The sequence below is a fragment of the Pelobates fuscus genome, chromosome 13 (genome assembly GCF_036172605.1).
Source record: "Pelobates fuscus isolate aPelFus1 chromosome 13, aPelFus1.pri, whole genome shotgun sequence".
Lineage (NCBI taxonomy): Eukaryota > Metazoa > Chordata > Amphibia > Anura > Pelobatidae > Pelobates > Pelobates fuscus.
This window is the reverse complement of record NC_086329.1, coordinates 100,404,703-100,476,791: the sequence shown is the minus strand read 5'-3', so window position 1 is coordinate 100,476,791 and position 72,089 is coordinate 100,404,703. Positions and strand designations below refer to the sequence as shown.

The window sequence follows — 72,089 nt, the reverse complement described above, 5'->3', positions numbered from 1 at the left end:
CACCATGTTACATGGATGTGGAATATCAAAAATTTCCAAATATCTTTAAAATGGATTTGTGTGGCAAACGTGGTTTATTCATTTTCTAGTTTCTTGATATCTTAAAATACTGTTTTATGCAGAAATAAACCAAATTAAATTTTATTTGGAGTTGCTTAAAGGCTACTAAATATGAGCAATTCAAAATAAATTATTTAGAGACCTTATATTTACTATAATTACAGTTTATTCACTATTCATAAAAATTGTGGAGAATTGAGTAGAGAACTGCAAATCTATGTTAGAGTAGCCAAACTGCTAAAAACTAAATTCTAAGTTTCCACTTGACCATTTTAACCGACAATTTCAGATTTACTTGTTAAATCCCCAGTTTAATGAATACACCTAATAATTAAAATAATGCTTGTTTGTGCTTTAAATGCATAGATGTGTCAACAAAGTGCTAATTTAGAGTAGTCTCAATGTAAAAAAATGAATTGAGCTAAACTAGTGTTTTTTCAGTGTGTAGGTGTTTTGAATCTGGTGTAGGCAGGTAGTTTTAATAGCAAGGATTAATTGGGACATTTTAAAAGGAGAGAGGTGTGTTATGTGAAGATGAGAAGGTAAAGGAGGCCACGACTAAAGAATTTAAGTGATATTAAATTTGGAGAGAAAATATATTCCTTAAAATGGTATTTAGCAATTAATGAGGATGGTCTGTAAATTGCAGGGTGAAATACAGACTTATTTTATTTAATAAAATGATATTAGATAGAAGGAGAACATGTGTTTTCACTATATAAATTATTGTATTTGTCGTTGTAATTTCAATATGTACCCGAATGTACATTAACTACAGTGGAAAGTGAAATTATTTGAAAATGAAGATCCCTGCATTCATTTCAGTGTAAAACGTACCAAGGAACAAGAGTTCAGAACACAGAATGTTCTTTATGGTCACAGTGCAAGTCATGTAAAGGAGGAGACTATATTCAAAAAAAGAGAAACTGCCACAACAAGAGGACATAGTGTTAAATTAGAGGGGCAAAGGTTTAAAAATAATATCAGGAAGTATTACTTTACTGAGAGGGTAGTGGATGCATGGAATAGCCTTCCAGCTGAAGTGGTAGAGGTTAACACAGTGAAGGAGTGTAAGCATGCGTGGGTTAGGCATAAGGCTATCCTAACTATAAGATAAGGCCAGGGACTAATGAAAGTATTTAGAAAATTGGGCAGACTAGATGGGAAGAATGGGTCTTATCTGCCGTCACATTCTATGTTTCTATGTGACAACTCTTTCTGAGTAAAACGTGTCACTGATTATCCACGAATTAACTTATGTGCAAAATCCGATTTTCAGAAATGTTGATTACACGTAAAGGATCGCAAAACACATTCCCTTTGAAATGTTAACTTATTCTGTGATATTTCATAGAGTAAAATAACATATTTGTTACTGAAAAATGACATTAATTCATAGCATGCCACACCTTAATGGTGTAGGATTTTGATGATAAATGTTATTTTATATTTAGTGAGATGCTGAATGTTTTTGTTTATAAATCTAGTGAGATTACATAGCAATGTAGTTTTTTTATTATATTTTTTATTCATTTAAATTATGTAAAACAAATTAGATTCACAATATTTCCAGTAGTTTTTGTTAGCTTTTATATGCTCTATTATCAATGATTAACTGAAAAAAATAAAAATAAAAAATAAATGTAAAAATACCACATTACTGGTAAGTTTCTATTATGGGAAGAAATATTTGATATATAGATTAATGTTTATGTCACTACAGTAGGAAAAGTTCCATCCTAAGTTCACCAAACCCGAATAACAAATATCAACAAATAAATTAAACTTTAGTTATTAATTTTTAGCATATATATATATATATATATATATATATATATATATATATATAGTTATATCATCTATCTGTTTGTCTGTGTATCTATCTATCATCTGTCTATCTATCTAGCTATCATCTGTCTGTCTATCTATCAGTCTGTCTGTCTGTCTATCTATCAGTCTGTCTGTCTGTCTATCAGTCTGTTGGTTTATCAGTCTGTTGGTTTATCAGTCTGTCTGTCTATCAGTCTGTCTGTCTATCAGTCTGTCTGTCTGTCTATCAATCTGTCTGTCTGTCTATCTATCAGTCTCTCTGTCTATCAATCTGTCTATCTGTCTGTCTGTCTGTCTATCTATCAGTCTGTCTATCAATCTGTCTGTCTATCAGTCTGTCTGTCTATCAGTCTGTCTGTCTATCAGTCTGTCTGTCTGTCTATCAATCTGTCTGTCTGTCTATCTATCAGTCTCTCTGTCTATCAATCTGTCTGTCTATCAGTCTGTCTATCAATCTGTCTGTCTATCAGTCTGTCTGTCTGTCTATCAATCTGTCTGTCTATCCATACAGTGTATGTCTTAACGCCTTCCTTATGTCTATGTGCTTGTACTTATTATGCCTCGTAAAAAAAAATAATAAAACTGTAATTTGAAAAAAAAAAAGCAATCTGAGAATGTAGGTGAAATAGCTTCACAAATACATATATTAATTGATCTACTCAAACGTATCATCCTGCTTGATCCCATTTTAATGTAAAATCTGTACCTGAAATAGAAAGAGCATACCAGTCGCAGAAAGCAGACTTTTGGCTGAAATCCCTAGATAAATGAATCTATTTTGCCAAAACGTTGGTGTAATATGTCCATTTTCTTCTGCACTTGGAGTGGATATGAACATTATCTCGCATCTTTACTGTGATCCGGCTACTTGGATACTTGTCAATATTACCAACAAAGTCCAAGGTTTTCCAGAAGATTGACTCCCATCAGAAGGACAGTGGAACATCTAAACCTTTTTTTTCCATAAAGTAGAGGTAGATAAATACTGAACAACTTCATCTTCTTTCAATTTTATATTAATGTATTCAATGATATTTCCCCATTATCGCATGGATACATTGTTGGTAATCACTGGATCCATCAAGAAAGCTGTCCCAACTTTAATGATCTGACAGTCCTGTTCCCATTCAATTTTGGCTCATTTCCAGATATTCGCATACACAATTTTTGTATTTCACTACTTCCAAAAATGATAGTCTGTTTGAATCATATATGGGATCATCCAAAGTGATTTCAAATTGGGCAACAAAAAAGGGGGACATTTCAGCATGACGACCATGAGCTGTCTCGTTGGATCAAAAAGCTGCCAATACCGCATATTGGCTGTTATTGTAAGAAATGAAATTGAGAAAACAAACCCCTTTACAAAAGAAAATTCAATGAAGCTAAATTATTTTAGGTAAAATCTCCTTTCTCCAAATCTTTTGTCCTCTGTACAGTCCTGTTTATAAACAGGTAACCAGAAAATTGCTTTTGTTGCCCCAAAAATATGTTTATAATGACATAATAATATCTTACAGAATACCGTGTAAAAAAATGCCACTTTGGTAGCCATTCTTCCAATGGTTGACTGACCAGTCGGACACTTGGTCACGCACCAAGGGCCCAACACTGAGAGGGGCCCCATGACTTGCCCTGTATGCTGCCAGTTGTGGAACACTCTTCACCCACAGTCTACCCTGCTCTTTGGAGCCCTAAATACGACAGAGTAGACATCTGACAACCCGCAAAACAGGTCCCTACCCTACCCATGTGTACTATGTCAGGGGGCCATGGTGGTGAGGGAGCTCTTTTGTGCACACTGTAATGATATTGGAGCTGGGAAGTAATGTCACTCCAACCCTGGTCCTCTTGCACGCTTTTTGTTTGCTCTCTCCAAGTTAAAAGGTAATCTAGTTGTGGACCCCTTGCTCACGGTGCCTATAGGGGTATCAGCTAAACCTCAATGATGAGGCCTAACAAGGCTGTATTGATCATCTGGGGTTGCTGTATCTCCCGTGCAGAGAGAGACGGCCTGTATTTTGGATCGGTACTGCCCTTTTGGGTGAGGATCAGTCTTAAATGCAAATAGCTATGGTTATATTTGTAATGGCACAAGATGAGCTAAATCTAGCTTGAGATCTGAGGGAGGACCCACTGAAGGGCAGGCTATTTGAGCTGTTGTCCATTCTCAGTATCCTCATGCACCCTTTTTTTCACTCCAGCTCTGGCATCACCTCAAGGTGTGGATGAGAGCTGTGCAGTCCCACTGAAGCCAAGAGAGAGGACTCACTCCATCTCTCTCAGGTAGGGAGGCTGATGGGACCTCTTAATAAAAAATAATATATATAAATGCGTGTGTTTAAGAGTATGTGTGTGAGAACATGAACGAATGAGTGTGTCAATGTGTTTGCATGTTTGTGCATGTGAGAATGTGTCTGTATATGTATTATATATATGTTTAGATTTTTTTCTGGAATAGGTAGGGGTGAATAGCCATCTGCTGAGGTTGAAACTCCATCTCCAGTAGTGTCTTAAGTCAGTCTGGAACAAGATCCAGATTGGCTAATGTACATTCTGTGCATATTTGGAGACTGCAGTCAGCTTGCATAGCATGTTGGCAATAGACGACCAGGTGCAGCACAGACCCTCCCTCCTTGCCACCCAAGTCCTCTCATCAGCCCTTCTTCACTGATATCCCTCCCACACCACCAGGGTGGTGATATCCCCAGAAATGAATAGGTCTCATGGAGAACTTTGCCCCAGCATGAAGGTTTTTTTTAACTTGTGTTGGGCATGGCAATAAGGGTTACTCCATTCAAAAACAGCATTTTATTAAAACACTGTTTTTTGGTTGGAATAACCCCTTAAAAGTATATCTGGCCTATTTTAGGGGGAATGTGAGTGTGAGACAATGTGGCTCTCAAACTGGCAGTCCTGATGCTGGACACTGAGCTCATAATCTCTGTGTGAAAACTGCACTGTCAGGGGGGGAGAACAGTGTGAGGCGTGTGGAGGGGGGACAAAATCCAACTTTACCTGCAAAGCCAAAAATCCTTGCACCGAGAAGGGGCCCTTGATCTCCTATTGCCTGGGTGCCCTGTGAGTTGTCAGTCCACCTTAGCTTTCTTCATATCTAAAACGTCCATGCCACTGATTAGTTTTGCAGCTCAGCTCTGTATTTTAAAAACGAGGGTACGTAACTGCACCATATATTCATGATAGAGGTTTTATCACTGGTTTAGAGAGAGGTGAAATTATATAGTCATTGCTTGGTATAATATCTCTCGTTACGCAAGTCAATATGGTATTGGTTTTTACAGCTGTTGGCTGACATCGCACATCATTGACAAATCTGTTGCCTATAACTATTCCAAACTCCTTTCATTGTATTATATTCCAAACTCAACCCTATTTATGGTAACATTCTCATGTTTGTTTTTCACTTGAAATGTATAGCTTTGCGTACATCTACATTGATTCTCGTCTGCCCCGTTTCTGCCCAGTCCCATCATTTATCTAGGTTCTTCCTTACCAACTTTTTTTTAACCTGGTCTAATAGGTGTCATCTGCAAATACTGACATGTAGCATTTAATATCATGTACCTGGAATTACAACATCCACTAGCACAGGGGTGCCCAAAATGTTGATCTCCAGATGTTTTAAAACTACAGCCTCCATGATGCTTTGTGATTGCAAAGCATTCTAAAGGCATTCAGAGCATCATGGGTGGCGTAGTTCTACCTTTTCGGCACCCCTGCTCTAGTAAATCAAAAGCTTTGTGCGCACTGTAGTTACATTTAAAAAAAAAAAAAAAAGATAAATATATCATCACCGTTCATTTATTAATAATTCTTCCCAAAGTTTCATTAACATTTTTGGCAACTCCGGGCTTCGCCTTGGGGGATACGCTGATGTGAAAATTGCATTGATAGTCACATCTGATAAAGAAATTAAAATAAACAACAGTGGGAAAAAAGAATGATGATTTCAGATAAATACATTGACATGGAATAGATAACCATTACGGATGGCAGAATTATGAAATTGAGAGTGTTATTTAAAATGGCCAGGGTTGTGAAAACATAAATAATTAGTAAAGGTCCATGAGCCCCCCCACTTTTTTTTTTTAAATTAGAAGTCATACAGCCTCATATTTCTGTCCCATTCTCTATAAAGCATTTGCCTAAATGTATTTATATGGTGCTAACATTACTATATATTATGGCTACTCCTGGTATTTATTCTATATTATTCCATAATCAATCAAAGCCTTAAAAGGTGTACACTCCTACTTAGATGTCCACGTTGGACCAAACATTTATTGAAACCCCCCCTAGCTTTTTCGGTTTGTTGGAACGTCTCTTTGGAATTGTTACACCAAAGTAATCATTTCGCAGTGCGACCTAAAAAGAGGCTTGGCCTCCACCTGTCAGGGTTATTCATTAAGGTGTGAACTGTCTGGTCTACAGAGCAAAATCAAAGTGAATATTAAATTATATGCCAAAATATCAGAAATGAAAATATAGTGGACTTGAATTTTTCTAATTTAACAAAGTTTTAACTAAAATGTGAGATTACACTTTATATATTTTGCATCAACTTATTCCGCTGAGCTGTACACACACATAATTCTAACAAAACATGTATGACGTACAGGAACAGTAAGTGAAGAGCTTACAATCTACGCTGATAAACGCTCTAAATTCCTGACTGTTCACGCTTTATTCTATATATATATTATAGATAGATATAATATAGATAGGTAGAATGCACACATCCGTATATTAATTATATTAAAAAATATATATATATTTTTAAAAACATCTCTATTGAAAGCCAGTCTATTAAAAAAACAAACATTTCTCTTAATTGCCTGTCAAACAAAACCTTCCAGATAATCACATTCTCTTATAAACTGCACTTGTTTGTTTAGGGGCCTTTAATTCACTGGTCATGTACATACGTAAAGGCTTGTTAATCTCTGTCTTTAATGAGAGAAAAGGGTCTCTTCATACTGTCCCTATGGGACTATAGGGGAGGCGGTAACATATTATTTTATAATGTTTTTGAAAGGAGACATCTTCTAAGGACACAGGACAATGCCAGAATGTCCTTTCAGAGCTGTGACCTTGTTCTCAATCTTGTGACCTTTGGGCTCGTAGAGAGAAAGAGGGCCACCCTTTAAACCCACAGAGACCTGAATAAAAAAAGCCTTAAATAAAAGAGGACACAGACCTTACACAAAAAAAAAAATACATGAATGGCTTTTCTGTCCAACAACGAGTAAAGTTTGTTTTTCGTCGTCTTCTTTTTTTTCCTCTTGCAGGCCTCAGCAGGAGTAAAACCACAGGCCATTTTCCTGTTGGGATCCACCTCTCGTAGGACCAAGGGAGACTAGATGAGGAGACAAGGTTCTGTTTATTTTTACTAACACCTAACAATGCAAGCAGATGTTCTTTGATAGGATTACTTTTTTTAATCCCTCAGTCGTGCTGGATGGAAAATGATCTATTATTTGCAAAGGAGAACTTTTTGTTTTTGTTTAATGGACCCTGCTTCTCCGTTAGGATTAGAGACCTTTGGATAACTTGACATCAAATGTATGAAGGTTTTCCTTTTGTAATTACTAGTTGCACTGGAAAAAAAAAAGTTGCAGGTAGTTACGTGGTTCTTGTCCACCTTACAATAGCAGGTGCATTCATCTTTTCAAATCAGTCAACATCATTCCTCATTATAGTACTTACGAAATCACCTTGGTGAGACGACAAGTGCTCTTTCCAAAAAGGTTTCGACCTCTCACCACTTACCAATAATAGCCATATGCGATGGAGCTAAGGCATATTTTTCTCTTTCCAGTTTATATTTTGCACATGGGCTGTAGGTTCACACGAGTAGTAGGTCCATCAGATTCCTTTGGTAGTCATATGAGAGTTAATATGTTGTTCATCTTACCCCACCATAGTTCTACTTACATCCTATATATATAGAGGGGAGCTGGAAGCAGCATTTATTGGGCACATGAGATTGTTTTATGTTGCTTTTACGCAATCTTGTTATCTCTACATATCCTGCTGGGGATGTAGTGGAAAACCCAAGTCATCCACTGAGCTCAGCTAACTTGTCACATAAAAAGGACTGAGGTCTCAAAACTTTATTATAAGTAATTTTTTAGTTCAAATTGCACAATAAAAATGTGAATAGGGAGTTATCAATATAAATATTCTGTTTACATTTCTCTATATATTATAGTGTTCCTTTAATAATATAAACCCACCCAGTATAACTAACTGTAACCTAACCTACACAGTGCATCTAATGTGTTTTGGAGCCTGGAGTGTCCCTTTAATAATATAAACCCACCCAGTATAACTAACTGTAACCTAACCTACACAGTGCATCTAACGTGTGGGAGCCTGGAGTGTCCCTTTAATAATATAAATCCACCCAGTATAACTAACTGTAACTTAACCTACACAGTGCACCTAACGTGTGTGGGAGCCTGGAGTGTCCATTTAATAATATAAACCCACCCAGTATAACTAACTGTAACCTAACCTACACAGTGCACCTAACATGTGTGGGAGCCTGGAGTGTCCTTATAATACTATAATCCTATCCAGTATAACTAACTGTAACCTAACCTACACAGTGCACCTAACGTGTGTGGGAGCCTAAAGTGTCCCTTTAATAATATAAACCCACCCAGTATAACTAACTGTAACCGGACCTACACAGTGCACATAACGTGTGTGGGAGCCTGGAGTGTCCCTTTAATAATATAAACCCAGCCAGTATAACTAACTGTAACCTAACCTACACAGTGAGCCTAACATGTGTGGGAGCCTGGAGTGTCCCTTTAATAAAATTAACCCACCCAGTATAACTAACTGTAACCTAACCTACACAGTGCACCTAACATGTGTGGGAGCCTGGAGTGTCCTAATAATACTATAATCCTATCCAGTATAACTAACTGTAACCAAACCTACACAGTGCATCTAACGTGTGTGGGAGCCTGGAGTGTCCCTTTAATAATATAAACCCACCCAGTATAACTAACTGTAACCTAACCTACACAGTGCATCTAACGTGTGTGGGAGCCTGGAGTGTCCCTTTAATAATATAATATACTATAGGTAATGATATAATGTATAAATAATGAAGTTTTACATTGTACAGAAAGGCTATATTATATTTATATTTCTTATCATTTCTCTACCTCTTTCCCTGTAAATATATGTAACTTATTATTTTTCTTACGTTCAGCTATTTTTTAGTAGTTTATTAAATTTCAGTTTGAGAGATGATTAAAACCCAACCAACCAGTTTGCTATAAATTTATAATGTTTTGCCACAATCCCTGCCAAATTCAGTAACTTTCAATGACTTTAAATATTGCCTGTTGCTAGTCTATTAACAAGGCAATTACTTATCATGGTCACACACAGAATCACAATACTTCTATTTGTTCCAGCTGTCTTTCCATATCCTATTATCTCAGTAGATTGTAAGCTCCAAGGGGTAGAAATAGTCTGGATCCACATTTTTGTTCTTAATTCTCTTATCTCTTGCCGTCAGCAGAAGGGTTATAAAGCAGGTTGTTGGTGAAACCGGGGTGTTTTGAGATGCGTTTTCATCCTTTTTCCCAAAACATCAAAAGACGCCATTCACGCAGAGGGGAGAGAAAATCTGCAGTATATTCCTCCTTCACTCTCCATGAAGGTGTTAAAACTTAATTAGACACCAGAATCAATCATACAGTCAATTAAAAATAAATGTAAAGATATAACACACAATAAATACATTGAAAATACCATAAATATGTTTAATTTATTTATTATGAAAAATAATATTTACATGCAAACATGATAGAATGTTATGTTGCTAAAATAAACGGGCCAGTTTTGTTTTCACTAAATTCTGATTGTGGGAGAATTGCAAAATTTAGGTTAAAGGAACACGATAGCATTTGGAACACAAACTAATTCCTAACGCTATAGTGTTCTAGAATCTACTTAGATTATTGCTCAGCAAAAATGAATTTTAAAATAATCAGTTTTATTCACCCTATTTCCCCCATAGTGCCAGTCTCCAACTGACATCAATCTCCATAGAAAAGTATCGGGAGACTAGTGCACATGCGCAGACAATTGCTGCCTAGCGCCAATTTGCATCTTCTCATAGAGATGCATTGTGTCAATGGTGGTCCTGCAATTTTTGCTGGACTGACACAGGAAGTCCCTCTAGTGGATGTGGGAGTGAAAGCCCCTAGAGGTGGAATTAGGCAGTAGTGAAAACACTGCCTTTTCTCATAAAGGGCGGCATTTACATTGATAAGACTACAGGGATGGGCTATATGTACACTAAGCTGTAGTGGTTCTGGTGAATATAGTGTCTCTTTAAAATAACCATGCTGTGGCTATAGCATGGGGAACTTTACCAAATCAGATATTTTAAATTAAATGTTGCCATTTGAATTTCAGTTGGCTACAGTTTAGAGTTTAGTGAATAAATCCCCAGATTTTATAATTACTGCACTGTTCTCTGGGTTTATTATTTTAGCAGGGCTACAAATTGCAATGTGTACCTTACAATAGCTGAAATTGGAAACATTCCTACCAAATTTCCAATTTGTTTATTAATTCACCACAACTCATTATTTAGGAGATAGAAACATAGAAACATAGAATGTGACGGCAGATAAGAACCTTTTGGCCCATCTAGTCTGCCCAGTTTTCTAAATACTTTCATTAGTCCCTGGCCTTATCTTATAGTTAGGATTGCCTTATGCCTATCCCACGCATGCTTAAACTCCTTTACTGTGTTAAACTCTACCACTTCAGATGGAAGGCTATTCCATGCATCCACTACCCTCTCAGTAAAGTAATACTTCCTGATATTATTTTTAACCCTTTGCCCCTCTAATTTAAGGCTATGTCCTCTTGTTGTGGTAGTTTTTCTTCTTTTAAATATAGTCTCCTCCTTTACTGTGCTGATTCCCTTTATGTATTTAAATGTTTCTATCATATCCCCCCTCCAAGCTATACATGTTAAAATGTGTACAGGGCAAAAAAAATGTGCTTTGTCCAAATGGATTTGTCCCACAAAAAAGAAAAACCTTTGGTTAGGTTGGACCGAATTTCGCCAATGTGGCATTTTGGCTCGAATGAATTTCCCATGCAATAATTTTGGGGAAAAAAATCAGTTGAATCAAATTGGCACAAAATTGTGCCTATTACTGTCCTGCGGAAAAAAATTAGCTTCTCTACCATTTTCTGGAACCACATAAAGAACTCTGAATCACAAAACAAACAAAATGGCTCGAATTGCGAAAATTCAAGTGAAACCCGATTGCCAAACTTTGGAAAAAATTGTGAAGTCTAGTAATTTGTGAAGAAACACATCGAGTTGAAGAGGCAACAAAGTTGGTGCTAAGTCTCTTTTTTTAATAAGATATCTATAGATATATCACTGATGGGTTTAATTACTACAACTGGAAATCGATTCAACTATTCGGGTTTAAAAAATTGCACCTTCCTGATCAAGTGTCGATCTGTCAATAACCCCGTGCTACCTGACTTGTCATTCAAACATACAGATGCGCTTGACAGTAGAACGCAAGAGACACAGGCTGTAGTCTGCTAGAAAAGCAAGATGGCTTCTCCCTGCATTAAACAGCTTATTCTGTTTATACATATATTGATACAGTAACTGCTCCTATTAACCCCTTAAGGACACAACTTCTGGAATAAAAGGGAAAAACACCACTGAGAACTGACAGCACATTAGAAAATACTGCTAAATCTTCCACTTAATCACTAACCATAAAGCTTAACCCCTTAAGGACACACAACATGTGTGACATGTCATGATTCCCTTTTATTCCAGAAGTTTGGTCCTTAAGGGGTTAAATAAGGAAATTTCACCTAATTTTCCTGGAAGTACCCTTGAAAACGGTTTGAATGATCCACCGTATATTCAGAGACATTCCTTTTTTTTTGTAAACGGATGGACTACAAGTTAAGAGTGCTGAACTGTAGTGTGTTGTCCTTCGCAGCATATGAATTCTATATACAGCAGGGCAGCTCTGCATTGATTAGTGTCCACTGCTCGCTTTTCCATGACTTTTGAAGATTATAAATTCAACATTGGAATTAGACTTTTAATATAACTTTTTCACCGCAGTAGGAACAAACACCTGCAAATTACTATATCTACGTCACAAATATTCTCTCCAACTCACTGTGTGTTTATCTCTTTCCAAAATCATATTTTGACTTTTAATAGATAATCTTAATTTTAATAATGACAGGAGGCGAGTATTTTGCATACACTTTCTTTACTTTATGCCTCCAGCAGTACAAGTCAATCAATCAAAATAATTTTTTTTTCAACCAATCAGAGTCCAGGACATCCTGTATATAAGTCTCTGACAGGCGTCCCATTTCCTCTTTCTTTGGTGTAACTGTGTCTGGAAAAACTTCCGTGAATATAACGAAAACTTGAACGGTAGAAACCTTGGCAACTTGTGTTGTAGAACTGGAAAGGAGTCCTGATAATCCGACTTCCGTCTTATGACGTGATGTTATGCTGAAAGAAATAGAGACAAGTGAAAGGTGTGGGAAATCGACTGTTGTCCACATATCACTATATTCCTGATCTTGAGGGTTAATAAATGTACTACGTTTAGTACCTCTTGATGAAATATCGTGTAACAAAATTATGACTTGTAAGTGATCTGATGGCTATCTGGTGTCGTGTAACCTAAGCGTCCTATAGCTATACCTATATCCTATACTATGTGTAACTTGAAGTAACTAATTACAAAATAGAGAAGAAAAAACGGCCCCAAGAGTATAGGGAGGGACAGAAGAGAAGGGAGGGAAAATACTCGCCTCCTGTCATTATTAAAATTAAGATTATCTGTACACTACGTTAGCATAATCTACAATTTTATCCCATGACAGGAGGCTTCCTATTTTGCATTTTTAACGCTGAGGTAAAAACGATAAGGACCCGTGGCGAAAATAGAAAACACTGAAGGTATTCTCTCTGGTCCAATCCGCCGTACGCAAAATGTTTGTCAAGGAGGCTCCCGCCGAGAAGGCCCTAGATGCCGCCGCCCCTCGAACCGAATGGGCCCCAAAACTAGTGTCTATTCCGGCTAGAGCTAATACCCATCGTATCCATCTGACTAACCTAGTAGTGGTAACTGGTTTGTATGGTTTGGTATACGAAATTAACAGTTGTCCCGTTCCGGAAGACCGAAGAGGTGTCGTAACCTCCACATAGCGGAGTAAAGTGTTGACGACACAGAGGCGAGGAACCGTCGGAAAAAACGGATAGGACACGGACTTGGAGTCCGTCTTAGTCCTGCGGGATACCGAAAACGTAACACCGATGGGGGTTATAGAAAAAACGTGCACGTCGAATGCCCGAACATCCGAAACACGACGGAAGGAGACTAGACATAATAGCAGTGTGAGTTTGGCTTCTAATTGTCGGAGTGATAGGGTCGTGTTGTCCGGCCAGTCCCGGATGAAACGGATAACCACATCCACATCCCATAACCGGTTGTATTTTGGAGCCGTTGGTCTGGCTAATTTCATGCCTCGTTATAGCCGACACACTAAGGCTTCCTGGCCCACTGGGGTACCGTTAATAGGAACATGAGCTGCAGAAATAGCGGAGCGTGTAACATTAATAGATCGGTATGATTTTCCGGTGCAGAACAGGTTGGATAGAAAATTTAGTATGGTCGGGACAGGTGCTGTAAAGGGATTGAGGCCCCTTTCCATACACCAGCGGTCCCATATATTCCATGCTACCATGTAGCTACGCCTTGTACCTGGTGCCCATGAGTCCCATAGTAGATCTTTAGTAGTTTGCGATAGGCCTGGGATTGCCCAAGATCCCCTGAAAGAGTCCAAACTACTAATTCTAGTCGTTCTTGCAGAATTAGTGGATGAGGTTCTCCTCTCGGGTTCGTGAGAAGCATGGGAAACGTTGGTAGGACTAGTGGATGACACTGCGACAATGCCAGTAATTCTGGGAACCATGCCTGACTTCTCCATAATGGTGTTACTAGTATCAACGATGTCTTGGACATGCGTAGTTTGTGAAGCACCCTTGCCAGCATCGAAAACGGTGGGAATGCATATGCTCCAACCGGGGGCCATTGTTGCAGAAATGCATCTACTGCTTCGCTCTGCGGGTCCGGTAGCCAGCTGTAGTACCTTGGTAGTTGTGTATTTGTGCGTGAGGCAAAAAGGTCTATGTGTAGTGGTCCTCTGAATGCTCTCACCATATTGAAGATTATTGTGTCCAGGTGCCAATCGCTGTTGTCCCGCCAATGACGGGAGAACCAATCCGCTGTGAGGTTGTTGAGACCCGGTAGGTATTCCGCTCTGATAGTTATGTTGCGGGGAAGACAAAAACGTTATATGTCCTTCGTAGCTTCTGTCAAAGCTCGTGACCTGGCTCCCCCTAGGTGATTTACGTACTGGACTGCAGATATATTGTCCATGCGTAGAAGTATGCAGCAATTGAACATGTTTTTGGCCAGACTGCGGATAGCAAAGGAGCCTGCTATCAGCTCTAGGCAATTGATGTGTAACAGCTTCTCTTCTTCTGACCAACGTCCCCCCGTGGATGCATGTGCGCAGTGGGCTCCCCAGCCACACAGGCTGGCGTCCGATTCCAGAATGAAGTCCGGGTTTGAACCGAATATGGCTCTGCTGTTCCAGGCTTCCATGTGGAGGAGCCACCAACGAAGTTCCGTCCGAACTTCTGCAGTTATCCTGATCCTGTGGTCGTATGAGTGTCCTCATATTAGGTGGTGAGCTTTCAGTCTTTGCATGGCCCGGTAGTGGAGGGGTCCCGGGAATATTGCTTGTATAGAGGACGACAGCAGCCCGACTATCCTGGCCAGGAGTCGTAGAGGGACCGTGTCCTTCCACAGAAACCGCCGTATCTCCTTCCGAATGTTCGCAATTTTCGATTTGGGAAGGCATAGTGTGCATGTTACCGAGTCTATCTCGAATCCGAGAAACTGGACGGTTCTCAATGGAGAGAGCAATGACTTTTCTCTGTTTACAATGAAGCCTAATGATTCCAGAAAGTGCACTATAAATCTCGTCTGAGATCGAAGTCTGGATGCATTTTCGCAGAATATCAGTAAGTCGTCCAGGTATATCAGGCAGCGGATACCCATTGTCCTTAGGTGCGCCATGGCCGGCTTTAGTAGTTTCGTGAAGCACCAAGGGGCTGAACTGAGGCCGAACGGAAGGCATGTGAATTTGCACGTGCGTTCCCTCCAGCGGAAGCGAAGGAAAGGTCGGCTGGTATGTGCTATCGGGACCGATAGGTAAGCATCCTTTAAGTCCAGTCGAGTGAACCAGTCGTGCTCCAGGAGCAAGTCTCTGAGAAGGTGTATGCCTTCCATTTTGAAATGTCTGTAGGTTACGAATGTGTTTAGTTGTCGCAAGTTGATGACGGGTCGGTAGTCTCCCGTCTTCTTTTGGACTACGAATATGTTGCTGATGAAACCTGTATCGTCTGGGGCGAGTTCGACTGCTCGCTTGAGGAATAGGTTTTGGATTTCGTCGTCTATGAGTTTCGCATGCCCCGCCGACGCCCGTATCAGTGTTGGGCGACATGTTTGGACTGGTGTGTCCGTAAAATCAATCTCGTAACCCATAATCGTTTGGAGGATCCAGGCGTCTGAGAATATCTTTTCCCGATTCTGTGAAAAGAGACACAGTCTGCCAGCAGTTACATGTGACTGGAAATACATTAGCTGTGGAGTGCTCACCTGCATTGATGCGCCCGCGGCCACGGGTACGAGCTCCTCTGGGACAGAAGGATCCTCTAGAGAACGGTGGTCTTGATGATGGGAAGAAAGCTTGAGTCGCTTGGTTCCTGGGGCCTGCAGGCCAGAAGCGGCTGGTGGCTCGGCCCCGTTGGCGACCAGCCCTGCCGAAAACCCCTCTATGTGGTGTGGGGTTGCGGAAAACTTGCCTAATCGAAGTTTGTGCTTTACTTAACGTGGTGAACAGATTCACGTGTTTCTTTAATTCACCGATGAACGAATCCCCAAAGAGTTGGCCATTCACCAGCGGTCCCAATTCCTTTTTGCCGAGCTCTAGGAGTTTGGAGTCCATCTTCAGCAACGCAGCCTTGCGTCTCTCCGCACATATGGCGGCGTTTGTGTTGCCCAACATGCAAATAGCGCATGGGCCCATTCCCGGATGTCGTGGGCGTCTAGGATATTGCCTCTTGTGAGGGCCCCACGCGGTCCGTGATATCCAAGATGGCCGCCGTTCGCGCCTAAACTGTGATGCGGCTACACGATCGCGGGCCGCCAGATTGAAAAACCCAGTGTCCCCTAGCTCCCACCACCCGTTCAGTTCCCCCCCAGAACGAAAAAATGCCCCTGATGATGATTGCGATTGCGGTAAATTGCCGCGATCGCGGAGGAAGAAGGGGCTGACAGGAAAGGTCACCAACAGCAAAACAAGTGGAGGGGTGTGAGCAGACAGGGAGAGCAGGCCAGGACAGCAAAACTAGTGTCAGAAAACACAATAACACTGAAGTTTAGGCAATCACTGAATTTTGCAATATAGTTAATTGTTACTTAATAAAATAAGATTAGAAAAAATTACTCTGACCTGTGCCTTGGCTGGAGTAGCAAAGAAAGAGGAAATGAGACACCTGTCATAGACTTATATACAGGATGTGCTGGACTCTGATTGGTTAAAAAAAATATATATTTTGATTGATTGACTTGTGCTGCTGGAGGCATAAAGTAAACAAAGTTTATGCAAAATAGGAAGCCTCCTGTCATGTGATAAAATTAAATCCTTAAAGGACCACTCTAGGCACCCAGACCACTTCAGCTTAATGAAGTGGTCTGGGTGCCACGTCCAGCTAGGGTTAACCCATTTTTTTTTTATAAACATAGCAGTTTCAGAGAAACTGCTATGTTTATTAATGGGTTAAGCCTTCCCCCAAATCCTCTAGTGGCTGTCTCATTGACAGCCGCTAGAGGCGCTTGCGTGATTCTCACTGTGAAAATCACAGTGAGAGCACGCAAGCGTCCATAGGAAAGCATTGTAAATGCTTTCCTATGCGACCGGCTGAATGCGCGCGCAGCTCTTGCCGCGCATGCGCATTCAGCCGACGGGGCGGAACGGAGGAGGATCGGAGGCAGAGATCTCCCCGCCCAGAGCTGGAAAAAGGTAAGTTTTACCTCCTTTCCCCTTTCCAGAGCCGGGCGGGAGGGGGGCCCTGAGGGTGGGGGCACCCTCAGGGCACTATAGTGCCAGGAAAACGAGTATGCTTTCCTGGCACTAGAGTGGTCCTTTAATGAAATACAGTTATATGCATTGCCTTTCTTGAGATTACTACTTTCCGAACAATCCCTTTATTAGATCGCCATCTAGTGGTAGAAGAAGAATTAATATCTTGTAGCACAAGAGATAATTGTTTATTTTTGGCTTTACAGTACATATTGAATTGCCAAGAGTACAACACTCCTTGTAAGTTACAGAAAATGATAGCATGTATCAGGTTTTCAGAGACGATCTAAGTTACCTTATATTATTCATTAGAGGAAAAAGTGTAATTCTAAAGAAATAATATGTACAAAATAAAAAATGGATTCCACAGTTAGTGACAGTTTGTGCTGCGTTTTATATGTGTATGCTGAATAAATGTCAGAATTACAAGAACTTTCTTTAACGTTTTAGTTACATATTCCAAAATTAAATTTAGGACATTACTGCAGGTGGAAAGAAGCTAGCAAAATGTCTCACCGTCTCTACTCCTGTCAGCTAAGAACATGCAACTCAGGCTAAAATGGGTACAAGCCAAGGCCGGACTGGCCCACCGGGATACCGGGAAATTTCCCGGTGGGCCGCGGCACCTGGGGGCTGCTCTGGCAATATATGTGACACCGGGTGGCCGGTCCGGTGGCACATACTTTGAGGGGGCCGGCCAGCATCCGTGCTGGGGATTGTGGGACCCGCGAAGGAGCATGGTAGAGAAATGCTCCCTCCCCCTTCAGCCCTCAGCATTAACAGTGCTGCCGGAACGGCGAGGCTGCAGCGTGCAATGCGGCCGGCCCCCTGACTCCTCTCAGGTGGGTGGGGGGGATGGAAGTGGGGGGTTATTAGAGAGAACGACAGAGGGGGGAGGGTGAAAAGAGAGAGAGAGACAGAGGGGGGTGAAAAGAGAGAGAGAGAGAGAGACGGGGGGGGTGTGAAGAGAGAGAGAGACAGAGGGGGGTGTGAAGAGAGAGAGAGACAGAGGGGGGGTGAAGAGAGAGAGACAGGGGGGTGAAGAGAGAGAGAGACAGAGGGGGGGGTGAAGAGAGAGACAGGGGGGGGGTGAAGAGAGCCAGAGGGGGGGGTGAAGAGAGCCAGAGGGGGGGGTGAAGAGAGAGAGAGCAACAGAGGGGGGGTGAAGAGAGAGAGAGAGACAGAGGGGGTGAAGAGAGAGAGACAGAGGGGGTGAATAGAGAGAGAGACAGAGGGGGTGAATAGAGAGAGAGACAGAGGGGGTGAATAGAGAGAGACAGAGGGGGAGTGAATAGAGAGAGAGAGACAGAGGGGGTGAATAGAGAGAGAGACAGAGGGGGGGAATAGAGAGAGAGACAGAGGGGGGTTGAATAGAGAGAGAGAGAGAGAGAGACAGAGGGGGGGTGAATAGAGAGAGAGAGACAGAGGGGGGTGAATAGAGAGAGAGAGAGAGACAGAGGGGGGTGAATAGAGAGAGACACAGGGGGGGGGGGTTGAATAGAGAGAGAGACAGAGGGGGGAGAGTGCCACAGGGAGAGGGGGGAGAGTGAGACACAAGGGGGAGAGAGGGGCGAATAGAGAGAGACAGAGGGGGAGGGAGAGTGCCACAGGGAAAGGAGGGATAAAGAGACAGAGGGGGGAGAGTGAGACACAAGGGGAGAAAGAGGGGCGAATAGAGAGAGACAGAGGGGGAGGGAGAGTGCCACAGGGAAAGGGGGGAGAAAGAGACAGAGGGGGAGAGTGAGACACAAGGGGAGAAAGAGGTGTGAATAGAGAGAGACAGAGGAGAGTGCCACAGGGAAACTCTAGCCCTGGAGCTACGGGCTAGAGTTCACTCTCACCACTGCGACCACCAGGGATTCCTGGTGGTCCAAGTGGTGAGAGTGAACTCTAGCCCCATACAAACACTGCCCACACACACCATACACATTCACACACTGCCCCCCCATACACACACACAGATCCCATACACACATTCCCCTACACACACAGCCACCCATACACACATTGCCCCACGCACCCTACACACTGAACCTTTCACACACATTGCACCCCTCACACATTGCACCACTGCTCCTATACCCTACTACAGCCCCATATCCCAGCAGACCCCAGGTAAGTTGTCAAACTGTACTTAAACGGTTTGACTACTTACTCTGGGAGCGGGTCCCGGCACTCCTGGCACCATACCCACTACACAGAGCAGTAGTGGTTATTGTGCATGGATTATTTCTTTAAATAATCTATAGGTGCCCCTCCTGAGATCAGGCTCTGGATCCGCCACTGATTTATATTATATATATATATATATATATATATATATTTATGCCTATTATATTTACACATATATTAATGTACATTTATATATGCATAATACACTAAGAAATGTCATTGATATGTACAATATGTAATAAGCAGATATTGGCCCAGTCTTGTTGCTAAGTGCATAATCCAGCACAATAACATATTTAAAGTGAAGAGCGCACCCACAGGACCTCAAAATAAACAAGATAACGTCATTTTTTACAGTTGTGCCCTACATGCATTCACCATTTCAGTCCCATTACCAAGCTTTCCTTAATATGTCATGGTAGTTGGACTGAAACATTGGTTATATGCAAAGGCACGTCTGCTTAAAATAAATCTGCACTCTTTTTTTTAAAGCCTATATGTGTTTTTTTTCACGTTGGAGTAATAATTTTAATTTTAAGTTTTCTAACTCTGTATCTGCACAATATGCTGGCACGACGCATTATGGGGCTGGTAAATAATTTTTTTCCAGGGCTGCTTTTAATTCCCAGTCCGGCCCTGATTGTCACCTCACCTGACACATCTTAATTTCTGCTTTAAAATGTACAAGGATCATCATTTGTTGTAAACAACACAAACCCATGGATCTGATCTGCTTTGTGTCAATGGTCCAAGCTGGGGGTATTGTTTGTTGGCACACATAAGTCCCCTTAATACCTAATAGACATCATGTCAATGTCATGAGTCAAGCATTGTTGTGGACCACGTGAATCAGTTTATTGCCACAGTCTATTGTGTCTAAAGTTCAGGTCCAGAAGGATAATGTCACTAATCACATTTCATCTTAAACTGGTTCCATGAACGTGACCACGTGCTCTGTGTTTTCCAAAGGTCTCCGCAGTCACGCGGTTTATGTCCAACAGAGCAGCTCTGGGATGTGGGATGTGGTGGAACTGAAGATTTTCAAAATAAATGTGCAACTAACGAACATGCTGGGAACATGTCAACATGGACCAGGAACCTTATTGAATTCCTGCTACAAATAATTCAAGTTGTTCTGGGGGCAATGTGGATCCTACCCATTATTAGAAAGGCCTACCTAATAAAGTGACCCCTGAGTGTATACTTAAATTACTACAGGAACCCTACAGGCACAGTTCCAAAGGGCTTCAGGCCGGGCAGAGGTTGATACCAGGTATACCTGCACCTGAAGACAGACATAAACTCATTCTTCTAGTCAACACTACAAACATCACAAGAAAGAAAACAAACAATAAGAATCAGATATGTCACGATATGGGATGTTGTTGTTTATATTCTATCTCGTTTCATTTAGGGTGGTGGCTAGTGTTACGGCTTATCATATATCCTATCCATTGTTTTATACTTCTCCTTGATTTGGCACCATTTTAATTAGACCCCTTAGCACAATGTAATTATGCTCTTAGTGTCTTTGTTAATAAATACACTTTTTTACTTGAGACGCCTTCTACTGTTCTTGTTTCATGTGGAAGAAGTTTCGCTTACTAAGCCTACAACATACTCCCATCGCTGGCATTCCGTGAAGCAGGACGTTTACTGGAATAAAGTCAGCCACGCTTCTGTGGCGGAACCAACCTCGCCACTGGCCACTGGAGGAGCCTGGTCGCCCGCCTCCTGCCTGGGCTATGGCCCCATGTTTAACACTGTTCTATTTCCCTGCAGAAAGGCTGGTTTGTGCCTTTCTGCGGACTGTTAAAGTCACAAACACCGCTGAGCCGCCGACCTCCCTTCTCCTACCTGCAGTCAATTATCCAAACACCGGTCCATTTGGTACTTTACTGTTTAAACCATGCTACCCCAGATAGCTATGCCATGGAGCCCAGCTGTATACTGAAAGACTATGAAAGACTTTGGCTCCATGGCGATTGAACTGTATGTATGTGATCTGAGCGCCATCCGGTAATAATGTGCGCTCAGATCTAAGATATCTGGGGATAGGTAGAATGTGTATGTTCTATGTGATAAATGTAACAGTATGTAATTTTATGTATTTTATTGTCCTTTGTCTGCCATGTGGCTAATGGAGTTTTGCCTCTGTCATTGGAGATAATTGGATTACTTCCCAATCATCTCCAGGACAGAGAGGAGGGATTGTGATGCATTGTGGGATTGTAAGCTTGTGATTGGTCAATGTCCAATATGTTTCCCAGTTTCCCATCTGGTCCCCTAGGGGAGTGTCCACCAGGTGGGAGACCTGCATAAAAGCCGGGCAGGTAGCCCCAGTAAATCAGTTCTGCTTGACCCTCAAACGAGTGTCGTCTCGTTCTTGGGGGGAATTGGATTGTATGCTGTTACAGTGCGACTGCCAGGAGTGTAAACATTTCGTATGGTTTTTCCTGTTCGGCTGTTTACAGCATTCGTGTGTTTCCTGTTCGGGAGTTGGAGTTTTCATGTGTTTGCAGTTCGGGAGATTGGTGATTGCAGTAGCTGCTCGTCTATCTGGAAGGGAAATATCGCCTAAACGGTTTTTAACCTCTTGTGTGCAAAACGGTCCGTTACAGCTTCAAATCTCACTTTGAATTTCAAAGTTCTCAATTTATTGAATTTCCATTAAAAGGGTTATGGTCGAAAAAGTGTTCTAAAATCACCATGGAAACCAGTGGGCCCAATAGTAGCATCCCGCTGGTGACTGTCTTTTTTACATTGTTGTATAGTTTGATAAATCACGCAATTCTATCACTTGAGTTAGATTTGTGAGGGAAAAGGGAGGGTCTGGGATTCCTGTGTAAATATATATGATAATATGTTAAAGTATGCCATGTTTCTCCTCCGGAAGGGGGATCAGGTAGAGTTAAAGGATCTGTCCAAGCACCATAATCACTACAGCTTGATGTAGTGGTTATGCTGCGAGGAGGGCTAAGAATTGCCTACGTACCTGGGGTCCTCTTGGCGCTGCTCCCCTCCTCCATCATGGTATACAGGAGAGCTGAAAGTACTTTTCTTAATAATTAAATATTTATTTCTTGATTCTGTTTTTTTTTTTTGTTTGTTTTTTTTGTTTTTTTTAATGAAAAGAACCAGCCAATAGCGTACAGGTATTTATTTCTATTAATAGGTATGCCATTTCATATATGCACAGTTTGTACTTAACAAAACAAAAAAAATATTCAAATAAACTAGCTAACAAATAAAAAAATAAAAATCTCAAAATCGTGAACAATAAAACAACAAAAAAAACACACGGTTTAGTTTTGGGGTAAATAAAAATTTTTACAAAAGTTTAGATTGTTAAAGTCACATGCATACAATACTTCAAGAGATCTAATGTGATATTTCAGCACCCGGAGGATTCTGGGTAATGACAATGACAACATCGTACGCTGCTTAATAAAATCTCGCGCCCGGTTTGTAAAATATTTTAAATCATCAACGTGCTCCATAAAAGGGGAGGAGCTTTAAGCTTCACAGTAAATTTGTATAAAATGGTTTCTCTCTTGTGTTTTAATTGAATTTTTAAAATTGTTAATTTCCGGATGTATAAATTGTCACCACAATGGTTATATATACTTAATTCAAAAAATCATTAGAAAATGGGTTAATGACAGTGATAATGAGGTAATGTAAATATAAAGCAACATGTTTATTTTGTATTCAACACGGTGAAAAAGAAGTTTAAAATATGAATAAAAAAATTATTATTATTATTATTTTTTAATTATATTTGGAAGGTATAGGAGCATTATAAGATAGATAACTGTGCCAATATTAGTCTAAATGACTCCAAGATCTACACTTTAATACTTCATTTATGACGCCCATATTGTTAGGAAATATCTGGTAGCCGTGGGCAGTGTGTGCAGAACATAAACGTATACATCTACTAAACGTTTTTACCAAGTTGCCCAGGGGACAACCAAGTTCTACCAAGCAGAGTCTTCATTGTCTATAAGCATGACTCTGCTTTTTCACTGTCGGTACTTTGATTCCCTTTGTATTTTGTCACCCTAAGCTACTGCTACAGTGTTAAACATCCTAAAAATGAACTTTGACCGCAAAATTCTGATGAACTCCAAAGCTTAGAGATGACTTCCAATGGAACATGATGAAGTTCTTGTGATTAATGAAATACAAGTAGGGGGGATCTTCTGTAACGTTAGTTGCACCAGGTGTTACGTTAGTGAACAGTCAAGATAACGATGGTCAGCTCACCCCGAATTCCGAGCAAAGTTATAACTTTGGGAGTATACTTACATCAAGCCTTATTCTTGAACAGACCACATTATCATCTATGGCAATGGATGAAATCTAGCATTGTAAATTGATCATTTTTCCATCATGCCTGCTGGGTTTGTAGTTGGATGTTAAGGTGTAATGTATTTGGCTACTATGTTGCCAAAATAAATACCCTTTTGTGTTATTATGACGGACTGCTGTGTCCTTGCAATACTGCTCAATTTATCCTCCGACCGCATTCTTATAAAAACTTCAGAATGGAACTTGGGAGCAGTTATTGCGAAACCAGACATTCAAATACAAGAAATACTTCTAACATTCCTTTCTCCTCCCACCTGTTCATTGCCCCACTGTTTTAACAATAGTCCTTTGTTCAAGGTCGTTCTCACACGTTTTGGTTTGCTAGTAAGAAACTTCACCAACTTATCATATTTGTGAAATTCCTAAAAACACGTTTCCCTTTACGTTCACAAAAATGCTAAGGAGTTCATCAGTTCACCTCCTCCACTCAGAGAAAGGCCAAACGGGTCTTGAGAGGATAGTCCTACAAAATGATATCTCAGTATATACGTCAGGTCAGCTTGGTCCTTTGTGAACCATTCTTCCCTGATTACGGTTTATTCGTGTTCTGTAAAATGTCGTATTAAATGAGATAAGGCCCATTTTATGCTACACCTTCCACTCATAGACCTCTTCTGCAAAGCTCCATAGCACCACAAAGTTCACTGTGTTTTGTTTGCCCCTTGGCAAAGTGTCTTATGGATTTTCCATATTTTTTTAAAAATAGACGTGACCGGCGACCGAAACAGATTGATCCATTAAGAATCACATACATGGACATCGTAGATCAAAAATGTAAAGCAGCCTTTAGGCTGCCCTAAGCCCAGCACACAAACGCAATATTTTTGAAAATGTAAACAATTTTACAATACAAAGGAAGACAACGTGCAGTCCTTTCAACAACAAAAAAATACTAATAGCTTGGACCATAGAAGCTTAAGATTTTAAAAAGTATAGTAGAATAACACAGACACATTGAGATCTTTGTTCCGCCCACTTCACCGTAATGGGTGCAGGTTTTTTTTTTAAATCTAGAGTTCTCCTCTAATGGAATGTTCCTTGGTAGGTGTTAACAGCTAATACTTAGGGGTTCACATTTAAGGGTTAGTTTGGCACCAGAATACAGAGACGCTACTGTTGAAAGCCCCATAAGAATCGCCAAGAACACACCCCTTGGGTTATTTTAAGCCATTTTGGATTATGCATTTGTCTGTTGGTCTGGATCGTCTGTATTGACAGCAATCATTTGTGGATGGCCTTCTTCACCGGGTACCTATAAAAACAAAAAACAATAAACAGATAGATGATTGGACAATGTTTTAAGCAACTTTGGGCCTTGAGAATCTAGCCACTTTTAAAGTGTTGAATTTTAGAATGCAATTCAAATGTGAAGAGCTATTCCAAGTGCCTCTGCTAAGAGTATTTGAAGGAGCATCATCTTCACAGTTTTCATTCTGTTTCTAAGGATTATGTAACATTATGTCAAAGTACAGTAAATATCCCGGGACGTACTAAAAAGAGCAGAACCATGTTATGACTTTATGACAATTTTTGGATATTGACTGTACCACAATGGGTTTGGTTGAGACAAAGAGAATTTATGTTGGGCCTAAATACACATCTGTCTCCCTGAAAACTGTCTGATGTCTCATATTTTCTATGCGTGTTTGTAATCCTACCTCCCAGTATATGGCATCCTCGAAACATTGAGCGTCAGATGGCGCACCGAAGATGGGAATCGTCAAAATTAAGCCTGCGAGAAATAAAATCGAGATAATTGTGATACGGTTATACGGTAATAAACACCCAGAAGCTGAAGAAACAAAAAAACAAACAGAGAAAAAAAAAAGAAAACCACCTACATTGTAGCATCATTGATTCAATTGCTAATTCTTTCACATAAATATCACATTGTTCAATGCATTGTCTTTGCCAATGTTTACTACGTATATACAATTGTCTGTGATTCGCAAATGTGTTACAAAAAAAATAAATCAACTATTACTAAGAATTTCCTCTCTAGTCGTTTCTCTCACACCTCACCCCTCTGCCAGTCCTTACATTTGCTTCCTGTATGCTATAGGAGTCAATTCAAGGTACTAACTCACACCTATAAAGCACTGAACAACTCTAGCCTTTCTTATATCTCCTCACAGATCCATAGGTATGTCCCTTCTCGGTCTCTCCGCTCTGCCCGTGATTTCCGTTGTCCGCACCCGTACGGCCAACTCGCGCTTGCAGGACTTCTCGCGGGCGGCTCCCTTCCTATGGAATAGCCTGCCTACCGCCATCAGACTCTCCCCTAGTCTTTAAAATGATTTATTAAAGGAACAGCATTCTGAATGTAAGCATTGCACTAGTATTATACTTGTGTGCACTTTTCTACTTATTATTAGTGAACTTACATTTAACTAAAACGTTTTTTTTTTTAAATTTTATTTTTTTTAGGAGGTTCTTCAACTTCTGCAACTTTACTGGCCCACTGAAATAATGGTCACAAAATGTAATACGTATTGATCTAACTATAAAAAATATAAGCATTTTTTCTCTGAGCAGAATTGGAAAAAAATTATGCAATCTCCCTAAAGATCGTACAATTTACTATAGAGGGATTCTCTTCACCAAAGTTTTGCCAGGGCCTCAATAGTGAAAACGTTTGGGACCTGTAAAGTTCACCACCAGACTGAACACGTCGAGGAGGAAGTAGGAATTCGGACTATTTTTTTGAAAAATGTTTTAAAAATCTGTCCGCACACTTTTTTTTTTTTTTTTTTTTACAATGTGGGTGACATTTAAATATTTGCAGAAGTACAGCTTCACAATTTTACTGAAGCGTGACAAATATGGTTTAACTTGTCAAACTAAAAGCATAGCTTTAAGAAAACATTGAAAACCTCACCCCCAACTCAAATATTTCATGCATACATCTTCAACAAGATACTTAAAATGTTTTATTTTTTTATAATTCAATACCTCGTACTCTATAAAAAAAAATAACTGCAATAGTACCATCGATACCTAATAAATATCTATAAAGATCTTTTTAACTATTTTAATTGAAATAGTAAATTTTTAGCTTGGGATGTAGTGCCCTCTGCTGTCAGAAAAAGAGTTAGCATTTATATTGAATTTCCAATTTGATTTCTGATCTACAAAGGTCAAAGGCACGCCCAGCAATTACGTGTAAGTCATTCAAGGTTTTACATTTTGACATTAAATGTGCAAAAAGAAATACAACGATTCGTGGTTCTACATATGAATATATAAATAACATACAAAAAGTGGAATCATATGCTCCCAGATGTGAGTATAGAAAGATTCAAGATTACTTTGAGGAGTCCACGGATTGTTTGGTCCAGTGATGAATAATGAAGCTGGTGGGGTACTGCCTCCAACTTATTGGTCTCTATCAACTGAGCCCCATGTACTCAACTGAGCCAATGAGACATCATGCCCTGTTGAACACCATGAATCCATAGATACATTTATTTTTGAAACAATCACTTTAAAAGGTTCAACTACACCCCTGATGCGGTTACCAAACGACATGGAAGTGCATAAGGCGGTCTATTACTTCATCCAGGAAATAACATGATTTTTCTAACACACTTGTCATTAGTCCTTACAAACAATTTGATATATTTTATTTATTTTTGTAACAAAAACTGGGGGGACCCTGCCCCAACTTACCATACGGCCCAGCCACGAATGCTCGGATCTAAATTGGAGTAGCATTTTCCATAAATCTTACTAGTAACAGGATATTAAATCACAAACAAGTTTGAAACTATATAGCAAACTTTCATGTGCATCAGATATTACACAATTCTCTTGCTCTGCACTGATGAACCATAGTTACAATCTCTCTATATAAAGTAGGCCTTTGGTAGATATGTGGAAAATGGCGGTAGCCAGACGGTTGGCAAATATAAAAATGAAAATGTCAAATCAAATATGCAAAGCCATACTGGCATATAAGGAACAGACGAAGGATGATTGCAAACAAAATTATTTTAAAAATCTAGCGTAGAAGCAAGGAATCGTATACATGATTTAAACTAGAATATGAATTCAATAAGCATTAATTTTATATTCTTATTATATTACAATGGTTGTGTGTCGCCTTGTTCAGTTATGTATGTGGTGGCAACTTACCTACAATTATGCCACCAATCAGAGCAAAAGCCAAAGCCACCAGCAAGGCCAGTAATTGGTAAACAGCTTGCGACTTCGATGTTCGGGTACCATCATAAATTAGGGGGAATACGTCTTCCATGCTGGGAAAAAAAAAACAGTGGGGAATTTGGTTATCTCAAAATAATTCTTAGATAAGTCAGTTCAGAAGATGACGTTTTTAGTCTCATGAGGGCAAAGAGTGTCTGCTGAAAATATCGATTTTGAAGTTCACTTACCCTAATCCATAAATATCTGCGGTGGCAGCAGCTGCTACAATCACACCGATAAGTGCCCCCAAGATCCCTGGCATTCCGTGGAGGTTGTGTACCCCGCACGTGTCTTGAATTTTTAGCTTGGAGTCCAGCACTGGCTGCATGAGAGAGTAAAACAAATGGAAGGTCAACGGAGAATCCCCGTAAACTTCCCACACTCCCAGACTCAACTGTAAAGGCGGCTGTGTAGGCATCCTTCTCTTCCCTCAATGTACCTTTCAACCTATCCTCCCTGCCCTTGCACTATCCTTTACTTCCTTTGAAGTTCACACTGTCCGCATACTTAAGCCCACTTCTTTAACAATTTTGCCATCACCTATCGCCCCTCTCCCCCGTCATTACAGGCTATTCATTGAACACTTTTCTTCCTGGCTACCCCACTTTCTCTCTTCTAGCACTACTTCCCTCATACTTGGGGACTTTAACATCCCAATCAACAACCTCAACTGCCCTGATGCCTCGCGTCTGCTCTCTGTAACCTCCATCCTCACACAGTGGTCTATTTCAGCAACTCATACAGCAAGAAATACTCTTGACCTCATCTTCACCAATCTCTGTACCACCTCCAATCTCTCCACTGTTCCATTTCCTTCATCTGACCACCATCTGCTAACCTTTGACATCAGCATATCCCGTACCCAAATTTCACCACCCTCAACTCTCCAGTCTGACAGAAACCTCCACTGCCTTGATCTCCAGCATTTCTCCACCAAACTCCAAACTCTCCTTTTGCCCATCCCAAATCTAACTTGCCCTAACTCTGCAACCCCACTCTACAACTTCACTCTCTCCTCTCAGCTTGACATCATGGCACCTCCTACAATTAAACGCAGCAAGCATTCCCAATTACAACCCTGGCACACCAAACTGACCCGATATCTCCAAAAATGTTCAAGAACTGTTGAATGCGGTTGGAGAAAGTCTCACTCAGCACTTGACTTCCTCCACTATAAATTTATACTGCGCTCCTACATTCTGGCTCTTTCCTCTGCAGAAGTAAATTACTTCCATACCCTCATAACCACACTCTCTCGCAAACCCAAACAACTATTTCACACTTTTAATGCTCTCCTTCGCCCTGTTGCTCCCCCTCCTCCTACCACCCTGTCCACCTCAAACTATGCAACTTACTTCACTGAGAAGATTTCTATAATCAGGAAAGAGATCTCTAACCTCTCTTCCTCCCCTTCCAATTCATCACCCAATCCCACTCCCTCTGCTGTTCTATGCTCATTCGCACCTACTACAAAAGAAGAGGTTTCTGCTCTGCTCCAGTCCTCCCACCCCACCACCTATTCCCTCGATCATATTCCCTCATATCTCATCCGTACCCTGTCTCCCTCTCTTGCTCTTCCTCTCACTAAAATTTTCAATCTCTCCCTTTCCCCTGGCACATTTCCTTCACCCTTCAAGCATGCAACCATAACGCCGATAATGAAAACCCCAACCTCGACCCCAACTCCCCATCCAACTACCGCCCTATATCGCTACTGCCGTTTGCCTCCAAGATCCTTGAGAGAGTTGTGTATGCGAGATTGACAGGATTCCTCAAATCCAACTCTCTGCTTGACCCGCTTCAGTCTGGATTACGCGCTCGTCACTCTGTTGAAACAGTTGTGACCAAAGTATCCAATTATTTAATCGCGGTTAAATTTCGCGGCCATTACTCTATCCTAATTCTCCTTGATCTTTCTGCTGCCTTTGACACTGTTGATCATCAACAGCTTCTTCTCATTCTCATTGAGCAGGGCCCTCAACCCCTCTGTTCCTGTGCGTTCATTTGTCTGGTTACAACTACGTGTCTGTTAGTCCACCCATTGTACAGCGCTAAGGAATTTGCTGGCACTATATAAATAATAAAATAATAATAATAATAATAATAATAATTTGTATCAAAGTTGGATTTTAATCTACAGTATGGTTACAGGTATCTAATCCCTGATTTGATAGCAACATAGGGCTTCAGAAAGAGGAGGCACATAATTACACCTTGTATTCTTGCCTCCATCTGTTCTAGATGGCTGAGAGAAAGCCACTGGTTACAGGTCTCCTGCTTGACCCACAAGCTCTGTAGGCAAAACTGTCATTGAGCCTCCATGGACTTGATAGACACGGAGTAGGTAAATGCCACACGGCTGGTTATTATGAGCATCACATTCTAGAAAGTTATATATAAAGAAATGGTCTACCAGCACCAGCTAAGCTGCGTATGCTGGGCATCCATGGGGACTATAAGGTAGTGTCTGGTGTGCACATTGGCTGGGGATCATGGTTTCTTTCAGCAATTGAAAATCTAGGTGTAATGCAGAGGAACGAAAGGTAGGCAAGGTAGCGGATAAGTTGTCCACCGTACCTCAGAAGACATCTGCTTCCAAAATTCTTTCTTGTGTGCCAATATAAAAAAAAAAATCGATGTATTTAATTTGTATATTTCCTTCCTACGTGTAGATATTGGGCTAAAAAGGACACGACAAAGACAAGATCCTAGTATTGAGGAGAGTTATTAAAACAGTAACAAACCGTTAAAAATTTGTATCCTAGGACTGAGATAATGCCAGCGAGACATCCAGCAATCATCGCACCGAAGGGAGTCAACATCATCTCGGCTGACGTACCTACAGCGACACCACCTGCCAGCGCTGCATTCTGGATATGAACCTGTGGGCACAGAATCTCATGTAACTGGCTCAATAACTCCATATCAAACATTAAATCTCCATTAATAATGTTAGAACTCTTTTCTAAGATGTGATCAAATTTGGTTTGTATGTTTGTTTTAAAGTGTTTGCCGACTGGTTTAAAAAAAAATATTTATCAAGTAATGCCAGAGCTTTAAAAAGCTAATTAAGTGGAGGCTATAGTCCTATATTTCTTGTTAACATGCTTTGCCTAATCAGCACTTCAGCTAAAATCTAGCTTACATCTAGAAACCAATAGTCAGCTGTGTGTTTTTATTTTACGGACTATTCCAAACCTTGTGTTTTCAGGTTTGTATCTTGGGTTTCTTTCGGACTTTGTTTCTTGGGTCAATAAGAACAAAGGTGAAGACAGTGTAGATGTAGAGATTACCATTTTCGATGCTCTTCCAGCAAGACGAAGGAGCAAGGAACAGTGGAAAAAAAATCGCTATACTTATTTTTTATACGGTATAGTATACATTTGAGAAGTTATATAATATATAACATATATAGTTGTTTTTTTCCTGCTCTTCCTCTGTTTCCCACTATTAGTTACTATTTCTCACTTGACCTTTGAACCAAAGGGTGGGAAAATGCACCTATCAGTGTACTGCAAAATATATACATAATATTTCCATTACATGTATATTTTGCAGTACAATGATTGACCCTTGTTGCTTTTTCCAAATGTTTCCTTGAATGTTTTCTCATGGACAATATTCGACTGAAGGTCAATCATGCAGAAGTCTAATATTTTCCTTGTTCTTTCTTGACTAGTGTTCTCCCTGCTTGCCAGCTTTGAGTAGACCAACAGATCTACCAAGAAGAGGTATCGTCTCCTTACCATATCAAGTTTGCCTTCTCCGTTTAACATTGACGATAGAGCAAAGGTAGCCAACGTGCAGGCAGCTAAAGAGTAGTAGGTGTTTAGCACAGTGCGGTGTTGGTCGTCCCCATGAGCGGTGACAGCAGAGTTAAAACTTGGCCAAAACATCCAGAGGTATATCGTTCCTACATGTGAAAAAGCAACAGATCCTCATTATTTGAAGAACAAATACATTTAATTTGCATTAGGAAATAAGCAAGGTATAGATTACATACAATGCCCACCCTTTAGAAGAAAGGAAAAAACATGTCGACTTCAGTTTAATAATTATTTAAAGTTTTTCGTACCTCATTCCACTATGAGGGGTGGTCCGATCACTACGAAGAGTGACCAAACAAATATGAAGTATCAGAAAGCAAATCTCAAACTATAATTATGATCTAAAGGGTTTGTGAACCTAGATCCCTGGCTGGAATCCAATCTTGCACATTTTAATACTATTCTTTTTATAGTTACTTTACCGATCATTGCGAAGAGATCTGAGTGGTAAACAGAGCCCTCCCTGGCTCGACTTTTTTCCAGTTCAGGTCTGTAAAGCACCCGGGACACAACAAGCCCAAAATATGCACCAAAAGTGTGAATGGTCATGGAACCACCGGCATCCTTTGCCTGGAGAAAGGAAACAAGAACAACAAATCTAAATCATCAGCAGAGTTTACAATAAGGTGCAAGAATTGAAAGATATGGAACCTATGTTTCTGCAAGTTTGTTCAAAAAGATGTCTTATCTGATATTCTTGTGATTTGTACATTTAATACCAAAGGTTTAAATATCCAACACATCACGTGAATACTTACCCCAAGAATACTAAGAATGATGAACTCGTTAATACCAAAAAGGGTAACTTCAAACAGGGTCATCACAATCAGCTGCACAGGACTGGTCTTTCCTAAAACGGCTCCAAAGGAGATGAGGACAGCCCCCGTGCAGAAGTCTGCATTAATCATGCTGTAATAATGAGGAAAGCTATGTCAATATAAGGCACAATCCACCAGACACACGACAAACGATTCCTCATTGCAATTGCAAAAATAAAATAGCCAGAGATCAAATAGGTTTCTAATGGTTTCTATGTCCCTACGTGTTTGCAGTGATTCCCCCCCAAAAAATGGATGTTCATTTTTAAAAATAATTTCTTTAAGAACTGGTGCAGTACTCTGAACATAAGTATTTTCCAACAGGCAGGTGGTTTAACATGCACGGCTACATTTACGGCTCAATAATAATTATAGTTATACAGGTTAAAAGTAACGTATCTAGAATATATATTATTGAATAGGACGTTGAAAATGATCTATAACTTGCGTTAACCTTTTTTTTAATGAAATACTCTGTTTTGTTTTAAATTTACATTAAAGATTTAACAAACAACATCATAATTCAGCTCTGACAAGACAAAAGTACTTCAAAATTAGAGGACAATTGTAGTATATTTTAAAAGTACATTGGTATTTTTTATAATGAAGGATGTGTAAACATTCCCTACGGGATACGATCCTTCAGCCATATACATGCATCTTGGGTCAGACAGTGTTTGACCCAACAGGTAGTCTCTATGGTCTTTCCAGACTCTGTGCCGGGACTGAAGCTGGGATGACCATAGAGTTCAACTATTTCCAAACTCTGTCTGACCCAAGGTGCATATATAAGGATGAAGGATCCTGTAGGGATGAATTGTTCTCATTTTGTTTTAATATATACACCAAATTTCAAAAAAATGCGGCCCTTTCAAAATGATTATTATATTAAAATAGTTTTGTGGCGACAACTGTCATTTAAACGTACAAAGACAAACATCGGTAAATGTCTCTTCTTCTCCGTATGCCAAGTGCAAAGGACAGAACTTAAAACAATGATTGGTAGGGAGCTAAGATGGTAGCACCCAGAGACAGGATAAAAAGGTGTGGGTTTCTACATTTAATTTTGCTTTTCACATCTCACAAATACATGTTTGTTAAAAACAGGAACAAGTAAACATACTATTAGAAACCTAGGATGTGGACATCTCCCTTTTTAAGCTGTGTCGTTTATAGCCATTTTTATTTACACTCTGTTAATCAATGTAGTTTTATTTAGTTTACTAATTACATCTGGGCAAATTACCCAAGTGTTTCCAGCAGTGGATGGGCCCATTTTTATTGATCTTGCTGCTGCGTCTCCAGGTGACATACGCCTCCATTATGAAATGCAGATCAAAGGCTTCGGCAAACACAACGTCCCAGTTTAAAGAGGGCATTGAGTAAGGGCTGAAACCTTGTTACAGTGGAAAGTCGCCAATGGCCTGAATTGGCATTGATATCAAAGGGGTTCATATCAGAACTGTAAAAGACGATTTGCCAATTCCAATTGGAAGCCAGCCCAACACAAGCACCACAGTAACACGAACGTCTTTCTAGGGGCAAATGGTAATGTTCTTATTTCATAAGTGTTTTAACCATTTTTTTTATGGTTATATAGTAATTTAGAATGATAAACATACTCAATGCTATCAAGTTTAGATGTACACACACCTATGTTTCTGCTGTGGATAAAAAAAAAAAAAAAATCAATGTCCAGCACAAACCTTCGAGTTCCACGATTCTTTTATTAAGGGGCCAAACATAAAGGTGATGCTTCCGCCACACAGGGCCTTATGAGGTTTGATAAAGGCCATGTTTGGCTGAAATGTCAGCTTTCTGTTTGGTACCCTAATAAATGATCACCGAAATGTAAGTTTTGTGCTGGACATTCTGATTTTGTTTTTTTGTGACTACTTCTTTGGTTTTTGGTGGAAACAAGTCCATACACTGTTGTTTAGACAGCATTCTCGTTATAATTTTTAGTCAGCTGATCAGAATGAAGGTGAAAAACATAATTTGAAGTGATAGTGATTTCCACTTGTGCAGCAAATTGGGAAAAACGTTCCTGACTCAAAAATGGCGGTCAGATGATTTCTCCTTGTATCAACAAGCTTTTACCCCACATATTATCTATTACTATTACATTCAGGTTCAATCAGGAAACCATCTCACCACTGGAATGGGTAATGGAGAGGCTGAAAATGTAATTAACCCCTTAAGGACTAAACTTCTGGAATAAAAGGGAATCATGACATGTCACACACGTCATGTGTCCTTAGGGGGTTAAATAATAAAATAGTTCAATGTTACAAATAATTGTATTTATTGTAAGACTTGAATTTTCTTTAAGTGCGTTTGGTAGGGTTTGGACTCATATTCGGATATTTTTACTTTTTCTATAGTACTCAACAGCTTTCTCCTTTGCGACATAACTCATAATTCTCCACGCCCCCTTTTTACATGAAGTCTTATTGGCTTAGCCAATAAGAGATCAGTGTGAACTGAGCGGCTGATATGTCTCCACCCCACAACCAATCACTGTGCTTTACATTGCATATGAAAAAGGGGATAGGTAATAAGAGGACAATATAGATTGGCCTTTTGTAAAAATGGGGCGTGGCAAGACAATTATGCTGTCAAAAGCTACAAGAGGTTTTTTTGTACTTAGGCTTTTTTTTTCACTAAATTTTAATTTGGAAAAAAAACAACATGAATATGAGGACAAAATCTAGCAAAATGTACTAAATCAACAATGATGTTGTACTGTTGCCCAGTGTCCCTTTAAGGGTTTTTTTTTTTTTTGGGGTTTTTTTCTACTTTCTATATATTTTTTACATTTTTTTTTTCTTTGGTCAAGTACAAATGCCACATGGTAGATTTGTGTATTCAGTTTCATCTTGTTCTAATTTTGGTGATTCATATAAATTCCTCAACTCTGAATTGCCATATGGCAAAATTACAAAACAATTGAAACGGACAATGAACGAGCCATTTTAAGATTTGGAGTACTGTCTGTAAACTGAAATTGGCACATTTTCACACCAATCTGATTTGTTCATATCATTTTTTCACGAAGGTTTGAATGCGACTTTTACTCGGACTTAAACTCCACATGGATAAAATTCGGTGCGACCAAACAAATATTTTTTTAAAGACAAATCCATTCAGAGGAACACATGGTTAAATTTAGAATATTAGGTTGAATACCTGTGGCTCTCACCTTCCACTATTAGAACATCGTGTTCAAATTTAGAACTTGGACAGACCTTTAAACAAGAGTAGAGCTGCATATTTGGAACACGACTCTAAAAGTTTTCTGCCATTCTACTACAGGCAGAAAATTGAAGGAGTTCTAGCCCAAATAAACACTCAGTACCCCTTTTCCAGGAAAATTTAAAGGATTTAACATATCTGCCATATACTTCTCAAATACACTTTTGTCTTTTAGCAAGAGATCCTAAGTAAGTCTGAGCTCAGCTTATACAACATATTTTTAGAGGTGGTTGCTTGTTAATTTAGATATTCACCTTTCGATACCAATATGAATTTTCCCATCGTGGAAGCCATGAAAAAAGCCCTGAATGAGAGTAGACCACTGGAGGCCAAAGGCTGCAATCAGAAAGTTGAAGGCCACACTGCTGAAACCATAACACTTTAGGAAGGTCATCAAAAATCCAAAACCAATGAAGATCATCGTGTGGACATCTTGGAAGCCTTAAGAATATAAGAAAAAAGATTGTACTTGATACTCATTGATAGTTTTCATAACAATAATCAAACTGTACAAGTATAGCATATTGTGGACATCTGTGGTACTCAACTCGGAAGACGTTGAAATAGTGATGTGCTTACCCGACACATCAAATTTATACTTAACCGATTTAAATACCAACGATATGCTATGCATTTCCTGATAACAGAAGGAATTTGCCTGACTCCGGTCCTTAAGAAGTTCCTGAGATTGATGATTGATTGTCCACACATACATTGGGGAACGTAGCTGGTGGTGAGCCAGTCTACATTTACATCATTTTATTTTTAGGTATCCATACACACAAAACTACTGACTGTAACTCTCTTATGTTCTAGAAATGGAAACCACGTTTAAAAAATATACACTCAGTAGCGAAGGCGTTAAATTCCACTGAAGATTCCCCTGAGGATAAACACTATAAAATATATTGTTTGCTGATTCTAGTTGGTTTGGCAAACATAAAAATTCTTGAAGCGTGAACTAACCAGGATGGAACTAATAACAAACTCTGTTAAGGGTTACAGTCGGTGGAAAATTTGCTCCCATGCGTTATCTCAAGCCTAGATCACAAGGTCAGACGTTCTTTGGATGTTAATATACTAGATTGTTTTCTGATGAGGTGTATGGACTAGTTAATTGAATAGATTTTCTGCTTCAATAGGCTAGCAAAACAAATAGTTCTTAATGACCCATTCTGGTAAAGTCTGGAGAACTTGAGAACATACATCAAGTCAATTTAGATTTTATCGTGTGTAATTGCATGTATAATTTAGTTTGTTTATAAAATGGCATCTTGCCAATGTGATTTTATATATGCGTTGTGCAGGCCAAATAACTAACTAGTACATGTATAGTTATAATAAATACTTGCTGGTACATTACCAGTGTGGAGTTAGGTCATAGTACAAGTATGGCCGCTTTGTGAATATGAGAGGATACCATTGGGGCGGACATTTTTCTGGAGACAGAATCAATTTTAAGGCTGGCATGGCTTTGCATCAATTCCTTTTCTGACAGTTTCTCTACCACAAAATTTGTGTACAAATCATGAACCATGAATGTGCAGAATGTTTGGGCAGATATTTATATAAAAAAAAAAAGATATTGGGACATAGGCTGCCTGACAAGGCAACAGACCATATTCTGTAGGATCGTCTTTCCAGATCGGCTCGTCAGTGCCAACTTTTACCAAATACATTAATAATCAGGGTCAATATTAGTACAAAACACGTTTTCTTCATATATTAAAAGTCATAAATGACATAAAGGTTTGTTTTAAGGTTAGATGGTACTTTGTGATTATAACACATTAACATAAGCATCTGCCATTTCTGAACAGAAAGACTCGATTGCCATTGGTTGCGACAAGCTAATTTCCAGTGACCTATAATATGAATGCAATTATGCAGGTCCATGGCATCATTTATTTAATGTCCATACAGTCCAGCTGTGCCTCTTGTGCCGGTTATGTCATGAGCACGGGTAGGACACACACAATATGACAGGCAGAGAGGAAATGCATGCAATTACAATGGCAACCAGAACAGGAACAGTCTGTGGTTTCAAGTCTTGAATAGGCAAGCACATAGGGCAGTGGTGGGCAGCTTTCGTCACTCCAGATGTTGTGGACTACATCTCCCCTAATGCTTTGCCAGGATTATGGCTGTAGAGTTTATGGGAGATGTAGTCCACAAAATCTGCAGTGCTGAAGGTTACCTACCACTGATATAGGGGTTGATTCTGAGCATGCATGTTATTTAAGGCCAGGATGAAAGTTCTCATAGCTATCTGTCACTCCACCCCCATCCTAAGATTAATTACCTGCCCTGGAGACTAGGCGATTACCTGCCTCACCCAGAGCCTGGGAGGCAAATAGACCAAGTTCCCAGTGAGACAGATTCCGTCAATTCTTGCCATGATCAATCATAAACTTTGTCAAGTCACCCTCTGGGGATTATACGATTAAATTAAATGCATAGATTTTTTAGGGATAATTTAGTAAATATGATTCCTTTATAATGGTTTGTAGCAACGCGAGGACATTAAACTTTTCTCTTTCGTTTAACAAATAAGAACATTTGGAAAGTGGAAAGGTTATTTAGCTATTGACTTTTTTCTCAAACTCTTTAAAGGGTCAGTAAAGTTGACTATGCGTCCATCCATGACTAATGCATGTTACAACTATGGAGAGTGGTTTAGATCCATTTACTCCTCCAAGACGTCCGGCCTTTATGTAGACAGAAGGGTTACGAGAGCTGCAGGTAACCCACTAGGTTCATTGTGTTTCTGACCAATCAGAATTGTTGGAGACCTGACAATGTAAAGAGAATAAATACATTGGTCTTCATGTGAACTGGTGTTCTCATAGCTTCCAAAGATGTTAGATTGTATTATGTATTGAAAGCAGACTCAAAGGGGGTGGGATAAGGAGAACGACTTGGAACTCAAGCGTGTACGGAGGTAGAAGGCTTAATTGGACTTAGGATCAGAAAATGGCTTCCCATCATGATTTACAGGCCCATTCACTAAAGTGAGAGTTTTGCAGAATTCAATGTGAAGTTAAAATTTAAGGCCAAAATTGCTGAATTGGTAAAATTCTCCAAGTCAGCTAACCTGGAAGAAGGGGAAAGAGAATTACCTTCTACAATGAACCCCTCATCACACAAGGCGTTTTGGGAAGAATGTAGTCCAGGCATTCCTTTCTTTGTTTTTTTAAGAGAGCTTGAAACGCATCACGGTGTTAATAAGGACAACAGTGGCATTGTTGGGCTGGGCTGCAAAGGCTAAAGCCCTGAATCTCGACCAGTAAAGCCCTGGACTAAAATATGAGTGTATAATGCATATTAGCCCTGAATCCCACATTAGAATTTTATTTTCTTGCGACTGCTTGTGTCCAATTTCACTTTGGACCACAATGTCCTCCTGGACTGTGTTGATGGTGAGCAAAGAGCAACCAGTTAGTTTGTAGGCTCTCTTGGTCATATGACAACAACTGGCTAACATGCACTGCGCTTGGCAACTGAGGAAAGGACAAGAAGACATGAAGTCCACGTTGCCTGATGTATGATAAGTTAATTAAGTTAAGGCTTTAATTTCGTTCTGCCCCTCTTGACAATCCAGGGACCCTCACCAGTCTCCTCCTTTAAAAATGCAGGAACCTTCACTAGCCTCCTCCCTTACTTAAGGAGTGGCCTCAACATTAAAAAGGTCCATGGTCCAAATACATGCAACAACTGCCCAGGGAATCCTTCCATCTATCAGTGCAGCCCTGAAGTATGTGTGGTATGAAGACATCTCTACATAAAAGCCTCGGAATTTTTTATAATTTGCCATTTGGAGACAGAGGAACTGCAGATACTATCTGGGAAGGTGGTATCTACCGGGTGCAGCAATAAGGGACTAGACAGTGGTTTCCAACCTGTGGTGGCACAGTCCCTCCGGGGTCTTCCATGTCCTGTCCATGTACTGTGTCACATACCCACACTGACATCTACCTACTCACTCTGCCAACTAACCCACTTACCTAAATAAACTACTCCACCCGTACCAATTTACAAAAAATGTACTCTGTCAACCACCCCACCTACCCATGTAAACAAAATGCACTCTGCCAACTACCTCTCTTATCCACATACACGAAATACACTACCCCAGCTACATTTATACACTCAATACACTATACCAACTACCACACCTACCCATGTGCACAAAATACACTCTGAGAATTAGCCCACCTACCCTTATACACTCTCACAACTACACCACCTACCTACATACATAAAATACACATTCCAACTACCATATTTAACCAAATACACAATGAGATTTACCCTACCTACCCTTATACACTATGACAACTACCCCACTTACCTTTATACACAAAATACACTCTACCAACTACCGCACCCAGAGAATGACCTAACCTACCCTTATACTCGCTCACAACTGCCACACCTACCAAAACACTCAAAATACACTCTACCAACTACATACAAACATACAGAGTTATACCATGCCACCTACCACCAGCTTTACAAACACTCACTGAAAAATCATAAGAGAAGGCTACTCTAGTGCCTCAATGGTTAAAGTCCAGAATTGTCCCATTGCTGCCATGACAGGATAAGCCACCACTCTTTTCTACAGGTGGTAGCCATAGCATAAGGAAAGACTCTAAAACACAAACTGGGGTGTCCTATGTCCACCAATGGCGCAATATTATTGTGAATAGCACCAAGTACAATACAAACCTTTCTGGCGTATAACCCTCTATCAATGCAAAGTCGCCCTAAAATGCGTCGGCAATGCTGTACCCCAAGATTATGCTCCTTAGCCATTAGAAATCAGGGAGGCATGCAGTTTAAAGAAGAAATTTGGGACGCTATTAAATTGTAATTGCATTAAATATAATTATTCTCTTGGAGAAAGATTGTTCACTCACGGTTAGAGAAAGTGTATTAGTCATATTCTCACCAAACCCGGGAATGCCTTTACAATAACATTTAAATGTTGAATTCGTATTTGTTGTTGTCATTCAGTCCCTTTGAACTAAGAGCCATTTTTTCAGCAATCTGGTTTTACCTGTTCTTGTCAGGGAATATACTGAGCGCTGGCCTGAGTCATTCTCCCACAGATGTTATCAGCTGGCATAAAACATTGCCAGCAGATGTTCTCAAGGCCTCGAAGAAATATTGCGAAACTCAGTTATCAGAGAAATATTAGAATATATTACAAATTAGCAACACCCAAAATAAATGTGACACATGCAGTGTAACATTAGGGAAGCTGGGAAAATTCCTAGATAGTCCTTGATCCAAGAGGTCAAATCTATTGGCATTGTAAGGCCTACTGATAGATGTGTGTTAGAAAAAGCATGTGTCGGTGATGAATGGATCGGCAATGCCCTTTCTCCTCTTTATTGATGACTGGCGATGCAGCTGGTTTTAAACAGGTATGGCATCTAATGGGGTTAAACAGGTAAAGCCCAGAGAGTCAGGGAGGGCAATTCATCAGCCGCCACTGGTAAACAGAGTGACGAAATACACATACATTTTACAAATAGATAACAGAATCATGTTATCTGGCTTTTTCTTTAGCTGCCTGAGAGTCATGGGTGTCCCGTTCTGCATGAGCTGTGGAGCCAGAGTGAGCTGCTGGGAGGCTCAATACATCAACAAACTGAAACATTACATATAAACGAGACACTAGATATGCTCTGAACTGCAACTCCCATCGTACCAAGGCGAAAAGTTAACGTATCTCCCAAACTAGTGTAGACAGCCCTCTAATGAATACAGAAATGCATATATAACAGCGTGCAATAAAAATACTCCATACAATAAAATGAAGAAAAGTGCACAATATAATGACACCCAAATGAGGAATTGGAAGTCATTTTATTGTGGGTTTTTTTTTTTCCAAGTAATTATTGTCTGGGGTTTTTATAGAATATTGTTAAATTGCTTTTTATTTTTTACAATTTTCTGGTGTGAATTGCTATTTCTTAGCTAAATGTTTATTGGATTTTTGTACCAGTTTTGCCATATGTATCCTCTATCTCTGATGCGGACCTTAAAGGAATACTCCAACTAGTGGTTATGGTACCAGGTGTGCCCTGTTGCCCCCCCACCCCCTTCATTTCTAATAAGTCAAACCGTGTTAGGATGTTTTGACGTCTTACCTGGGGTCCACTGGGTAGCATTCCCTGTCTTCACTGCTGATGGCAGAGATCTGAATATCATCTTATTGCTCTCGACCAATGAGCTGTGCCCTGCACTGCAGGCAGTAGCTCAGACAGAAAGCACTTCAGTCAGTCATCATTGGTGGAGGTGGGGAGCAGCGCCCAGCTGACCCCAGGGAAGAAGTCAAACCTCTCTAAAATGTTTGACTATTTTCAATGGGGTGCGCTAAATTAGCCCTAGTGATTATAGTGCTCGGAGTGTACCTTCAACCCTAGTGGTAATATTAGCAGCAACTTGATACAAAAAAATAGCTAAAATACACTGCTCAAAGAAATAAAGGGAACACTTAAACAACACACAATTGATTTCCATTTTTTAAATTTTTTAGTGATTTTGTTGTCAGCACATTCAACTATGTAAAGAACAAAGTATTTCAGACGAATATTTACCGTAATTCATTCAGATCTGGGATGTGTTATTTTTGTGCTCCCTTTATTTTTTTGAGCAGTGTATATATGAATATGCATGGTTCTGGGTATAAAGAGCCCCTCAGATTGGGTTTAAACTCCTAAAACCACAGCCTGAATATTTATTGAATTCTGCAGACTGAGGTTCCAGCTCCAGGTGACTTCACAGTACTCTATTTCACTCATCATCCTCAGCCACAACCCGGTTTAATACAGGAAAAGGTAGACCAGAACCACGCATGCTACTGGATTGCAACTTCCATCAATTATATTCATATAAATGGTTCTAAATGAGTGATTGCAAAGTTCTAGAACTGGATGTTACTGGACTACAAATCCTCTTACTCTCAGCCAAACCTATATTGACGCACTGAGATGGGAAAACTGCAGCCTCACACCACAGCTGGAATCTCCTATAATACTTGGATTGGATAAACATTAGCTCTACGGCTCTTTCCGGATGGCCACAGCCACTGGAGTAAGCCAGCCCTGGGCTTCAGCTGCCATACTTCACAGAAGGTTGAGTAACATAGAAACATAGAATGTGACGGCAGATAAGAACCATTCGGCCCATCTAGTCTGCCCAGTTTTCGAAATACTTTCATTAGTCCCTGGCCTTATCTTATAGTTAGGATAGCCTTATGCCTATCCCACGCATGCTTAAACTCCTTCACTGTGTTAACCTCTACCACTTCAGCTGGAAGGCTATTCCATGCATCCACTACCCTCTCAGTAAAGTAATACTTCCTGATATTATTTTTAAACCTTTGCCCCTCTAATTTAACACTATGTCCTCTTGTTGTGGTAGTTTTTCTTCTTTTAAATATAGTCTCCTCCTTTACTGTGTTGATTCCCTTTATGTATTTAAATGTTTCTATCGTATCCCCCTGTCTCGTCTTTCCTCCACCGTTCAGACCCAATTTTGCACTTGACATAATAATTACATGTTTGAGGTATAGACTGACAGCGTTATTCACCAAAATGTCAATGTTCAGGGATTGAAAATTAAATTTTAGGCAATAGCAGCCAAAATCCCCCCAAAAATAAATAAATATCCAATTCAGCTTTATTTTCCGTTAGGGCTATTTTTGGCCTAAATTTTAATTACAATTTGAATTCAGTTTGGATCCCCAGCAATAATCACGGTTATTTACTAAACCCCAATCTGTGCTAAATTGAAATCTTAATTAAGGCTAAAATAGTCGAGCCGTGACGAGCGCCGGATTGGAGAATTTTTCCATATCAGCTATTTTTGTCTACGTTTTTCTCTTCATATTTCAGTTTGCCGCGAGTCAATCTTTAGTAAATAACTCTAAAAGCGGCCATCGCCAACGTTGTCACTGCTTATTCTCATGATGATAATCGGTCTTTTCTTACATCGTTAACCCTTTCACTGCTGTGACTGTGTCTCTACGGCAGCCGAGTCAAATAGAAAACAGCAAAATGAATAAATAAATCACTTCTCCTTTTGTGCTGTCAGCATCACGAGAAAGTCGTTTATAATCATAATTGTCTGACACAAGCCCTCTGTGCCAACTCTCGTAAACAGGTCAAATATTTCATCTCCTAAAATCACTTCTAGCCATAGGGGGATTCTAAGGAATCCTGACAGGTGCACAGCTGGCCGGCTTGCAACACGCTGGGGCTGCGTTGGCTTATTACAGTCTTGCCGGGAGACTGGGTGCCCGCGTTGGGCCACACCACGCATGTATCTAGTTAGGTAAATGGCCCTGTACATCCGCAGGGCACTGGAGATATGACCTAGGATGGTGGGACTTGGGTCTCGGACAGTTTGTGGAACCTTTAGCTTTCTAGGTTGACATGGCAAAAATACCAATTACAGCTCATTTTTAACATTCTAAAACCTCCCTGTGATGTATGGGATGCTCAGAGATTATCCCTTTAACAAAACATCATAAACAAGTAGATTGTTCTCCCAAAAAGCTCCTAAATAAATCAAACGGAATTGTGCGCGCTTAAAGACAGGTTAGGGTTGCATTAGCCGCTATGAGTTGAGGACACATATCACATCTTACTTAGTGCTGATGGGTCAGTTCAGAAACCGTACTGCCCATCCCTTCAGTATGTAGAATTCACATGCTGCAGAAGGGAGGCACTACATTCATTATTTTACAGTTTATCTACGTTTAGTGATGGTTAGGGTTGCCAAACCCACAAAGCGTGATTGAGCACATTTTGAATGTATATATGCAGTAGATAGATTGATGGGCAGTCCATGAAGAGTGTTGCCCTGGAGTACATAGCAGTCATATGCTGCAAGATGTCTCAACAATTAATCGCTTGATTATCTACCTGCAGAGAGGAACCTTCCTCATTAAAATATTATGTATGTTTGTGCAGGGATACAGGGTGACTCTGGCAGTCCTATTAGTGTTATTTCTCCCAAATGTTCAATATTTGGTAAGTGTAAAATCAGCATGGATTTTTTTTTTTTTATATTTTTGAAGAAATTAGGGGACTTATTTTATGCTGTGTTTGATTAGCCATGTATATTTATTGAATTGTATAAGTCTTCTTTGACACCTTCCCCCTCTCCGCTGCTTGACCTACCAATGTGAGGGTCAGGGTAAGTTGTTAATTGATCCAAGACCACTCTCACAGCTGGCTGCTGTCTATTCACAGAGCGGAACCCAGACAGGCTGTGTTCACAGGAGCTTGCACTCCAATCTGCTGAGACCGCAGTTCTAGTTTTATAAAAGGTTATTCAGTAGATTGCAGCTTGCACTAAATTAACATCTAAATGGCAAATTTTAGGAGAAGGTTTCTCAGTTTGGTTTAGTTACAGGTTTGATATTTTTGTCTAAAGTTTGCCATTCAGTGCAATTTGGAGATTAGGGGAATAATCCTGATCGAAAAATATATATAGATGTTAATGGAATTAGGAGAAAACAATGTCTTCACTATCCTTTTCAAACTTAATTAAACAAAACCAAAAACCACACTAATTAGATGATGACTGACCGATAGATTAAAACATGTCTCAGTTTATATTAACCCTTCCTTCATTTAATGTTTACCCTATCGGCTCTTTGATACCAGGTAAGTAGTTTAGAATTGGATTTAAATATATATGACCCACCCATTATGCAGCCAATGTAAAAAAAAAATTCTCTTAAGCTGTACATATTAGACTTGTGAACAAAATTGTTTCAGCTGGTACGATCGAATCAAATTCCTTTTATTCTACGGCCAACCCAATCGACCTGTCCAGGACTTACCTTTGGAATATTATGCATTAAATCCTGGGTGGATCGATTCGGTCAAGCATAGATTAAAAAGCAAATTTGATTTGAGTGAACTAGCTGAAAAAAGTTTTTGCACAAGTCTAGTACATAGACCGTAGGGTTAATACACTGAAACAAGGCATTTGGATCATTGACAAACGAATGTAAAATTAAACAACCGATTTGAAGAATTGGTCCAATTGGACTATTTCGGCTTAAAATGTGCAATTCCCCACAATCCCTGATGCAGAGAATATCTCCGTGTATATACATATAAAGTAATGAATCAATACATTCCTATACACAGCTGACACCTAGCACTCAGCTCCTCCCTTCGAGACTGAGCAATTAAACATGTGTTTTCTGTTTAATGATGCAATTTGTAGAAGTGTCATTTCTCCGGCTAGTGACTGATTTACAGAGTCTGAAGCCGGAACCAGTGGTAAAACTAACAGGTAATTATTAATGTGCTCAGACTATTTTCACTTTTCTACAATGGGAGATTACGTGACCGCAGAATCCGTGCCCAAGGGATGGCAATTCAATATCTGTGTCTGGGGCTTGCATAATGGACTACCCTAATAGGAGGGTGAAACACAATCAGGAAAATTTCCACTGTGCCAGCCAAGTACGCCAGGCTGAGCAGCAATCGGCTGGCACAGTTAGAATGGGACTACTGTTTGTACAGGGAGGGCAGCCCTGCATGTAAACAGTTAAGAGGAGTTCTGTGGGGTCTTGTTTCAAACAGATATGCCACTGTTCCAAGACTCATTATTTCTTTATAAAGCGCCAACAAATTCCGCAGCGCTGTACAAAGTCTCGTGACATTTTCTTGCTGATGGGCCGGGGCGTGAAAAATGCTTTCCTGAAATATGCAGGGCATCGCAATCTTCCTGCATAATTTAATGAATGGAGGTACCTCGTCCAGCACTGGACCTGGCTCGTTGGCAATACTTACTGGCATAGCGGAAATAGAAGTCGTTATCGGCGTTGGATTCGTTGTGCTTCTTCATTCTGTCGTGCCATTCGCTGGCGTCAGTCTCATCGTTATACCTCACAAAGACGGCAAAAAGCAGGATGGTGACGGCTTCCAGCAGCAAGCAGAAGATGGGCAGCTTGACCCTCATGTTGGTGGAGTGTTTGCCCATGTTTGGTGGCCGGTGGAGTTACAGCATAGGAGACGGAGCGGTGGAGAGAGAGAGGACCAGGTGAGCAGAGACCGGTATAAACATTCAAGGAAGTGAGCAAGGTATACTGGAACTTTATTTCAGCTCTGTGTTTTTGCTGAGACTCGATGCGTGCAGAGAAACGCCCTCTGGGAGTGACTGCTCTCTGCACACAGCTCACTCCCAGTCTGACACAGCCTGTCCGGGCACATCTTAAGATACAAAGGTCTGCACGGCAGATGTGACAGCCCTTTATCCACACTCTCCCACGAAGTGACAGCAATAGCTGGACTGCGGGGTGTGTGGCGGTTCAGGAGACACCTTGCACCTTCCTTAAATTACCTGTCTAACAGCAATCGGAAGAAAACCAAGTCACTTTAACTCAAACCTCTTAACATTCTAAATGGATAAAGACAGACACTTTTTAATGTTAGGGGTGTGAGTGGGGGTGTGCCTGTTCTGAGTAAATTGATTTACTAATAACAGTAAAGTAATTTATAATATGAGCAACGTATCTTATTTACACAGACTGATTTCTAAACACATTTATTGTAGTTTAAAGACACATTACTGGGAGTATTATTACTGCTGAGCTCTGTTATACACTCAGCCACATTCCTGGGAGTGTTATTGCTGTGGAGCTCTGTTATACACTCAGACACATTACTGGGAGTATTATTGCTGTGGGGCTCTGTTTTACACTCAGACACATTACTGGGAGTATTATTACTGTGGAGCTCTGTTATACACTCAGACACATTACTGGGAGTGTTATTGCTGTGGAGCTCTGTTATACACCCAGACACATTACTGGGAGTATTATTGCTGTGGGGCTCTGTTATACACTCAGACACATTACTGGGAGTATTATTGCTGTGGAGCTCTGTTATACACTCAGACACATTACTGGGAGTATTATTACTGTGGAGCTCTGTTATACACTCAGACACATTACTGGGAGTGTTATTGCTGTGGAGCTCTGTTATACACCCAGACACATTACTGGGAGTATTATTGCTGTGGGGCTCTGTTATACACTCAGACACATTACTGGGAGGATTATTGCTGTGGCGCTCTGTTATACACTCAGACACATTACTGGGAGGATTATTGCTGTGGAGCTCTGTTATACACCCAGACACATTACTGGGAGTATTATTGCTGTGGAGCTCTGTTATACACTCAGACACATTACTGGGAGTATTATTGCTGTGGCGCTCTGTTATACACTCAGACACATTACTGGGAGTATTATTGCTGGGAGCTCTGTTATACACTAAAACACATTACTGGGAGTGTTATTGCTGTGGAGCTCTGTTATACACTAAAACACATTACTGGGAGTATTATTGCTGTGGAGCTCTGTTATACACCCAGAGACACCAACAACATGGAGCTCCTCGAAAAGAGGAACATTAGGATGGAAAAGAGGGACAGAGGGATATGGGTGCAAAATAGGGACTGTCCTTCCTAAATAGGGACACTTGGGAGGTATGCTTAAGTCGTTAAATGTAAGTATTCAATAACAATCAATGATTATGTAAAAGTTCAGAGAAACTGACTGCTCTGAGATTGTTAATTTTCCAGTGAAGCTAAACGATAGCAGTGACTTAGACAGTGGCGCAGTAACATCTGGTGCAATTGTGTGAGCAAAGATTAATCCTTTATCATTAGCTATAACTCCCTTTAAAGGGACACTCCAGTGCCAGGAATACAATCCATTCCTGGCACTGCAGGTCCCCTCTCCCTCCCACACCCCCATCCCATGTTGCTGAAGGGGTTAAAACCCCTTCATTGACTTATCTTTTCCAGCGCCGATGTCCCTCGGCGCTGGATCAGGGTCCACCCACACTCCTCCCCCGCCGACATCATCCGGCGGGGGAGACCTGTTGCGCATGCGCGGCCGGCGGCGGGGGGACTTAATGCGCATGCGCGGCAATGCCGTGCACGCGCATTACACCTCCCCATAGGAAAGCATTGAAAGATGCTTTCAATGCTTTCCTATGGGGATTTCAGCGACGCTGGAGGTCCTCACATAGCTATAGCAAAATCTGTGATATTAACCAGGAAGTGCCCTCTAGTAGACAGCCACTAGAAGAGGCGTTAACCCTGTAATGTAAATATTGCAGTTTATGAAAACTGCCATATTTACAGTTGCAGAGTTAAGGGTGATGGGAGTTGGCACCCAGAGCACTCCAATGGGCAGAAGTGGTCCCTTTTTAATATTTATTTTTGTCACAGCCAAGGAACATATAGATTGCATGAATATCCAGACTCTGCACCCCATGTCTTCTTCTGCACCCATTGAGAGGGAGTGGGGGAGAGATCTATGCTTCAGAGTGATCGTCATTCCTTCCCATTCCTAGGTCACCAGGGACAAAGTGAGGGCACAGTAAGTTTCTATTATCCTTAACTTGCCACTGACTGAGGTTAATGAGAGTTGTAGTCCAGCAAGGATTAGAAATACACATTTTTACATTATTTCCCACTCTATCCAATGCAGTCTGCACATGTTGGGGGGGTTTGCTATATGTACTGAAATGCAATGAGATGCACACATTGTCTATTTTCTAATCCGGGGTGTTGGTGAAATTGCTTGAATCGTAACCTGCTGTTATTTATGGAAAACTACCCCAAAATGAGCTCTGGCTACTACTGTAAAAGAATAAAAATTAGAAATTATTATTAATATTTTTTTGTGTGTGTGTTGATGGCTCATTAAGCTTTGTCCATAATTTTTGTTGAATTTATATACTGGTATTTTGTTTGTCTGTCTGAAAAAAGATTGCTAAATTCTCATGTGACCCGATCATTACCGTCTATGAAAGCTTTTATTTCTAAGTGTACATGTTTGCACTGCAAGCAGGTCACTTGATCAGAGCTTGCTTAACATGTTTACTGATATCTGAAGTGAAATCTATCATGCGGGACAAAGCATAGCTATGTAACATGGGTCAAATTAGAACACTGGAGATTAGGAGATAATTATTTACTAAGGAGAGATGATTTCTCTAAGCAGTATTTAAAATTAGTGGTAGCGCTTGTTATTGTGTAGATACCTGTTAGGGTCCCCAACCACATATGATCTATGTATTCCATAGACACCAGGGAATGCCCACTGTATCGCTCGCCCTGTAAAGATGAAGAATGTATGACGTCTTTGTTTTTCCCCATGTTTAATCTTTATTGGGGTTTTCTAATTACATACACAACAGAAGATTGAAATTGCACAGATGTTGCACGAAATACACAAACTGTTATCTCTAAAAAGGTTTACAATGTCGATATGCAGAGAATTTGTGATCTCAAATTCCCCCACCTTGTATGTAAACTTCAAACTATGATCTACTCATACATTGGGATTAAATGCCCGCCTGGGTTAACACCACAAACTAGTGACCATGTGCCTTTTTAGGGAAGGTTTGGGAGTCCCAGGCATTTTGCTTTTATTACTACGCATCATGTTTGGCCCAAATTCTTCAATTTCAAACAAGTTGGGCTCCCTCTCCCTGGGTTGTGTTGGAGAACGTACGTGTTCCCTATTTTCTACAGCACAATCACTCACAGGAGGCTTCAGCAGGGTCTAGAAGGCTATTAACAGTGAAGGAGATAAGACATTCTAAATTACACAGACTGTGCAAAAAAGGAAGTGTAAACATTAGATCTCACTTTACAGGAAGTGTTTAGGAAGACTGTGCACGTCACATGCAGGGAGGTTTGACTAGGGCTGTATAAACAAAGTGAGGCCCCCTTGACCCATTTGTGGAGCAGAAATAAAGAACACTACATACAAATTGTATAAAAATTTAGAACATTTTAAAATTGATGCTCATTAATAATGTATCCCCATTTTAAGAAGCCTTAACTTCCCCTATTTATTCGCAAAAGTCAAATGACTTCACACTGGAAAATTACCTTTACACTCTCGTTTACTTTCACTTACAATCACGCAGCAATGTTTCTATGCCAAACATGTCATCAGGAGTCCCTGATTGTAACTGGTGTAATCTGATGACATGATTGACAAACAATTATAGACAATGTTATGCACATAAACCAACTGCCGGGACAGGATGTGTTTAATCGGGGTCTCATGAAGATCCCAAGGGGAGATAGCAACATTTCTGAAACAGAGTAACTTTGTCATGATTATTATTATTTTTTTCTCTTTTACAGACAATGGGCTCATGCATTCAGTAATTTAGCAGAATTATAGTAACTGATTTTAGGTGAACGGTCAGGGTCTCAAAACAAATTCTCAGTGAATGGACGGATTCCTAGTGTGACCGGACAGATTTATACACTCTAATGAATGGCTAGATTCTCAAGGGTGAATAGGCGTATTCGCAGCGTCTTGGGTGATTTGCACAGATTCTTGGGGTAAATGGGCCAAATGTCGAGATCTCAACAATCAACCTTAGAGGTGATGTGCTGCTTAATTATTTATTTAATTATAAACTAAGTGAAGTATTTCAACAATCCTCCAAGCCCCAATCTATGTGAATATCCAGTGTATGTGAGCTAAATAATGTTGGATTAAAAAGCAGCCACGTTAATATTTAACCACATAATGGGATGCCAATGGATTGGGAAACCACAAAGTGTACCAGATTTAGCAAACATCAAAAAGCTGTAATGAATTGACCTTTTTTTATTTTATTTTTTTTATTAAAAGTTCTTTGCTTTTTAATTCAGTTTCACAGCTATGATAAAGTTCAGAGTGTGTGTGTACTGGGATAGATTGCAAGCTTTGTTGCACATAGTCCACCATTGGTTTATCACCCCATATTAGGTTAGTAGAAAATCCAGACCTGTGTAGGTTGACATGTTTATGGCTATTCACTACAGTTCACATTTTTGTGATTTCAAGTTTAAGGTCAAATTAGTTGACCCTAAAAAATTCAACACATCGAGTATGTTTAAACATTGCCTACTGTATTTTGACCTAAAATTTAAATGAAAGGGACACTCCAGACCCCTAAACGACTTTAGCTTGCTGAAAAGCTTTATGTTTGAAGAGTGTATCCTAATTTATTTTTCATTTTTCATTTAGCAAAAAGTGCAGATTTCAATAGAAATTTACACTTTTTTTTTTCTTTTAAATGTTTATAAATATATATATATATTTTTGTAATTCTTTATTTAGAATTTTAATTAGTATACGGATTCGGGGTGGGGTTACAGAAAGAAAGTAGGGGGGTAGTGATTGTGGAACAGGTTTGCATCACATTCAGGTGCTGTACATAGTATATTGGCTGTCCACGTGGAAGTTGTTCAGTAACATTTTTAACGTATTTACATGTCTGGTATTCTCTTACATTCTCGTGGTAATTTGCAATCCTATTTCCTCTAAGGTTTGGGGTGGGGTACAGAATTAAAAGAGATGGGGGAGGAGTGCCCTCTCGTAGCGGTATGTTGCTTACATTCTGAGGTGTTTTGCGTGTCTTGGTCCTGTCTTGTGGTCTGTGTGCCATGTACCTCTTAGTTATGGGCATTGAGTGTTGGGTGATTTACGACTTTGGTCGTACCTTGTCCGTTTGATTTGGTATGGGGGATGGAGGTGGGGGTTGGGGGTTAGTGTGTGTCGTCCTGAGTTTCCTTTTTGATTTTTCCTCTTTGTCGTTGAGGTAGGTGTGTTGGTGCTGTTAGGTTCTTTTGTTGTCGTTGGTCTTAGGTGCGTACGTTTTTGGTTGGTTTTGCGTGGTCCTAGTGTCGGGTTATAAATATTTTTTTTAAATTAACCTGGTTACAACCCCTTCGATTTCAATCAGACAACAGGTCTTGTTACTTCCTGGTTTAGTTAGCTCAGTGGAGCTAAACTCAAGAGGCATCGATTTCCCTAGAGCACCTGACTTACAAAGCCTTCTCATTGAACTGTACAGGGAAGTCTGTGATTGGACAGCCACAGAAATTCTGGGCGGGGTCAGAAGGATAGCGCTTACAAAGGCTGCAGACGAGAACTGCAGGCTTTGCAAGCTGATTTTAGGTATAACTCCAATGACAAAAGTGCATAATTAAATGCATGCAAGTTTCATTCGGGGTATGTTTGCTAAACAGGGTTTTATATTTATTTTATATTTGGGCAGTGGAGTGTCCCCTTAAGTAATTTTGAATTCCCAACAATTTGCTCTTTTATTACAGAACCCGCTTAATCTAAAGCGCTTTGTGGATGCTGTAGGATTGGCACTGAGGGTAAATGAATACCTTGGGCAGATTTACCATGTCCTCGTGGCACTTAGTCAGATTATGGGATGTCCATCTCTGGATAATGCAACCGAATTAAGTGAATGAGACAAGTGACTGCATGGGATAAATCCGCAACTGTCTATAGTAGAAAGTCTGTTTTCAAACCCAGGAAGAAATAAGGTTAAAGGGTGAGAATGTCCATGTGTTATACATGTAGCGAGAGGCATCTTTACATGGGGTGCCAGGTTCTGCAATGTTAACTTAAAGGGACACTATAGTCACCAAAACAACTTTAGCATAATGAAGCAGTTTTGGTGTATAGATCATGCCCTTGCAGTCCCACTGCTCCATTCTTTGCTATTTAGGAGTTAAATCACTTTTGTTCCTGCTTATGAAGCCCTAGCCACACCTCCTCTGGCTGTGACTGACACAGCCTGCATGAAAACAAAATGTTAGGATTTTCAATCAGAGGTTAATTTACTTTTTTATGTTCTACTCTGTAAATTGAACATTAATCACTCACAAGAAGCCCATGCAGGATCTATAGGGCTATCAACAGTGCAGAAGATAAGAAATTCGAAATTTAACACAATGGAATAAAGGAAATGTAAACATTAAGATCTCCCTATGCAGCAAGTGTTTGGGAAAGCTGTGTAAATCACAATCAGCAAGGTGTGACTAGGGCTGTATAAACAAAGTGATTTGCCTCCTAAATGGCAGAGAATTTAGCAGTGAGACTGCAGGGGACAGCGGCGTACATACCGCAGTCGCAGGGGTCACTGCTGCGACCGTGCCCGCCATTCCAGGCCGCCATCATCTTCTGCGGCCCCGACCCACGCAGCAAAGCGCTTGGGCCACCGTCCAAGGGGTCCATCGGGTGGCCCATGCTGTCAGGGCCACCCGATGGATATGGATTGTAAGGGGGCCCAGTCAGCGCTGGGCGTTTTAACAGTGTGACCGGGCCCCCTTACAATCCATATCCCCTGTGATGACATCACAAGCTGGGAGGAAGTGACTGCACGTCACTCCTCCCAGCTAACACTGAGAGCCGCGCGGGAGGAAGCAGAGGGAGTCAGAGTGGGAACTCTGACTCCCATCCACCTGAGCCACTACTGGACCCCAGGGAAAGTCACCCTCCTGCACCTAAAAGGTAGGAAAGAGGAGTGTGACTTAAACATTTTGTGTGTGTGTTTGTATGTATGTGTGCCTGTCTGTTTGTGTGTGTGTCTGCCTGTTTGTATGTATGTCTTTGTGTGTGTGTCTGCCTGTTTGTATGTATGTCTTTGTATGTGTGTCTGCCTGTATGTGTGTGTGCTTGTCTGTTTGTATGTATGTGCATCATGTCTGTCTGCCTGTGTGTCTGTGTGCCTGTGTTTTTTTTATGCATGTGTCTTTGTATGTATGTGTCCTGTGTGTGTCTATGTATGTGTGCCTGTCTGTGTGTCTGCATGTTTACTCGTGCCCTTGAGAAAGGCGATTATTATCGCCGAAACGCGCGTTGGGCTGTGGGTGTTTGTTCACGTTTGCAGACTGTTTCCATCTAGCCTGGTGTCTTCCGCCCGGTGGGCGTATCTGAGAGGGGGGTTACTGTCAGGGTACCTGTGGTCTCTGCCTCCGAAAGAGGTAGAGACTTAGCAGTTCCTTCATCCGGACGGTCTGATGGCTTCCTTCCTCGCGGTCTATCCGGTCGTGCAAAGCCGGCCGCGAGGGAGTGACTGCCTTTTATAGCATCACGTCCGGAAGTCGTCAGGAGACTACCGGAACGACCTGTCAGTCTAATGCTGCAGCACCAATCAGGACGCCTCAGAGGCGTGGTTACTTTTCGGAACAGGGTATTTAACGGAGCTTCTCTCGTCAGCTCATTGCCCTGTCGTGGTTCTAGCTTGTTCTAGTCACTCAGTGCTTGTGTTCTGCTTATTCCCTTTGGTTTTGACCCGGCTTGCTTATTCTACTCTGCTTACCTCTGTATCCTTGATTCGGCTTGTCTCTCGCTCTCCTGCCTTCTGTTACCCTCGTCCTCGGCTTGTCTTTGACTATTCTCTCAGTACTACTTACGTTAGTCCGGCCATTCTAAGGTCCGGTATACGTATCTGGCTACTGTTTGTACTCTGCGTGTTGGATCCCTGTCCCGATCCTGACAACACGCTACACTTAGGCAGGGATTCTCTTTTTTTGCCAGCTGAATCTCCGCTTTCTGTTCCATATATTGTATATGGAGCAATGAGAACCCTTACATTATTATCTTACTTTAATTTCATTTATCTATTTCTTTCTGTCCTTTCGATTTACTCATCGTTTGTGACACTTATAGGGCCATTTCAGTCCGGATGAGTTTACTAGGTACTAGGACTTTGAACTATCATACAGAAATGGGGTATATAGGAGATTTATGGGTTCTTTTATATCCATGACTTTATTTATCTAGATGAATCTGGACATATTACAGCTACTCTTTAGCATATGATGAGTTGATGCTTTTGCCACCTATGTTGCTATATTTTTTTTTATTAGCCACTCTGTTACTTTGAGTGATTTATTTGCCAAGTATCAATTTATAACACAACCCAGTGTGTGTTCAATTGAGCTGGGTTATATTCCTCAGTATTCTTCCATATTGATTGGTTAAACAGTCTGGTGTATTTTAGACACGTGGTGTTTAGTTTTTTAATATTTTACTACCATTAAAACTTTTTTTTTTTTTTTTTTTTTTTGCACCTTGTCTGAGATACAGTCTTTTTGCAAGGTCTATATAGTGCTCTCTTGGGGGTACTGGTTTTGATGAGATTTGCTTTCTGTTTAGGAATGCTTCTCCCTCATTTCCTTATTTTTTGTATCTTCTGTATAGTCTAGGGTTAGGCCCTGTTAGTACCCCTGTAACCCTCTCTGTGTTTTTTGACGGATTATTTTCTGGCTGAAAGTACTGTGTTTATATTCAATTGTGTCTGCATGTGTGCCTGTCTGTTTGTATGTATGTGTCTGTGTGCCTGTCTGTATGTATATATGTTTGCCTGCCTGTTTGTGTCTATGTGTGTATGTGTCTGTGTGTGTGTGTGTGTCAGTTGGGGGGGGGGGGGGGCCCATGGATCATTTTCGCACCGGGCCCCATGGTTTGTGTGTACGCCACTGGCAGGGGACATGATATATACACCGTAACCCCTTTATTAAGCAAAAGTTGTTTTGATAACTATTGTTTCCCTTTTAATAATGTCTCATAATGTCCTGCTATTCAGCCCCACAGTCACTGCCTGGCAATATGTCCTACTGTAGGACATTTATATGAAGATTCAGGTTTTATGACATTAGTGATCTTCAAAGGGGTTTGGCATTCACTGATCACATTGTTGATTGTTTGCTAACAGCATTGCAATACTTGGCAGATAAACTCACCGGGATGCTTTGTGTATGAATAATACGAAGTTTACTATTTATTAAACATGTAATATAGTGCTGGATATGACTCTGCCAAGGCAAGAAATAAAACACATACAGCTATTTACTAAACTGTCAGAAATTAAAAGTGAATCCAAACCAAACCTCAAATTCAAGGAGGCTCTGACACCTTTTTGTGTCTCTGCATATTTTGCACAGACACCCAATAGTGACATCACTGCTCGGGGTGCGGTGAGCCACGGATGCTGGGGAAGGTAAGTCCCTCTCAGCCATCGCCTTCTCCATCCAGAGGGATCCTCTTCAGCGACTGGTGATTAATCTTCCAGGATCTCACGTCCGTTCTGCACATGCAGAAGAGAACAACACTGATGTCTATGGAGGATCCTGCAAGTGTTTTGGGGTGGTCCAGCTCCCTTGGGGTGAGATACGTGTCTTCCCTTTCTTAAATTATTTCTGGTGCTACATTTTGGATGGTTAATATAGAGAGGAATGAATAGATTTACTCCGTATTGTTGCTCCTTTTTGACCGAGTGCGTTACTGTGAGATTTTGTCGGTAGATCCACCTTTTGTCAAGTGGAGGGAAGATACGTCAAAGTAGTCCTTACTTCGCCTTAGTAAATCTTTAGATTGCGTTGGGTTTTCAGGGAAATTCCAACACAGTCAATGTGAATATTTCTTGAAGATGTTCTGTTTATGAAATACTATTTTGTTTTATAGAGTTAATGGGCTGACAGTGCCTCTATAACCCCCAAAGCTGAGTTGGGAAAATTCTCCAAATCCACTCTGCTTTTAGTTGAGCTATTTTTGATTGTTTTCCATTACAGGGTTATAAGGACAGGACCACTTCATTTCATTTTCCTTTAACTCGGTGGCAACTCGGCACTACCACCTATCAATGATGCTCCACTTCAGATCAATGTAGAAGTTGTTATGGGAAATTGGGTCCAAGTATAATGAGTTAATGAGTGCTGTCAACCACAACAGTAGTCAGATGTCCGTTAACTTTGCTTTTTTTAACTAAAAGAGATATTGAAGTCGTAAAAACCGAACTGTGAGAAAACCAACAGTGAGTTAATCATTATCGTTGGATGTAGCGCACTAAGAGCTATTTAATCATTATCATTACAAGAGCTGCACTAACCAGCTGTAAGGCGTCTGCTCGATAAGCTTTCCTAAGCCCTAAATGGTCCATGGTGTCTGAGTGTGATTGTGCAGGGGTAGTAGTATTGTTACAAACCACATGAATTGAGTTAAACTATTAAAAAAATAAAAATTTAAACGTTATCTTCCTTTTAAGCACATGCCCTCATTGGCACACCCACTATTTAACCGACACACACTCACTGTCAGACATGCACTCACTCATTCACTGATACTGATATATACTCACTGACACACATTTTGACATACTGTACATGCATATGATACCGGAGAAACTGACGGAAGCCAAGCACAGAGAGATGGACACAGGTTTCTTCAGGAAGGAAGAGATTCTTTATTGTATCACCGATCGGGACTCAGAGGGACTAGCGTCACCAAAATACAGCAAATTCTGAGCCCCGGACAATAGTGCAGGCTCCTTATATAGGCATATAACTCCTCCCATATTAAGCTCCACCCGCACATTCTCTTAACCAATCAACACAAATAAGAATTAACTTCCTGTTTGACCGCGTGGCTTGTCCAGCACAATGGAGGAGGGGAATACTACATCCTGTATTCTTGCACATGCTCCGTACACTACTGATCGTATCTTGCCTCGTGCAACCAACTGATCGATACGTCAGCATATGCACGTACACATGCCACGTGGTAATCTCGGCCTACTAAATTTATTTTTACCGAGATTCCACCACATTCCCCCCTTTGATGCCTCTTGCTATTTTACAATTACTTGAGGCATCACTTAACCTTAGTTTGCTTACACCGCAAGTTACCTTGAACCAGACCAGACTTATCTATGATGTGAATCTTCAACATTCATCTTGCTGCATTGGTTCTCCCTGATCTAGAGCCGTATATTTATATATTGCCATTATCTGTGCAGCAGCCTTTCTCTCTGCTATATTTTCTATCAGGCTTTGCACAGACCTAACTACTAAGGGTATAAGACACGGTAGGAGTAGACACAACATTAAAATCAGTAGGACTCCACCTACCACTGCCTTAAGCCCTCCAAACCACTCATACCAGCTACCAAACCAACTACTTGGATTGTATCCTTTCCATACCTGAGTTGGCACATGCGCTAGTTTAACCATATGGCTAGTAAGCTCAGCTATTGCTTGCCCTTCGTCATCTATTTGAAGACAGCAATTGCTTAGGTTAAACTTCCCACATACACCTCCCTCTACTGCCAAAAGGTAATCCAAGGCTAATCTATTTTGGTAGACTGCTGTCCTCATCCTGGTGTTATGCTTCGCTAGAAGATTGAGTGCTTGTGATGTTTCGTTAGTAATAATCTCAACCACCGCCTGTAATCTTATAATACGGTTGAGCATATAAATAGGGGTTCTATAACCAAAGGTACCATCTTCTGCCCACGTGGCTGGCCCATAATAATCTATGATACGCTGGGGAGGCCATTCATCATCTTCCCAGGCGCCTATCTCTATGGGTCCCCTTTTCTTCCTATGATTCACATCATACACTTTAACACCTAAAGTCTCACCTGTTTCAATAGGCAACAAGAAGAAGGATGGTTTGAGCATACCCAACACACATGCCCCTTCCCAGTCCTGTGGCAACTCCGAATAGGCTTTCTTACCACAGATCCAGTACAAATTTGCTGGGGCTCTCCAGGTAGATGTGATGGATAGATCAAACCACACATCCTTTAAATTGGCGTATCTAGCAAACGGGTTAGATGGTTCTGAGACATTTGAAGCCGACCACCAAGTTGTATTCTTTGTATCATCATCATAAGCTTTTTGCCCTAGACAAGTTAATTCTCCTACAGAAGTATTATACATTATTCCTTTCCTTGCTATGCAAACATAACCTATGATGGAGGTTTTTAATCTCCACTCAGATTTACCTCTAACACTCATATGATAATCGGCTTGTGTAGATATTAGTTGGTCAACTGCCTCAGAACCGGACATTACCTCCTTTGCTTCCCAAGGCCATTGGTCTCCCATGTTAGTACCTCCACACACATAGCAGTTGGTAACATTAAGACTACCGGCAATACTTTCAGCTAGGTCAATGAACAGGTTTTTAGCATTATGGGGGATCTTATTATCTATACTCATCTCTTCGTAAAAGGAATGATATACTTGATGAGTTTGGGAGGATACCGTATCAGTCTCTATCCCTATAAATAATACTGTCCCAGGATCTAAACCCGTCCCGTATATTTGAAACCCAAATAAATTTCCATACTTGTCTAAGAACTTGTCGGGGTTATTAATAAGTATATGGACTGGGTTGCATTCCATAGACTTACAATATGGGCTAGTCGGCAACTTAGTCACTATCATGTCTTTGTCTACTGTCTGTCCCCAAGTCGCCCACCCCACGCAAGACCAATATGGGCAAAAGTTATAGTCTTTATTTGGGCATCTAGGACTCACATATTTATTTTTACTACTGGGACAAATATATTTATCATTAGACCCATACGTCCTCTCCCATCTAAGATCCCCACATACATTCCACGGCTTTCTACCACTCGATATCGCTTTACACGCATCAAATAGCAGAACACCCGAAGAATGTACGGATTCTAACACCGTTTTATTAATTAGGGTCCCCTGAGGATCTCCATTCCTGAGAGTCAACCAAATTGTACGAGGTTGATACTCTGGACTGAAGCACTTAGGTTCTCCTACTCCTAAATGGCACACACTATAATCTATATTTAGGTATCTACATCTCGATACATCTCCTTTACACTCGTATTGTGAATGCCAAATTAGGGTTTGGGAAATATGGTTACCTGTTCTCGTAGTCTTAATGCATACCTCACAGCTAGGAGTGTCGGTACCTCTACCTTCCTGAATATAAAAACACACACAAATAAACACAATAAAAAGCACATCTTTCGCCGTCATCCTCAGTCTTCGTCCGTGCGACGGCACCTCAGCTTCCAGGATGTGAGGGCTGCAGGGAATGGAGTTCTGCTCGTCTTCACAGGAGTCCCTTCGAGACTTTCCCTGGCTTATAAACTATACGTCGGTGGGCGGACAGGCTTTATTATGGCCTTCTCACTCACGCACCAAATCCCAAAAATAACAAAATTTGTAATCCACAATAATTCCTCGTTACTCCGACTGAGTAGTGCGTCTTAACCGGATCTTGCAGGGATTCTCTGGATCTGCTGTAACTTGCCAAGAATCGACTGCTGCTGGTTTAACCCTGGAGTGATGTATCCACGGAGTCACTTCGGCTACTTTTATTGCTGTAGGGGTAGACAAAAGAACAACATAAGGACCTCTCCACTTGGGCCCTAACGGTACATTATGCCACTCTTTAATCCATACTTGATCTCCTGGATGGTAACTATGAACTGGGGGATAAATATTCACAGGTAATCTATCTTGTACCCATTTCTGTACCTCCTCCATAGTCTTACCCAACTCTACAACCTGCTGCCGGGTAATTCCTTCTCCCAACTGACTCAAATCCCCCCTTAAGTTACCAAGTACGGGAGGTGGTCGCCCATACATGATTTCAAAAGGAGAGAGGCCCATCCTTCTGGTAGGGGTACTGCGGATTCGCAATAAAGCTATGGGTAAGAGAACGTTCCACTTAAGTTGGGTTTCCTGACACATTTTAGCCAACTGATTCTTAATAGTTCTATTCATTCTCTCTACCTTACCAGAACTCTGGGGTCTATATGCAGTATGAAGCCTCCACTTTATACCAAGCATATGAGTCAGTTGTTGTAGGCACTGATGAACAAAAGCTGGACCATTGTCCGATCCTATAGAACAGGGTAGTCCATATCGGGGTATTATTTCTCGTAGCAGGAATCTCACAACTTCTCCTGCTTTCTCTGTACGAGTAGGACATGCTTCTACCCAGCCTGAATAGGTGCACACAATTACCAACAGGTAACGATGTCCACCCGATTTAGGCATCACTGTAAAGTCTATTTGTAAATCGGACATGGGGAGTCCCCCCATAAACTGGACTCCTGGTGGCTTTACTGGTCCTTGTCTTGCATTATTTTTAGCACACGTTACACATCTGCGTACAATGGCCTGAGTCAAGTTGGACAATCTTGGTATGTAGAAATGTTTCCTGAGAGATTCTTCTGTACTGTCTCTCCCAGAATGTGTCCCGTTATGATAGTTTTGGACAATTTCTACCGCTAGTGATGCTGGTATGACTATTCTTCCATCTTCTAGCTGATACCACTTGTTCTCCAAATACTTTCCCGGTTCAGTCTTTAACCACTCCTCTTCTTGAGCTGTATAAACTGGAGTCCATTGAGACAGTGGAGTTGGTATTAGAGCAGCTATATGCCCCACATATTCCTGTCTTCCTGATTCAGCGGCACGCTTAGCTGAACTGTCTGCCATCCGATTTCCCTTGGTTACATCACCATCTCCTCTCAGATGCGCTCGACAATGTATGATACCGACTTCTTTCGGCTCCCACACTGCTTCCAATAGTTGTAGGATTTCAGCTGCATACTTGATTTCTTTGCCTTCTGAATTCAGTAGTCCTCTTTCTTTATACAAAGCTCCGTGGGCATGAGTGGTTAAAAACGCATACTTAGAGTCCGTATAGATGTTCACTCTTAAACCTTCAGCCAATTGTAACGCTCGTGTTAGTGCTATTAATTCTGCCTTTTGTGCTGATGTTCCTTTCGCCAGTGGCCGAGCTTCTATCACCTTGTCTATTGTTGTTACTGCATATCCTGCATAGCGGATCCCTTCTTTCACATAACTACTGCCGTCGGTGTAATATTGAACATCGGGGTTCTGGATGGGAAAATCACGAAGATCTGGTCTACTTGAAAATACTTCATCCATTACTTCCAAACAATCATGTTGACTTTCAGTAGGTTGTGGCAAAAGGGTAGCTGGATTTAAGGTGTTTACAGTCTCTAAATGCACTCTTGGGTTTTCACACAACATTGCTTGATACTTGGTCATACGGCTGTTACTAAACCAATGATTTCCTTTGTAATCCAACAACGTCTGTACTGCATGTGGGACTCGTACATAAAGTTCTTGACCCAGAGTGAGTTTATCGGCTTCAGCTACTAGCAGGGCGGCTGCAGCTACGGCTCTTAGACAAGGTGGAAGTCCGCTGGCCACTGCATCCAATTGCTTAGACATGTAGGCAACAGGTCTTTGCCATGATCCCAAGTACTGTGTCAATACTCCCACAGCCATTCTTCTTTGCTCGTGTACATACAGGTAGAATGGTCGTGTGTGATCAGGTAGACCTAATGCTGGGGCACTCATCAAAGCCTTCTTTACATCTTCAAATGCCGTTTGTTGTTCTTGAGTCCATAAGAAGGAGTCGTGCTCTGTACCTTTGATAGCTGCATACAGAGGTTTTGCCAGTATCGCGTAGCTGGGAATCCATATCCTACAAAAGCCTGCTGCCCCCAAGAATTCTCGCACTTGTCTTCTATTCTTGGGTATTGGTATTTGGCACACAGCTTCTTTTCTCTCTGGCCCCATAATTCTTTGACCTTCAGAGATATGGAATCCCAGATATTTGACAGTTGGCAAACACAACTGAGCCTTCTTTCTAGACACCTTGTATCCTGCCTTCCAGAGAATGTGTAGTAGATCGTGCGTCGCTTGCTGACATTTTTCTTTTGTAACTGCTGCTATCAACAAGTCATCTACATATTGTAACAATACACACTCTCCTGGGATAGACTCGAAATCCAATAGATCTTGGCTTAGAGCTGAACCAAATAGGGTAGGTGAATTTTTAAACCCTTGGGGCAGTCTTGTCCAGGTCATTTGGCGTTTTGAGCCCGTTACAGCGTTCTCCCATTGGAAAGCGAAAATACATTGACTTTCTGCGGCAATTCGGAGGCAAAAGAAGGCATCTTTGAGGTCTAAGACTGTAAAGTAAGTAGCCCCGCCCGGAATTAAAGCAAGCAGGTTATATGAATTGGGCACAACTGGATGTATACTAACAACCGCATCATTGACTGCTCTCAAGTCCTGCACAGGTCGATACTCATCTGTACCGGGCTTTTGAACAGGCAGCAATGGGGTGTTCCAGGGGGAAGTACAGAATTTTAGGATACCATACCGTATGAATTTATCCAGATAGGATTGAATGTTCTTCTTGGCCTTCTGCGGAATGTGGTATTGTCTTAGGCTCACTGGATAAACCCCAAGTTTCAGTTCAATTTTTATAGGTGGAATATTGCGGGCCAGTCCTGGTGGGTTGTTCTCTGCCCAAACTCCTGGTATGTTGAATAAGGACTCATCACTCCTAGGGTTTTGGCTAGTCAACACTGTATAAAGTCGCCACTCTTCTTCCTTTGGTACGGATAAAGTCATAATACCTGAAGGTCCATTAAACTTTAAGGATGTTGTTCCATTTGGTAGGAACGTAATCTGCGCTTGTAATTTGGATAGCATATCACGTCCCAGCAATTGGACTGGACATTCAGGCATATAAAGGAATTGATGTTTTACTACGTGGCCTCCCAATGTACAGAGTCGACTTTTAAGAACCGGTTTTTCAGCACTTCTTCCAGTTGCTCCTATTACAGTAATAGTCCTTCCAGATGGAGGAGCAACTAGATTAGTCACCACTGAATGTTCAGCACCAGTGTCGATCATGAACGCACTCCTTTTTCCCCCTATTGATACATCGACCATAGGCTCCGCTCGACCAAGGGGGATGGAGCCCGGTCGGTATCAATAGTCCTCCATGACCGTGTCAGCCAATCCTACAAAGTCCCTACCTTCTCTATCGCGGGACCTTTGCGCTGCTGGAATATACCTGTCTTCCCTAACACTTCCTCTGTTCCCATTACTCCCTCTATTTCCATTACTCCCTCCGGGGCCTCCTCTACCTCTCGCTCTGCCTCTAAAGTTTCCGTAACCTGCCCTGGGTTGGTCTCTCTCGTACTGCTCTCTTTGTGGACATTCGTTCCTCCAATGCCCTTCTTCCTTGCAATACGCGCATTGATTCCTACTCAAAGGCTCCCTATTCCATCTACTATCGCCTCTATCCGGGCCCCGTCTATCTACGCCTGCGATCGCTACCGCTAGCATATCAGCCTTTTTACGCATCTTGCGCTCTTCCTCTTTCTTACTTTCTGTTTCCCTATTCATATAAACCTTATTCGCTACTTCCATTAGTTGGGTGATTGACATACCTGCGAACCCTTCTAACTTTTGTAGCTTGCGCTTAATATCTCCGTAAGCTTGGCTGACAAAGGCGGAGTTAACCATTCGGGAATTGTCTGCGTCTTCCGGATTAAAGGGGGTATACAAGCGGTATGCCTCCAATAATCGGTCATAAAAGACACTGGGCGCTTCATCGCTTTTCTGAATCACCTCAACTGTCTTTGACATATTAATGGCTTTCTTTCCTCCGGCTTTCATGCCAGCAATTATAGCGTCTCTATAGGCTCTGAGTTGAACCATATCAGCACCATTTACATTCCAGTCAGGATCGGTGTTGGGATACTGTGTTGCGGCCCATGCTGATGGATTGGCTTGGTTTAAAGTACGGGCTTTATCCTCTAGTGCTTTAATGGCCGCTTGATTAATTCTTGTCCTTTCCTCATTGTTGAATAAAGTCATTAATAACTGCTGGCAATCAGCCCATGTCGGGTTATGTGTCTGTACTATTGAGGTGAACAGATCAGTCATAGCTTGTGGTTTCTCGGTGTACGAGGAATTGTGGGTCTTCCAGTTTAAAAGATCGGTTGTAGTGAATGGGACATATACGAAGACAGGGTCAGCATGTGCCATTTGACCTGCGGCATCGATATAGGCTGACCCGGGATTCAGACGAAGAGGCATCTGATAGTGCTTTAATTGTTGGGTACCGGTCAGTTGTCGGGTCTGTATGGGGCTACGTGGAGGGGCGTCAGTCATGGGTTCCAGTCGGGGAGAAATAGGGTATGGGGATGTGGGAGCCTGGTTTTGGGAAAAGGTTGTAAATAAAACACTTCGAGTCGAGCTAGATGAAGCTTGACCGGAAGTCTGAAGTGGCGCCAAATCAGGATATTCGTTTTTAATGGGGGTTGGTTCTGATTCCGGAAGGGGAGATTTAGTACGAGGAGGGGTGGAGTCTGTACTGGAGGAGGAAGCGGAAGTGGATGGGGGTAATGAGGGGAGGGTTGCAGGCCTTCCTGCACTTGCGTCACTTCCTCTTAACGGAAAGTAAGGGGGCGGCAAAGGGATCTCGGACTCAGGGGGCGTGTCCAAAATGGGCCTAACACCAGTCCTAGTGGACAAACAAGTCCTAGCTACCATGAGGCGGCACTGCTCCTCGTGGCATGTCTGGAGCCATTTTGGCGAGTCATTTACGGCCTGTCTCCAACAGTCAATATAAGGAAACTGGCCGTAAAGTTCAGGCCTACCCGATACAGCCACGTGTAAGCGCTGTACCAGAGTTGGATCCAAACTGCCACGTGGCGGCCATGCCGCAACCAAAGTAGGCCACTCCCTAGTACACAAAGTGACCAAACGTACAGGAGACATCTTAACCCCCAAATCACAAGTTTTGAATCCCTTTTTAAAATTCTTCACCATACAACCTAAGGGATCCGGAATCGTTGACTGCGACGCACCCATACTTAACAATGGAACGTCGTCGACAACGAATACTATACACGCGTACTATTCAACAGTCACACCCGTTTCCTCTGGCAACAGCACCACGTGGTACGGTTACCAAGTGAAACGTACACAATAACACAATAAACACTCAGGGAATTCCCGTACACACACAGCTGTTACACCAGTCACTATATAATCAATATTATGCCCTTTGGCGTAACTATACAGTCACCCACGCTATAATTCTCTATATACGAATTACCCGTCTATAACACACCCCAGTAACATCGTCTTTTACAAATAGCGGTTACAGTACGGTTAGCATAGGTCAAAGCACAAGTTAAGGTCACAATACAATTATTAGTGGTTATGGTGTTAAACATGCAATGGACGACAATGATTAATACTTCTATACAGTGTCAGTAAATATACAGGGTTATGGTACCGTGCACTATAATACAGCAACACACTATTAACACTCTCGCTAGACGGCTGAGCTCGCGCTATCTAACAAGATATACACGCTACTAAACAATCGTTAACACATTTACAATTCCCAACTAAACTATTGGCCAGTACCTTGAATGGACTACCTAAAACTATATACACCCGTTTTGGTTAGCCACACTGCCCAATCACCACATATATAGCGAGCTAGAGAACCGAATTTACACAGGCGCCTCTTAGTCGCACTATCAAAAGTCTAGTGGGTTCCAAATTTACACGCCTTCCCACTTAGCCCAGATAGGTTGAGAGCTAGCGAACCGAATTTACACAGGCGCCGCTTAGTCTCCCGGTCCCTCCGACCTAGCGAACGTAATATACACCCTAGAACGCTAGTCTAGACAAGACACCGGTGTCCGGCTAGGGCTATTTACACCAGGACCCCGCCTGACTAACAAAATCAAACGGTCTGACTAAAGAGCGTTCGATCGAGCGGTGCGCCTTCGCTCCTTCCCTCCGACAGAGGGGGCAGATACACAGATTCAAAACCCCTTTGGGCCTACCGCACAATCGGTATACCCCTAGTGGGTCCTGCCGTCTAAAACAGCAGTTGTCTTACCTCCTCGTTCCTGAACCTGAGTTCACACTCATCGACGGGGACACCCCAGCACTTCTCACGTAGAGGCCGATGATCTCCTGGACAACGAACCAGTGGCGCCGAGACGAAGGGAGGTCCACGCAGAAGTTCAGGGGTGCAGCCGTAGAGAACGTGGGCAAAGATAGACCGTCTCACGCCTCTGCCTCTCAGCTACCGTTGAACGATGAGCTTCCCGGCCAATGCACCAAATGATACCGGAGAAACTGACGGAAGCCAAGCACAGAGAGATGGACACAGGTTTCTTCAGGAAGGAAGAGATTCTTTATTGGATCACCGATCGGGACTCAGAGGGACTAGCGTCACCAAAATACAGCAAATTCTGAGCCCCGGACAATAGTGCAGGCTCCTTATATAGGCATATAACTCCTCCCATATTAAGCTCCACCCGCACATTCTCTTAACCAATCAACACAAATAAGAATTAACTTCCTGTTTGACCGCATGACTTGTCCAGCACAATGGAGGAGGGGAATACTACATCCTGTATTCTTGCACATGCTCCGTACACTACTGATCGTATCTTGCCTCGTGCAACCAACTGATCGATACGTCAGCATATGCACGTACACATGCCACGTGGTAATCTCGGCCTACTAAATTTATTTTTACCGAGATTCCACCACACATATACACACATTCATTTATTTATAATTATCATTTTCATATACATATGTTTTTGTTCTATGTTTTAGGCCCACCCTGCCTCCCTACCTCTGGGGGGAACTGGAGTGAATCCTCTCCCTGGGCTCTAGGGGCTTCGCTAACCTTAATGCTCTCCCAGCACTGCTCCCTCTTTAGTGGTGCTGGAGTGGTGTCATATCCTGATATTCCCGCATGGCGCACTAGGGAGCTTTACTGTTGTCAGACCTCTTCTGCCATAAAACAGGGTGACTATTGCACCCTCCTCATGGGATGCCAGCCAGATACCTTTTATGATAGCTGGAAGCAAAGGGCCTGACCACACTCGTGACTCCTGATATTCCGTCACTGGTACCCCAATATGTAGGTCAGGAGTTGGTGTCTGAAGAGTGTGGTTGGGATATATGACACATAATCCCAGGGGCTGTAATACCTTTTGAAAAGTCCAACTATATCCTCTGTCAGTGGGTCCCAAAACATGTGACTACCCCAGGCGTCACCAGTTGGTAACTGCTGTTACTGGACAGCATACAAAAAGTATTTAAAGGGATACTATAGTATAGGGATTACAAAATCTGTATTCCTAACACTATAGTTACCTCTGCCCCCCTTCCTTGCACCCCCCCTCTAGCATGGAAAAAATACTTTTGTGTACTTGTAGCTCCGCCTCCTCCAGCGTCATCCTAAGGGGCATGGCTAATGTGCATGAGTGGCGAGCTCCAAAAGTGAACTAGGTTCTCCCCATAGAAAAGCATTGCTCCAGCGCTTTCTTCTAGGGATTTTACAGATGCTGAATGTGCTCATGCAGAGTGTGCACCAGGAAGTGCCTCTAGTGGCTGTCTGATTGACAGCTTCTAGAGGCAGTCTTAGTTCTGCAGTGTAATCATCAATCTCTAAAACTGCAATGATTTACACTGCAGGACTAAGGGGACAGGGATACTGCAGTCAGACCACACCAATGAGCTGAAGTGGTTTGGGTGCCTATAGTGTCCCTTTAAACGGAACTGTAGATAATGTCCTGCACAAATAATCATAAGCCCAACTGATCATGTTTGTGTTTTTTTTTTGTATTTTATTTTTATTTTTAAAGAATGTCTTTGGTTAAGTGTCTGTATTGCTCAAAAAATACCAGGCACAGGGAAGCTTCATGTCCATACGTGTTGCTTGCATCTCCCTACGTCCAGGAATGTTAATCTACTTTTCCAAACAACGATTTATTTTTGATCTATTGATCTACATTTTATCACTCGCAGGGTTGTTCACTAAAGTGAGAATTGTTGGGTTTTTACAGTGAATTTCAAATCCAGGGCCAAAGTTACCGAACCGGAAGCATAGCTGACTTGGAGAATTGTTACATTTTGGCTACTTTGGCTTTAAATGTGAAATTCCTGTTGAATTCCTAACAATCCGCACTTTATAAAACCCCTGTAGATGGGATGCCCAGTGCGCTGCTGAAATGTGCCGATGTTTGGTGTCAGCACACGGTTCTATTATTGTGTATTTATCCAGGTATTGCAGGATTAACACACGCTGGTTTACTGATCATTGCTTGCAGGTTTGTGTTAGAGGGGAATAATCTGTTTTCTATCAGTGACATGTCTGTTCAGGCCTGGGAAAAAAATGTCTTTATTTTTGATGTGCACAAGATAACAAAAAATGCTTGTGCTGCCACGACAGCTAGTGCAAGAGTTAAACAGAAGGAAACCATCATGGACATATGTTTTAATTTATAAAACAAAAGTATGACCTGCTCAAGCTGTTTAACTGGCTAGGCAGGGTTAAATTCTAACATTTGTTGGTAAGGCATCTAGTCTGGCTGGTAACTGAGATGCGATCTCGCTTGCTCACAGGTTTCCCCTGGACCTTGATGGTCTTTTTCGGGCAGCGTCTGTTCTTAGTGGTGTTCCATGCTTCTGCTTTTGGGGCGGCCCATCTCCGATGCATGCCCGTCTTGGGAGTGGGGTCTGGGGGGATTGTTGTGTCCCTCTCTCTGACTTCCCTTGTCTTGTGGTGTCTCCCGTACCGGAGGCCACATGAGCGGCTCCAGCTTCTCCCGAAGATGTCATTGAGTCGGAGCTCAGTTTCCCCTCTGGCTCTGCACATGACGGCGGTGTGTGGGCCATCTGCCATTTTGTAGGCCTCATTAGTGTCTTCCTGACTTCGTGGTTGTGTCGCTTGAGTACAACTTGTCAGGGGGATCCTTTGCGGGTGGTCCGGGATAACCCCCACTGGGCCATAGGGGGGACGGCAAGGCCACTGGGTCCAGTTTCTGGCTGTTCTTGGCGGCAAGAGAGCGGCCGTCTCTCCCGCGCTCGCCATGCTGGTAGGCCTTGTCAAGGTGTCGGGTGCGTACCGATTGAAATGTCACTTGGTGAGTATCTACTTGTGTGCTCCGGTGTCCCCTTGCGCTGGGTGGTCTTTATGTCGCCTTTTTAGTAGTTTAATTTCTCTTTTTCTGTCCCCTTTAACCAGAGCTGTTGAGGCAGGCATCCTCTTAGCTCTGCGGTCAGGCCCTGCCCCCGTTAAAATCCCATTTTTAAGGCACAGAGGTGTGGCTGGTCCCCATAAACATTCACTCCAGCACTGTAGTGTTAGGAATACGTGTTTAATTCTATTCTAGTTCTGTTTATACCAAAACATGCCTTTTTATAGATGTTTAGGACATACACATAGAGGTAACCTTCAATGATAGCACTCCAAGTACTTTGGTCACAGTTAAATAAAAATTAACTTTTGCAAAGAAGTAAAAAAAAAATAAAAAAAAATCTAATCTAAACATACTAAACTTCTTTCCAATTCTAACTGCCAATTTGCAAAAAACAGCTAACTTTTATTTAACTGTGAACGAAGTCCTTCGATTACTATCATGAAAGTTACCTATTTTTTGCAGATCAGCACTAGGCAGGATTGTACATGTATGTAATATCTAGAATTTGATCATTTTTCATTTGTATTGCTCCGTTAAGATGATTCTTTATTGCACGGAGTGGCTAAAATGTTGCCAGGCCCACTGTAGCGGAGCCCTAGTCCTGGCAGGGACTTTTCTCCGCTGGATCACCAAGAGTAGAAATCAGAAACGAGGGATTGGCAAGTAAATAGCCCACCTCCTCCCCAGTAACTGGACGACACACCGTTCTGGGAGTACAACTGAAGTTTATTCTGCCACACACAGATTTTATGCATTGCCCCTATCATGGGATTTCCAAATCAAGAACACAAGGGTTTCTTCCCCAAGAGCCTTTGTGTTTGACAGATAATTGAGCTCAAATTAGGATAACTCAATTATCTCTCAAACATAGAAACATATATTTTTTTAACATACCCCAAAAATGCATGAAAAGAATAGAGGGACCCCACAAAAATATTCCCAATATGAGCACACAACATATCCAAAAAGCACTCTGATCGGTTAGGTAGAATTAAAGTTCTGTTCGAACAAGTTTTAAATGACTTTCGGGAGTTCCTGTGCGAACACTGACAAACGCTCCCCCTCTATGGGGCTATGCAGCGAATGCTCCCCCTGTTCGATAGATCCTATCTCCCGAACGCTGTTCGTCTAGTTGGTTGGGAAGTGGGACAAGCAGCAGTATCATCTTTGCCCGGGTTAGTGGAGATGCGAGGCTGAAAACCGTTCCAGGTGTTCAACGAACAGGTACCGCTGCCTGCGTTCAGGAGACAACATGGCATACCACATGCGTTCGGTTATACGAATGGTGTCCACTCAGGGAAAGCACTCAAGCGAAGGTGTCAAGTTGTTAATGTGTGGTTTACAGCCAGAGGAGGTCTGTGTTCACTGGGTCATAACAAGGGACCACACACCCAGGGCCGGACTGGGTATGAAAACCAGCCCTGGAAAAAATTACATGCCAGCCCCATAGCATTGCGTAATTATACCGGCACAACTTAATTTTCTTGTTCATAAAAGGTAAAATCATGCATTTTAAAGCACATTTAAAGAGTGAATTATTTATAGATAAGACAGATATAAAAGCACACAAGGCCTTATACATAAAGAGTAAAAAAAGTGTAAACGTGGAGCAATCATCAAGAGTAGACCATTTATTGCTAGGGTGATTCGATTACATTTAGAACTTTGCCCCACAATAGCTCTTTATGTAGAACCCCCATTGTTCAAAATATCATAGTAGACCATTATCCCATGTGTGACGAAGTGCCCTTCGC

The 72,089-nt window shown here is 41.4% G+C and overlaps 1 protein-coding gene across 1 annotated transcript; it reads right to left on the bottom strand.

The window, feature by feature from the left end:
* Positions 1–22,489: 22,489 nt before the first annotated feature.
* RHBG (Rh family B glycoprotein) lies at positions 22,490–47,026 on the bottom strand. Its single transcript, XM_063439759.1, has 10 exons — positions 46,654–47,026; positions 36,076–36,262; positions 32,507–32,657; positions 32,171–32,318; positions 31,668–31,834; positions 30,666–30,803; positions 28,110–28,243; positions 27,853–27,974; positions 25,377–25,450; positions 22,490–24,970 (listed from the first exon to the last, which is right to left on the bottom strand). Exons 1-10 carry the CDS (start codon positions 46,841–46,843, stop codon positions 24,896–24,898), a joined length of 1,386 nt encoding a protein of 461 aa, XP_063295829.1. The 5' UTR covers positions 46,844–47,026; the 3' UTR covers positions 22,490–24,895.
* Between the last annotated feature and the right edge of the window lie 25,063 nt (positions 47,027–72,089).

Coding starts and splice junctions, on each gene's coding strand:
- RHBG (XM_063439759.1), bottom strand. CDS start 46,843: ATGGGCAAACACTCCACCAACATGAGGGTCAAGCTGCCCATCTTCTGC. Junction 32,658..36,075: donor ATTCATATTGGTATCGAAAG/GTGAATATCTAA, acceptor TCATTATTACAG/CATGATTAATGCAGACTTCT. Junction 30,804..31,667: donor GAGAAGGCAAACTTGATATG/GTAAGGAGACGA, acceptor CTGTGCCCACAG/GTTCATATCCAGAATGCAGC.